This window comes from Sebastes fasciatus, chromosome 23 (genome assembly GCF_043250625.1).
Source record: "Sebastes fasciatus isolate fSebFas1 chromosome 23, fSebFas1.pri, whole genome shotgun sequence".
Classification (NCBI taxonomy): Eukaryota; Metazoa; Chordata; class Actinopteri; order Perciformes; family Sebastidae; genus Sebastes; species Sebastes fasciatus.
In genome coordinates, this window is record NC_133817.1 from 17,412,030 (window position 1) to 17,484,118 (window position 72,089).

A 72,089-nucleotide genomic window follows, 5' to 3' on the forward strand; every position below is an offset into this window, starting at 1 on the left:
TTAAAAAAAATCCAAAAGAAATGTTGCATCACAGGTGCACTGTAAGAAACCTACTGTGAAATTCACAGTAATTAACTGGCAGCAATTGACAAGTAACTTACAGTACATTGTTGATTACCGTGATTTTATAAAGTAAATTATTGTTTACTGTGATTTTATACAGTAGCAAATTCTTTCTTGTCATTTTCACAGTAACTCCTTGGTTACTGTAATCTTAGACTGAATACACAGTATTCTATTGTGAAATAGTAAACAGTAGTTTACTGTGCATAAATACAGTAAATTACTGTGGATTTCACAGCGATTTTTTACAGTGTGATGTATATGAATTCTACCCTTTAACAAGTTTCATCAGCCAAGAGTAAACACTGAGGGCAACAATAAGAGTCAAAAGACAAATAGTGCTCCGTCACTTCTATAAATGCTTTTGTTTACGTGCATGTGTGTGTACAGTATGTGTTGGTCGGGGTCTCTATGGAAGCAAACACGAGTGGAAAGAGTCATACCTGCTCTAATCCGTGTCATAAACTCTGCAGCACAGAGAACTGATACAGGGCGTGGTGTCAGCTGATGTGGACCATCAACTAAAAATAAATGGTAGAGGCATAGAATTGTTGTGGTCATTGTTGTGATGGTCGCACCTAATTACGGCGTCAATTCCTGCTGTGACTTCTAAAAATATCATTGAAAGGGCAATTTTTAGTTGCTCACTTTTTCCTGGAGGATGCACTTATCTTATCTAGGGTCTAACACTTGTAGACCTTTTCAAACTGGACAACATAAACAGTCTAAATGGGCCCCTTTGTATTTCCCGTTGCCTATTTGTTTGTTAAAGGTCCCTTATCGTGCTCATTTTCAGGATCATACTTGTATTTTGTGTTTCTACTAGAACATGTTTACATGCTGTAATGTTAAAAAAAAACTTTATTTTCCTCATACTGTCGGCCTGAATATGCCTGTATTTACCCTCTGTCTTAAACGCTCCGTTTTAGCGCATTTTGACGGAATTGCGATGAAATTGCAACAGAATTGTGTTGCTAGGCAACAGCTTGGGTCCATGTGTACTTCCTGTCAGCTGTTGACATTCACATACACTGCAACCAGGAATAAACTGGGACACATTTAGAATGTTTACATTTAAATCTGTGTAAAGGGTCTAACTATTGTATATTCGTGACATCACAAATGGACAGAAATCCTGACAGCTTGTTTCAAATGCAGTTTCTGAATACGGGCTGTGTGTATTTCCCTGTGGATTGTAAGTTTCGATACGTTCACAGTATTTATATAGGACTTAAGCCTGCTTTATAATAAAAAAAAACATGAAAATCTCCCCTTTTTATAATATGGGACCTTTAATGCAGCAGCTGACAGGAAGTAAACTTGGACCAAAGCTGTTGCCCTAGCAACAGAATGAAACAAAAGTTACTAGCCAGCCGTACTGATTCTTTGATCCTCACTCACCCAGTTTTCCTTTCTACCTGGCTCAGTGGCTGAAATGGTAGCAGTAGAGGGTGTGATAATCCTCTGCTCAGCTGTTCCCAGATCTGTCCAAACCCCCTGTCTGGCTGTCTATTGCAGGTGATGAGGCCTGTATTCATCACTCCACACACATGCACACACACACATGGACAAACAGATGCACATACTGAAATTAAACACGTGACAGACATGATTGTGCCCTCTTACACAAGTGCAACAAAGTCTGTGTGTATTAAAGTATTTGTCAAAATTCAAATCTAGAAACTTAAAAGCTAAACTTCTAAAACACAAAAATAAACCAGAAGTTTCACAGGAAATTAATTGTTAGTTCCAAAATGAAGCATCCTAAAAACAAAAGAAACATCCATTATATCAGGCTGTGAAGGTAAAGGAAGCCAAAATACCAAAAGTATGTAAATATCAACCTTTTATTGGAGTGTACAATGTAAGAGTTCATTATTTGTCAAGCCTCACTGATAAAGGCTTGGCGTCCATAACATCTTATTAACCGAGTCACCTACAGAAGCTAACATCAGCGTAAAACATGGCTAGGTTTTCTCCCAAAAAAGTATCTTGATATTTGACAAAAGAGGTCAGTTCTTACATCATAACAAGTGGCAATTTGTCTCTCAAAGACAGAATTTAAAGAGGACACCGACAACATTCGTCTTCTGCAAACTGGCAAACAGTGGAAACAAAACACATTTTGACATGTCAGTGTTATTTTGTCTGGATATTTGTTACACTCTGGTAAAAGGGGTTTCTGTATTAGCTCTCCCATAACCCAAAACATGATAGCAATATTACAGCCGTAGAGAAACGCTGGAAGGCCGAACTTTATGTTTGAGTGGTTTAGCAGTTAGCGGCTCTTCCATACGAAGATTTAAAGTGAGACTAAAGCTTTTGAAAGAGGAATTGACACATTTTCCTCGTACAAATGGAAAGTTGAATTCATTAGCAATAAAATTCACTTTGGCTCAATTCAATACACCCAAGGGGGTTTTGCTGCTATACAGCCTTTTCTGGTTTGGTATGACCAGTTAGCATATGCTGGCTAATGTTAGTGTTCTATTGCTTAAAGGCAGACATTATTTTTCTCCATTTGTGCTACTGTTATAGTATGATTTTAGCATTTAGCATGTTCCCATAATTGTCACTTGTGGCAGCAGTAGCTGCTAATTAACAATTAGCTTTAAAGAGATACACTCTGGTTGGTTAGCAAGCAATGCATAGGTAGTCTTCACATTAGGCCATAACTGCAGAAATAATCGGGTCAAGTCATGCCATTGCAGTTGTCTTTTATCAAAAAGAAGCATCATTTTAAATCCTTTTTGAAATTGATGTAATAATTTGGCATTTAAAGTTTTGTCCTTTGTGACAAATACACTTTTAAATAAACACACAGCAAGAATTATTGGGAAATATTATTTAGTTTGGATGAAAATACATCTCACTATTTGGTCTTTGTAGGGAATAATTGACCACTTTAAATTCCTTTTAATCAAGATATTCCTATATTACACCTCATGATTTACTAGTTAGTCAAGAAAATATTGATACTTATTGAATAATGCCATGAATCTAGTGTTTCTCAGTAAACTGTCTACAACAGGAAAAACACTACTTTAGCCTCGCTGTTTCTGTACAGTAACTTAGCATATGGACCCATTACAAGCATCAGGTGTGTAAAACTAAAATGTCTTTATTCCTCGAGCTTTACATGATGAATGACCTGGTTCCAACAGGCATTTATTAATACTCTCCTTGCTATTGTAAAAAAAAAAAAAAAAAAAGAAAAAATAGCACATTTTCAACGGAATCTGTAGTGTAATAGTGACAAAAAAGAAGAAGTAAAATTCAGATAGACAGTCATAACACTGTGGGCTACGTCCTTGTACTGTATGTAGTGTGGTGGGTTAAAAATGCTTAACATCCAAGTGCCTCATTACTTAAAGCATATGTATGTTCCATAATGATACAGACCTGAAAATGTCCTGTATTCATGCAGCGAGTCTCTTCTTTCAATCTGTGCAAAAATATAACAAGACTCAAAACTCTGGAGCAAATTTACAGTCGACAGCAAATGAAGCTAAATATTCCAAAAAAGAGCATTTTCCTTTTTTTCTTCTTTGTTTTTAAGAAAATATGAGTGCTAAACTAGGTTCATTTGAATAAGTAAAAATAAACTACAGAGCAATAGGGTATGAAAATAGTAAATTTTTCCCCCTCCTGACGAACAATGAAGACACGATTGATGAAGGATGCGTGGCGACTAAGCCCTCCCTTCAATCACTGACCAAAAGAAACAAAAAAACATTGAACTCTAAGAGACAACTTGATGTAAAATTGCACGTGTTAATCTGGGAACATGGGAGAGTGACAGGGAGGGAACATGTGTGATATGAAGGATGAAAAAAAAAAAAGAGTGACAGATGGAGGTGAGAGGAGGAGAAAGAAGAGACGCAGGGAGATGGAAAAAGCAGAAAACAGTTAAAATGTGACATATTGCTATCGAGAGACGAGATGGAGCCAACAGAAAAGAGACGGACATGACGGAGATAAAGAAACAACAACCTAAGCTATGAGAATGACAAACATTTACAGATTAAATGAGGTATTGCACAGATTAATAAAAAAAGCATAAAGGCAACAAAAATATACAGCAAATTGATAGAACATTTACATTTAGAAATTAAAGATTTCTTTTTAGAAAGACAAGAACTATTTTAGTGTCATGATCATCCGCGGGTCGGGGAGGGGAGAAAAAAAGAAAAAAAAAAAAAGAAACAAAATATCGCTAGTCCTCCCATTCATCATCATCCTCAAAGTCCTCGTCATCTTCATCGTCATCGTCGTCATCTGTGGAGGAGGAGAAGAAGTTCACAGTACATATTGAAAGCACCTGAAATTATGTTCTTACAGGCAATGAAATAATACAATTTTCTCTTTTTCAGTTAGATACTTTCAAAATCTAGCTTACTCTTCCTAGTTTCTCTAATGTTGCTAACCCCAGCTTTAAGGGAGGAAAAGTTTCCTCCACTGAGACGCTTAAAATAGAAAAAAAAAGGAACCAAAAGGTTGTTCGAGACTGATGAGGAAGTGGCGAAAGTCTAATTTATATTTCGGGGACAGTATGTCATCTGACACACGGTAAATGAAGTCTAGATGACTACGACCGACGTCAAGCGACTGCTCCATTTTTAAAGGCTGAAGAGGCAGGGTAAACTTCTCAACAAACTTGTGCAGCATAACTCAAGTCCCCAGGATCCACTCAAATGAACTGACAAATAATCAGAACTTATTGGAAGTTGCTAACGGAAGCGAATGTAATATAACTAGAATTACCGCCTCGCGGTTGGATGCCTCCGCAAACAAGTGAAGTTGCAGTTTACATCAATGTCTGTCCAAAATGTCATTACTTCATTTTACTTTTTATTATTTCACTTCATTATTTTATCCTCTTAGACATTTGTGTGAAATTGTCATAATTAGGATATGAATTCTTCAGTTATGGCCAAAAACGTGTTTTGTGAGGTCATAGTGACCTTGACCTTTGACCACCAAAATAAAATAAGTTCATCCTTGAGTCCAAGTGGAAGTTTACATAATGCCTCCGGCCACGGCTGTCGCCGGCGTGAAGGCATAATAAAAGTAAATAATAAGTAAAGTAAGTTCCATAGTAAGTGTTGCACTAATACCTTTATGTAAACATTCCTGTGGACGTCTACTGTGCATGGCAGGAAGCAGGAACAGAGATATGAGCTAGTTTGAGTAGATGGTGAATGTTTGTGTGTACCTGAAGAGTGAATAGCCTTGCTCCGTTTCTGCATCACCTCCATCAGGGCCCCGACGATGCCTGCCGAGGGGGTCGGGGTGGCGGGGCCTGAATCGGGACCGTCTTCCCTCTGTAAAGAAGACAGCGTGAGTTAAAGCACCTGATGGAGATAAATACATATGTGATTGAGAGGTGTGTGTCGTGTGTAACGAATGAGTTCTGACCACTTTGAGTACGAATCCTTGCCGGATTTGGTCCAGAAGAGCGTCTCTGCCGGTGCTGGTGGACACCGGCCTCTCTTTCTGCTCCACCTTCTTCAGGTTGTGGCCTTCTCTGATCTGACTCAGCAGCGCCCCCTTGGTGCCGGTCGAGCCGCCGTCTCCTCCGTTAGCCTCCGTGGGCAGCATAGGAGCAGGGGGTGGAGGGCCGGGAGGCGGGGGAGGAGGAGGGGGAGGAGGCGGCACTCCGGAACTGAATGAGGGAGGAGGAGGCGGCGGGGGAGGCGCCACGGAAATTGAGGCGTGGGCCGGTGGAGGGGGAGGCGGGAGGGAGCCTCGGCTGGGCGGGGGAGGCGGCGGCGGAGCAGACATGCCCGGTCGGGATGGAGGGGGAGGAGGGGGCGCAGAGATGGGCGCTCTGGAGGGGGGAGGAGGTGGCGGGGCACCTCGCCCCCTGGCAGGTGGCGGGGGAGGAGGGGCTGAGCCGTGGTGTGGGGGTGGGGGAGGAGGAGGAGGGCCACCTCTGGATGGAGGCGGCGGAGGAGCTGGAGGGAAAAAAAATCAAAGTTGTAAGTTGTAAACATCATTACGCATCACTCAAGAGTTCACACTGCAGCCATGAAGAACATTCAGATCTCATTTTCAGCTGGAAGATCTGGATGGTCACAAAGGATTTCACGGCAGGTCTGTCAAAAATGCTCATCAGTTTTTACCAACTCTTTTAAGTGTCAATGCATCATGCAGTTACATAATCAAACCACTGGGGGCAGTCTTCTCTCACTATTGAACTGTGCAGGAATGCTGCGTCTCCGTTTGTCGTCGTAATGCCCCAGTCAGCTAATGATTAAACATCCAACTCAAGTACAAACAAGTGTAAAAGAGCAAACACTGAACTAACTTCACTAACTACAGAAACCTCACACACTACAATTAAATTCTTAATGCAGTCCAACTCTGACATGCACAGTCTGTCACAGCAGATCATGCACAGAAACCTACCACTCCACCTGGGTGGATCTGGGGATAAGATCACCACATTAGTTAGACTGTTTTCAATTGACAATCACCCTTTAAAACATATTTCACATTATCAAATGTCCCGTAAACACTAGTATAGTGACGTTTAGTGTGGACTTAACCAAGCAAAAGTGTAGGATCTTCCCTTTTTTTTAATTTCCAAAGAAAGGACTTGTGAGTATTCCCGACAGTGCATCTGCCTCACCTTGTCTCCGTAGCTCATTTTTAACAGCTTCTACGCCTCCTTTCTTCTCAATGAAGTCGTAGATGACCTTCGAGGTCTCCTTGTCCTTCAGTTGAGCCTCAGAGATGCCGCACATATCAAACAGATTCTTCAGCTCTGGGTCCAAGTTATTCAACTGAGGAAAAAGAAAACAGAGAATTTCACTTGTTGGGTTTACTTAACACAATTACTACGAAGGGGTCTGATTTAATAAAATAAGGGAGATGGAACTCCTAATTCTCATTGGGCAAATTAGCTACAGTTTGTGTCGACCTCAGAGAAAAACTATAACTATAACAGAGCGGCTCATGTACGAGCACTTCCCTGCACATGCATAATCTCATGGCGTATATGTTAAGATCTGTGATGTGGTTTTTAATCTGTATTTATGAGCTTTGCAGCTCAGTAACACATTATGTGACTGACATGTTAAGAGCCGAGTTTGACACCGGCTGTTAGAAATCTAGTAAACCATTTCAATTGGTTCATTCAGGGGGGACTGAGTATGTGACAAGTAACTTTTTTTAAATCATTTGAAGACAACTTCAGATATGAAGACAGCTCAAAATGAGACCACATTATCAGTCGTTATGCTGCCACCTGGTGGTGTGGGGTAACACTGACAGGGTGGCACCCAGTAAAAAAATAAATAGCTCACTTTAACCCAGATTTGAATACAAGTTGGAACAGGTCTGTAGAGGGCTTTTATCATTATTTGTTACAAAAGTTCCCCCTTTTACTGCGAGATGATGAAGAGAAAGGCCAAAATAATACAGCATACTGGTTATTTAATTGTGCGATTGTGATCCGTATCTTCAGATTTTACTATAATACTTATTTCGTGCCACAACAACTGGTCACTGTTATTGTCCATTGTTACTGACATGAATTAAAGTTGACCACAGCTACCTTGCTGTTTAAAGAAACCAACAAACTTTTTAAAGTGTTTGATACTTTTGGTGGGGATTATAACTTTAAAAGGTGGGTACTTTATCTACGGTATATATGGTGTAAGGATAGAAACGAAAAGAGTACCTGGTAAGACTATAAACTACATCCCTCGCTCATTTGTGACTCCACTCATTTGTGCTCCAGCTTTAAGCCCGAGGATTTGAGAGGTGAGCGAGCTTCATTCGAAACTGACGTCACCCATTCAAATAAGTCCTTGAAAGCATTGACTTACGAAATCATCTGAATTTCATCTTTTTCATTTACCGACAGAGTAAAGTCCTCTGACCTTGCGTGATCTCGTACTCATCATCATCCAGAATCCGTCATAATTACTGATGATGCTTTTTGGGAACGAGTCCATGGATTATGCAGATGCAGGTTGATTCTCTAGCCCTCCCAAAATCTCCTTGTGTAACACTCCTGATGACTTGGCTCCTGCGGCTCGGCTTTAATATTTTGGAGCCGATATTAAATTTGAAAAATCTGTCCGGGAGAGGGATGCGGGACTGACAAAACAAGATAAACTAGGGGGCCGAGTTTTAAGAATATCTAGAGGTCACATACTCCAAAGTTGTGTGCAGGGAACACGCATTCAAACAAGCATTAACATTACATTCTTGTATTGCACTTACATCAAAACCTGTGTTTGGATCCCATCCTACGTGCCCAATGTGCCTGTAAGAGACGCAAAAGAGAGAGAGCATGTGAGATCACATGAAAGAGGAGATAGCAGAAGATATGAACAGTACATTTTCTCAAAAAAGAGAAGAGACACACAATCCGAGCAAAATCCTCATTTAGCCCTGGTTTTTGTAACCCTATTGGTAACCTGCAGTATCTCATAAAAGACTATGAGTGCTACCACTGACTATTCCTGAAAGCACAGCACAGATTACCAATCATACTACACACTGTATAGGATTAGATTCTGAATAAAGACGGCCTGGATTAATACCTCGTACTAATATGGACGAGAGGGATATAGGACTCTGGGCCAACATGTCATACGTCTACAATGAACTCAGTGACCTACAGTCATGTAGCCATTGTACTGTAGGTTCATATACACACGTTTAATCTGCATTTGTATCTTGATCTGCATGAAATCATGTTAGCATTGACAATCATACTGTCAGCGTAACGGCTTTGATAAAGGATGAAATGCTCAAGTAAGAATCATGGCCACTAACACTCATGTAGCGCCACCTAAAGGCAGAATAAATACCTTCAAACATTACAGGATCACTCAAATTGACATGTGTTTTACAGTTATAAGGGGAAGACTAGGGCTGTCCTCGACCAAAGAAATTATTAGTCGACTAACACTCATACGATTTTGTCGACTAATCGATCGGTAAAACTGAGTTTCTCCACAAAGTATCGCGCAAAAGCACCACTTTAAATCTTGTGTTTACCAGAAATGTGCTCATAAGTTTCTTGGTAATGAGTCATTTAGCATGAAAAAAGCTTAAAGAAGACAAATCGACTAAAGAAATCTTAGTCGACGAAGACCAAAACGACTAAGAGGTGCAGCCATAGGGATGACACTGTTTATCCATCACCCTACTGGTGCCTGCGCGGACTCACTGGAAGTTGCTCGGTGTGCCGATGTCCGCCTTGGTCAGCCTCTTCTTCTTCGCCTTGCCCTTTTTCTCCCTCTTCTGGAAGGACGAGTGCACAATGTTGTTCACCTGAGAGTTGTTATGGTAACGCTGAACGTTGCTGATCTCCGGGTTCTTGATGTCGACGGTAGCCATGGGCAACGTCGGGCCTTAAAAATGACAGAGACGATAAAGTTACGGTTTATAATATGTATAATAATACAGCACGTGGAAGGAATCTAAGAGAAATATATAGAGACAGCTTTGCTATGAGATAAATCTCAAACTGTACAAGTGCTTTTTAAATACCTGTCTGGCATAATAACGACAATGCGGACACGTTAACTGTTTAACATTTCATAAAAAATGACCTTGGGTCCAAGTTGAAAACCAATCATGGGGCTTTCAGGGCCAGCAGTGCTCCTTCAGTTATGTAATCCATTATCTAATAGCTATTACAGACTTGGCACAGAGAGGTCTGGCTACTTGATTTGAGTTTGTGGGTGTCAAATGGGAAATATGTGGGATTATAGCATCATCTCAGTACGCTCAGCGGCAACTGGTTCAGACCGATACTAAACAAACAGTGTTACCACAGTTTACAATGTCTTTGAGGTTTTAAATCTATTGTAAAACTTGTTCTGTCAGTTTGTTGAGCCGACTTGTTTGGTGCATGTCTCAATCACTCATCCAGAGATCAAACAGTCAGCTATGTAAACGGATATTCTTTTATTTACTTAAACCTTTATTTACCCAGGCCCTTATTAAGATGTTAAAGAGGACCTATTATGCTTGTTTCCCTTTCCTTTAGTGTGTTTTATAGTTTTTTCTGCATGTAAAAGGTCTGCAAAGTTACAAAGCCCAAAGTCCACGCCAAAGGGAGAAACGCTGCTCCTGAACTGCCTGAAACAACTTGATTGAAGTCCCGCCTTTTCTTAGGTAACGTGGTGATGTCACCAAGTAACACATTTCAATAACGGCTAGTTTGGCATGCCCTCAAACAAAGCTAGTTAGAGCGGAGTCCGAGGAGTTCGGTTCGGTTGACCAATCGCAACAGAGTTGGCCAGCTGACTAATCAGAGCAGACTGGTGCAAACAGAACATTACAGATACAAGTATGCACCTGAAAATAAGCATCATAGTTCATCTTTCATCTCAGCAAGGCCTGGCCTTGAGTTACCAAACTAACAACATATAATACAGAACACTTTTTTGTGTTTATACATCAATGTAAAAAGGAGGATAGATTACTTATTTTTCTTTCAAAATACAAAATTGGACTGGCAAACCAAACATACCCCGCATATTATATAACTACGCAATGTGAACTGCGAACAACCAACATACACACGCAGCCAAACAACGTGGGTTTCAAATCAACAACGAGAGCTACCGGTACCTTTAACACTCTCACTACAGGGACTTTTGGGCGTTTTGCTGGGCGAAGGCGAGGCCGACCGGCTGCGTCGCCTCCTCACCCTGTCCCAAATGCAGCCGCCATCTCTCCCTCCGCAGGCGCTCACGCTGATGCCGAGGAGCATTTTGCCGACCAGGTTGTGAGCTCGCTCTTCGGGGGATATGGAGAGCCGAGCGGTCGGGTCGGGGGGGGACGGGTACAGATCGTCTTGAGGGAGGACCAGGCAGTGTAAAGAGGACAGGCAGCTCCCTGGGCTCAAACCTCCACCTCCACCTCCTACTGCTGCTCCTCCTCCTCCGCCTCCATTGCTTTCACAATTGAGTTCCTCAGAGGGAGCAGAGAGGAAGGTGGTGCAGAACATCATCGTAGCAGCTGACTGGGCATGAGCGATACGGGGAGAACAAGATCAGATGGAGACACCAAGGGAGATCTGAGGTATTTATTCTCAGTCAAGAAAGAAAGTCTGTTGGAAGTATCACATCCAGGAAGTTCTCAACCCCAATATGGACAGACTCTTTAATATGACTTTGTAAGCAGGTAAAAAGCCAAATCCATTGATTCCAGTCTTCTCAGGGAAAAGGTTTCTTCTTTGCCGAAAGCCAAGATGATCCCCAAAGGTCTCCAAAGCACGACCAAAAGCAGAGAAAATAAGCCAACTTGTGACGGACTTTGTGCAACAGTCTGCATTTACTGAATTAATATCCTCATCAGACATCTGGTGGAGTTTACACGCACGCCGTCTGAGCCGTGAAGGCAGACATCCAGCAATGCCATCAGAAGGGAGAAGAAGCCAGCAGACGCTTCGCCAGCCAACGGCCAAAGTTTACTCTTCCTCTCTTACATTCCTTCCATCACAGCAACAGTTTTCTTCTCTTCTATGCAAATTGTCCAAATGTCCCTGCTTTATCCGTCTGTCTGAGCTCTGCATAGTTTGTATCTGTTTTGCAATCATTTTCTATTCCCCTGACTTCCCATCTCAGCAGGGAGCACCGTCAGATTATCTTGCTCCGATTGGCTCCCGGTGAGCGTTTCTCCACCCTCCTCCACGACCATCTCCTCCCTCTCCCCTGCTAAAACACACAAACGGATCTAATCCCGGCAAATCATTCTGGATTTAGTGCTGGATTCTTTACGTAACCATTAAAACCCATCCGTGCATAATCCCATATTAATCTCAGGGGGAGGGGGGTTTGGAAAACAAGATGAATCTGCAGGGTGAGAGAAAACACGAGGAAGCCAATAAAAGACAGACAGAGAGAGGGAGAGAGAAAAGAGGGGAAAAGATTAAATGAGGAGCAGAGGGAAGATGGGGACTAAATGATGAGAAGGGGAGAGCTAGAAAGGGCATTAGGAGAACAGATGGAAAACAAGAAACAGAATGGAGATGACAGACAGTAACAGAGCTATGATGCGGTAATGGGAAAGTGAGAGCGAGACAGATGGAGATGGAGAGACGATATTCCTGAGGGAGGACAAGGATGACTTCCTTTGGAAAGGAACCAATTCGCACACACAAATGCACTTGTTCAGAAGCTGAAACCATGCGTGACAAATCCAAGATAGCAACCGGTGTAAATATTTATGCATGACAGCATAACTGGGCTCAGGTAAATGGAACACATCCCTTTGAGATAACACTTGTCCTTTCAATTCGCCTTTCCAGTGAGTGATCTTTAAAAAAAAAAAAAAATCGGAATCTTTGGTTGTAAATAAAGTCAACCGTTATTCCGAAATGGTTTACCAGCAGTTACATGGTGGTTTAAAGGGAGAGTTTGGGTGTTTTGAAGTGGGGTTGTAAGAGGTTGTGTGACTTTGGTGAACCCGAACTAACCCAAATAATAATACAAACTAACTAAGGCAGCTGTGGATCTGCAACTCCGGTGTTCTGCGATGTAAAATTACTGTCTCTTTCCAATGGAGTCTGGTGGCTTTGGCAGGAGCATAGATAACGGCTTCAGTTCCCAGTTGGAAACATAGACTGTATAGCTGTCTCACAGCAAGGTGAACTGTCAAAAATATTCTAAATATAGCGTACACTTAAAGTGATATTCATTTTTTGCCTTTGTTTTAGGTGGCTAAAATATGTTTTGCTGCCGGCCCCGTCCACAGCAGTACATTGCTTTGCTTCCGTGCGATAACTCCTGCCTGCTCCCGGGGACGTGCTGACCGTCACCTACTGTAGGTAATACACTGACTATAGATAAATACGTTACACAACCCCACTTCAAAACATCTGAACTATCCCTTTAAGTACGTCATCTATGACACGTCATATATGTCATCTGACCACACGTGACCCATTAAGCCGCTCTGCATATGAGCATCAGCTGAACATGGAAATGTGTCATATTTGTGTAGCAAAGGCCTCTGCACGGCTGCATGCACACACACAGAAATATTAATAAGCCAGCTGGGTCAAATCATGCCGCCTGTCGGTCCAAAACTGGTGTCTTCTACTGCGTGTCCACAAACAAATGTGTGCATATCCACAAATGAAATCCATGTGTTTAGTCATCAGACTACGCATCAGGACTCCATTACAGGACACTGTAATGTTATGTAAGACTGTGTTTAATTACATTGTAATGGTATTATGATCATGTGCTTTCTTTTAGTCTGAATTCCTAAACAATTCTATTCATGTTGACTGACTGTATAAAGATAATACATGTACACAACAAAACAGTTATTTCTTAGAAGTTCCCAATCCTACATTAGTGGGTCTGCAACCAATGTGTATAAGAAGCTTGTTTCTGTCTACGGCTGCAACTAGCGATTATTTTCATTGTCGATTATTTTCCCGATTAATTGATTAGTTGTTTTTGTCTATAAAATGTCAGAAAATGGTGAAAAATGGTCGATCAGTGTTTCCCAAACTCAAAGATATTCAGTTTTATTGTCATAGAGGAGTAAAGACACCAGAAAATATTCACATTTAAGAAGCTGGAATCAGAGAATTTTCACAAATTGATTATCAAAATAGTTTGTGATGAATGTAATAATTGACAACTAATTGATTAATCGTTGCAGCTCTATTTGTGTCGATCAAACCGCAAGAAGAAAAATAATGCTAATTCAACTTCACAAAGAGAAAGCAAAATGTTTTCCCAAATAATTGAGTTATTTTGAGCTGTTCCTGGAGCCGTTTCACCGCCACCTACAATCAGTTATGAGCGGCTCCTCCATTTCCTTTGTGTGTTGCATTGTGGGACAATAGTGTACATCAACATAACACTCAAATATCGTGTGTTATTAGTTTGTATTATGCCTGTTTTGAGTAAACTTTATTGTGTCATTTCTTAACACACCTGCTTAGCGTTAGTATGTTGTATGGAAGTAGGACACAGCTGATGTCTGACTAGGAAATGTAAATTATACATAGTTGTTTGACAGCTGTTGATTAAGTTAATAACAGGTTCAATTGAACTGGTCTTTGTTTGTATAATGAATGTCTGTTGATGTGTCCTACATTGACTATGAAATGCTATGTCTGCTACATAGTTTCCACAGTGTTAGGGAAAGCAAATAAAGTCTTGAGTTGCTGCCAAGTAACACAAAAAAACGGAATGATCCTGAAACTCCACCCATAAACGGGACTGACACAAATGTTTCCAACACCGTCAGACACGTAGCAGGTTCTGATTCTGGTTCAACACCTCTCTTCTGTTTATTTCTAACGACAGGAAACAGTGGAAAAACGTACCATTTGGAGGGTCGCGTCTCTTCTCTGTGAACACAGACAAATGCAAATCGTTACAATCCTGTGCTACGTAGTGTTATGGGTTGTGTGTGTCAGTGAGAAGCGAATGTGTGTCAGAGCGCAGATGGACAAAGAGAGGAGAGAGTTTATTTGGTTTGTGAGTGCAGGGCTCGGCGGGATTGTGCATGTGCTGCACAGAATGGAAAGTTATTTGGAAAGATTGCCAAGCAAAGTGTTCGGTTAGCGGAGACGTACATCAGACATTCTTGTATACACACACACACACACACACACACACACACAAACACACGACAGCTAGTATTATATTCATACATAAATTCAATGCTGCAAAACACTGAACTCCGTAGAGGACGAACACACATCTCTCTTTCTCTCTCTCACACACACACACACACACTTCAAAATACTGAGAGCTTGAGTTTCCCCGTGGCTGAAGGTCAAACAGAAGAAGCCTCAGGCACCCAAAGCAGAGGGGCTGAAGGGGAAGAGATGACAGAAGGATCCATTTGAAGGGTCAGGAAAAAGACCCGCAGAAGAGGAAGGAGGAAGACGGACGGTATCTTAATCAAGAAAGTGAGGATGAAAGTTAAGAGACACTAATAAATTGAAGATTGCATCTGTACGGCTTTGCAATGTGTTTTCAATTGAATCCTGTGAGTCTGTTCGGGTGAACGCACAAACACTCACGGCTCATTTCCTCAGACAGATAGATGAGATAAGATGAGATAATTGCCTTCCAGTTTTGCAGTCTGATTGTTGGTGCTGGATGAAAACCATGGAAATGACATTTCTTGACTGCTATTAATGTATTATTCAAATTAATAAAAAACATTTTAAGGGGCAAAATGGTAATAAATAACCATGTTCAATTCATGACATGCCAACTCTGGAAATATTACACCCATGAGGGATGAAGTCCTTCTCACAGCTGATCAGTTCTTTTGCCCATTTGAACCTGAAACTGTAGTGCCCCCCTTGGGCCAGTCAGCATATTTGTTCAAACTCCTGTAATGTGATGCATATCTGAGGTTTTGCTAAAAAAAAAATGAATCTTGTGTCGGACTTATCATAAACATTTGAAAGAAAACCGATCCACTGAGGATGTTTTCTTGATTTGACTCTGTGAATGTCATACGAGCACCCATAATGACTATGAAAACGGTGATATGTGTTATCAGAGGGTCTAAGGAGTGGGAAGTGATCGCAGTAGATCAGAGGAAGAAGATCGGATGGTAGAGTATACAGATCCAGGCAAAAAAAAAAATCCATAACCATTTTCAATACATGACCCTGTTGTGAAGGACCGGTTTAAATAGACTCAAATGTTGGGCCCACAATATAACTCACACACCAGCTGGAACACATCAGTCTAGTGCCTCAGAATTAATTCATGTATTGAAATTAAGACCTTTTTTGCCCAGTTCTGTGTGGTTAAGCACTGTAAAAAAAATGACAAGTTCAGACATTAATTTGATCTTGTGCTCGCAGTAGTCAAGCTCAAACCTCTTATTGCACCTTGTCAAGCCTGTTAACATGATTTGACTTGAAATAAGATGGATTATTTTGAGCACAAGATATAAATTTGCTAAACGTGTCATTTTTTTTCCAGTGAGTTAGGTCAGTAGGTAGGTTTGTAGGCAAGGGGGCAGCAGCAGTAAGTTGGTACCAGTTTTCCTCTGTCTTCTCCCGATCAGCTCATTCATATGGTTCTTAAAACGCTTGGCCTCCTCCTCACTGGCAAAGTTCAGACCCACTTGGCATGTCTGTAAAACACACAGAACACAACAGAACTTTGTAAGAAAAAAAAAAATACATACAAATACATTTGTAAAGTCAATTTATTCCCCGTCAAGTGCAAGCTACCTAAACGACCTCATTTTCCATGACTGATGCGCGTACAGTCCCAGCCTTATCACCACAATCAGCTGTCCCACATACCTCATGGTCTGCTGGAGTCTGAGCCACCAGCTAAGATGTTTGCTCCACAAATAAAGACATCAAGTCACAAGAAGCGCTTTAGATGTGAAATTAAGTTATGGTTTTCTACAAACAATGTTGTTTTAAGCGATGAGTCACAATGTTTTTTGGTAGGCAAACCTGGAACTTGACTCACGTGTGCTTCTCATGATTTAGTGTTTGGTGAAGAAAACAAGCTCTTTAGCAAACTGAGACTTATGTAAACCTGTTTCGTTGAACAAAATCATCTCCATAAATCAACAGAGTTTCTATTCAGGGTTGGGTATTGCGAACTGGTTCTGAATTAAAATCGGTTTCAAATATATGAAGAGCCATTTTTTGTTAAACATGTGCTTTTCAAATCTACCTCCTGATTCCTGAAAGCACAGTTTGGACCTACTCGTCCCATTATGAATGTGTCAGCGCAGGTGTGTCCTAGTGTTTACAACACTGACTACAACACTTTGGCTCTTTGTTTGGCTAAAGAAACACCTTGTGACACAGGTTCATATTTACTTTACTGTGCAAGTAACAGAATATGTCTTTGCTCCAAGAGTCTTTGAGGAAATGTCTTTAAAGCCGTGGATAAGTGTTGGCAATTGACCTGCTAGGTTTCACTTCTAATACCAGGTTTCTTTGAGAACATCAGTGCCCTTTCTCAATGACTCAAATGTAATACTCAATGACATGTCTCTGATGTAAAGACCTTGATTGCACGAGAGGCAGACACTGAGGTTACCTCAAATAATACTCTTCCCTCTCCAGCTGCATTGCCGTGAATAAATGAAAATCGACAACGAATAAAAAGTGCTCGTCTGTGACCAATTTTGAGTGCTGGTGTAGAAAACCGAGGATCGGAAATAAAAAGAGAGAGAGAGAGAGAGAGAGGGAAACTCACATCTCCAGCGAATGTGATGAAGTAAGATTTGGGGAGGTAGATGGTGAAGTTGTTGTACAGCTCCTGCTCAAACATTATCTTACCGTCCTGCGGAAAAACACAACATTGAAAGAATGATATGAGTTAATTAGCCTAATGCTATAGATCTTAAATGAACACACAGATTCCATTGTGTGTGGCTATACAAACAGAAGGTCGTCATGAATATCGAATGGCGGTTCACCACCAGTGCTATCATCTGCCAGCTACTGCGGTGATGAACCACAATGATGTGAATCATCGATGAGCGCGTCTTTACTTACCTTGATGTCCAAGACCCTGATGAAGTAGGATCGGTTGGGGTTGTCTTTGACCAGACAGGCCACCCCGCAGCATCTCTTGGTCCAGCTGGAGTTCCTGTCTGCTGTGTACACCTGGACCACTGCTGAGGACAACGCCTGCAGGGAGAGACAGAGAGGGAGACACACTTATCCTGTGTTGCTTAATGGATACCACATAAGCAGATTACAACTCATTGTAGGTTGGTAGTAATTAGAGATGGCTCGATACCACTTTTTAATGTCCGATAATCATGCTACAATGTCATTTCTCCTCTCCTCTTCCCGCTGTAGGTCACTCAGCGCAGACGTCAGACCCCCCCCCCCACACACACAGTTCGTTAAGAGACCTGCATTTAGGTTGACAGTCAGTTCTGTAATGAACACTATCGCACATTCACACACATTTATATCGGGGCTACACTCCAAAAAATGGATCGGATCATACTTTTTCCCCTTCAATATCCGATCCAGTGATTTTTTGCCAGTATCGGACCGATACGGAGTATTGGATCGGCGCATCCCTAGTAGTTAGGCTTCAACGTTTCTGCGACCTAATCAACTATTTAAATCTGTAAATCCCATGTTTGCAAAACTCAAGATCTGTGAGCTGCGATGCACTGCAGCACTGTTCCAGTCTGTCCGTACAGTACAGGACAAGACAGAGTAGCACTTACTGTAACGAGCTACAAGCCCCTAAGGAGTCCATGTTATGCACATCTGGCAAAACTGAGGTGGTGCCTTTTTTAAGACATATATTGCACGGCCAAGTGACCTGTCATCGGCTTGTCTGTCAGCAGAAAATTGGTAATGACATAACTCAAAACCCAATGTCTTGCAGAAACAGGACTAATCGTGCACCTAACAACATTCCTATGATAAATGAGGTTGTAGCAACATGTTGTCAGCTTCCCAGCTGCAGGCACTGGGAGATATGTAGATAGATAAGAGGAAACAATGAGCTGAGATCAATAAAGGTGCAGTTTTGTGGCACACATTTATGCAGAACTACATTCTTGAGTTGCCCTGACATCCCAGAATCTCAAAGAAAATCTGTGGAATGATCTAAATACAGCTGTTCACACATGTTCTCCAGCTAAACTGCCTGAGTCATGTCTATGTCAAAATAAAGGCCTACATTCGCAAACAAGAGTACATTATAAAGCTAAAGACATATGAAATAGGCCTAGAATGAAATGTAAGCTTGGACCAATGCCTCTAATATAAGTGTGTGATGGGCAGCATGAAAGTGTAATGAGTGACAGGGTGACAGTGACTCAAGTGAAGGGGTCAAGTCGCTCTGCCCTGCAGTTGTCAGAAAAGAGTCCCATCAATGCTAAATGGCTGACAAGCAGCCCAGAAATAAGACTGTGAGAAGAGACACATCCTCTAAGCTGAAGGAGAGCAGTGGGAGGAAGGGAGACAGGTTAAAAATTAATTTGGACCCTATATTATGGAACACTGAACTATAACAAATCGGTTTTAAGAGACGGGTTTATCTTGTTTGAGTCGGGTGACAGCGAGTGTGCACTTAAATAATGCCCAGGAAGCCACCAATGATACATAACACCCTCGACTATGGATGCAAGCATTTGAGCATCTCCTGAAGTCTAAAATCCCTGAAGGATCCACGCTATATTAAGACCCAACGCTTCGCTTAATGACTACACACATTTTAAAATTAAGTATGAGAGGCATCTCAGCATCTTCCAATATTTAAGCACATGCCAAGTCATTAAAGTTGCATAAAAGCTGACAAAATAAGCCAATATCATAACTAGTTTGAGACTCTGCTATAAACATTATCAGTGAAACACATCTGTGTAGTTCTTGCAGCGGAAACAGTGGTGTTGAAGACTGTCAGTCTGAGTCTAAACTGCATGCATTTACACAGTGAGGAGGAGGAGGAGGAAGAGGAGGAGGAGGAGGAGGAGGAGGAGGAGAAGGAGGAGGAGGGGGAGGAGGAGGAGGAGGAGCACACCTGTGGCACACACACAGACACATCCATGATCATAGCACCACATCAGACTCCTGCTGTTTTTACAGGTTGCTGCAGGGGTTCTCTCACATCGAGGGGTCCCTGGTTCACAGTCATTACCACGCTGATGAAAGCAGCAGCACCAACAGGGGAAATGCCTGGTGATCTTCAGGGCCCCTTCACACTCAATGGTTCCAGGAATTACTGCCTACTTCCATACAACATTCAGAAGCCCTTATGTTGCTCGTTGTAAACGTTTAAATGAAGCAGATGTGCAGAGGCAGAAAAGGAATATTAAAAATGCCAGAAAGAGACTCCTATTTCTAAAGCAGTGTGGTGCTTTTTTTATGGTTATTTTTCTGCTTCCACACTTTTGTCTCTTTCATCGCTTGCTTTTTTTTTAGACTGTTGGGAGAAGTCAGTTGCTGTAGATTAAACATTAATAACGTAAAGAGAAATTCCTGCTCCCAGTTGTAATATTGATATTGGCAAAAAAACATTGTTTGCCTACAGAATGAATGAATACTGAGCACAAAACTCGTAGCAGTCTCAAGGCTCCTGTTTAACAAGCCGGCAAATTTCAGTACAATAAACTCCACCCGGATACTTCCATGGATCATCTGTAGGTATTACCTCAGGAGCAGGTACTTACTGCCTGAAGGAACTACGATCTGGGCTGGGCAATATGACGATAAATATTAAAAAAACGATCAAAAAATGTCTCTCGTACATATTTTTCTGTGTCGTTTCTATCGCCTATATTTATTTATTTTTTCTATATAATTTCACTTAAAACCGTTATGTTCATTTTGCACTCAAGTTCTTAAGAAAAGAGAGAAAATACTCTACTTTTCATTTGTCAAGTATTTAATTCACACAGGAGTATACTGTACAAACAGAGGCTTTATAATGTGGTTATCTCATATAGACTGTTTATTTATTGAATTACTAGAAAACATGCTATATCATGATAGTAGATTTTGGCCATATCGCCCAGCCCTATTTTGAAACATCATGCATTTAGAGAGAAAATCTTGCAGCCTACATTTTAAAGTTAATTGCATCAATGTGATGCAATTTGAGAGCAAAATTAAGAGACTAGATATATGAAGAACTGTGTCCTCTTGTAAACAGTTTTGTGCTCTAGTAAACAATTTAAAATTTTAAATACAAATTTAAACACACTGGTGGTACAGGCTGGATATGAATGGTGACGACACAGCAAAAAATCACACCCGCAAAGCATGGTAAACAAGACGAGGGTCCGTATTTCAAGACGGGACGTGGGTTGCAGACATCGCCGCAGACCCCCGACGCACTGAGAACAGTCGATTAACTGCACGGCACCTACCCAAAACTGAAACTACATTCCAGGTAACGTTCCTGAGATGCTACAAACCTTCTTGGAAAACTTTTCTCTCACTTGAAAAAGACCACTTGGCTGTGTCTGATCCTAATAACAGCTACTGCTGCAGCCTGAATGCAGGGAAAACAGGCCATTATATGCTCTAAGCAGAAGCAAAGATTTGCATTTATACTGGTCTGACAGAGAGGGCTTCAAGAAAAAGTAATTTGACCTTCCATCAGCACCACTATCCTAAGAATACCTCTCAGTAATGGCTCATCCAAACCATCAGCAGGAGCTCCAACAGTCACATCCATCTCTCCGGCAGGGTAAATGATCTCTCACCGACTCAATGTACCACAGCTCTTCATATAGTAAACTGGATTTTTCTAGCCATGCTTCATGACTAACGTTAAAGTGCACACAACAACACAAGCAACACGAGGCAACAGAACATGTGCACATGCAGAGGAGCCGTTACGTCATGTGATGGTATGTGAATCAGAGTATGAATGCCGCTGCAGAACATATAGATTTATCAGTGGATTAGACATATTCAGTCTCTTAGCAGCATTACAGCTTTGATTGTGTGCATTGGGATCAGAAATATGTACGTACAGATCAAATGAATAATATGAATCGGCTTTATGATGGAATTTCTTTGTAACAACGACTGTAATGGTGTCCATGCTCAGAGGCCCTGAGGGCTTCATCTTCCCACGGAGCGCTGATCGTTCCTGACAGGGCCAAAGGCTGCAGGAAGTGGAGCCGTGTCTATGACGTCATCAAAAGCCGCCAAAAAAAAAAGATCACTCGCTCACTCTTAAATACATACACGGTCTCTCACGAATAAATTCTCTCGCTCTTATGCACGCTCAGTTTCTACATCTTTCTGCTACAATGGTGAAGCTCATCACCCCGTCCAGCACGCAAACACAATCTTAGAAAGAACCGCACGCTTTTCTTATAGATTTCATCGTTATAATGCCGGACTCTCTGAAAGCCATGAGTGCAGGCGACACCAAAAAGATAAAATATCACACGAGCCATCATTATGGTTTATTATTTTTTTAGAGATGAGCCAAGTGGAAAAGAATAAACTGACCAATGTTGGAGGAAAAATTCAACAGTGTTTGAAGGTGAAAACTGAAAACACTAATTTACTTTCTGAGTTTCTGAAATTGAATCATTAACTATTTGCCTAAGGGGTGGTAGCTGTGACCAAAGTCAGTCGTAATCATTTTTTTTAAAATAAGGACAATTTACATAGTTAGATGTGAAATATACAGGACAGAAAAAAATTAAATATATGTTCACATTCAACATTTTGTGAAAGCAAGACACACCAGCCACGACGCCAATCGGGCCAGGGCATAATGGCCCCTTCCTCACTTCCTACCAGCCTACTTTCGGCACCCTTGCTCGAACCACACCTATCTTCAAATTCGGCCTTCGTTTTGACCTCAACTGCACACCTGTAAAGTTTCATGACTGCATCTTGCACGGATGTGACGCTATCGTGGTGACAAGATCTGTCCACAGACAGACATTTAGACACCTGGCAAAGTATTGAAAAACGCTTCTGTGGTAGTTCCTGCTACAGTAGGTGTCTCCAGGACCACGTTTCACCACGATGACACACACACACACAGACTCACAATGTGAAAATAATCCCAATAATCAGGCCTAATTCTGAACAAAATAGCTATGAAATGAGGAGGTCTCTGCGGTAAACAGTATTGAAGAAGGAAGAGGTTATTCTGATTGGATTAAAAGGAGTCAGGTCACTGAGGTTCTGTTTCTGCTCACTTGTGTCCTTCTTGCTTTTTCTGCAGAAGCGAACTCTAGCTGACATTGCATGTCATCCATCAGCCATTTGGTCAAGCTGTTCATTATTGGCAAAAATAGGCACCATTACACCTCTTCACAAGATCTTCCGGAGAGGAAGCCAGTGAAAAGATGAGAAAGAGTGGGAAGAGACGGGAGACGGGATAAGTGGCTGATGCGGAGAGGCTGTGTGGGGAAAAAAGAGGGACAAAAGGAGAGCGTAGATGTAAGAAAGGAGAGAAGTGATGTACAGTAAGAGAAAAAGAATTGAAGGAAGAGATGCAAAGCGAGTTTGAAGAAGGGCTGAAGGAGAAATATGAATGACAGAGAGGTGGTAAGGTGAGATGAAAAAAGGAGAAAGGAAGGAGAGAAAGGGGGTATGGTGAAGGAAAAGAGGAGTCATGTTCCACTTCTCCAGCACAAATCACCAGAGGAGGCCGACCACGGGACTTCCTGTAGGACGGGACTGCTGATCAGGCAGTCTGTGCACACAAACACACACACACACACACACACACACACACACACACACACAGTGTGAATTGGACCCTTTCCACCTTCTGCCCAGTCAGACAGTGTTGCTGATGTCGAAAACAGCAGAAGGAATACCAATGAGCGAAACCAATGAGTGAGACCACTGTGTGTGTGTACCTGTATGAGTCTCTCTTTCTTTATGCATGTGCTGCAGACAGAACGCAAGTTGGAATACGTGCATGAAGGGCTGCAACTAATTATTATTTTCATAGTCGATTAATTTGCCGATTATTTTCTCGATTAATCGATTAGTTGTTTGGTCTAGAAAATGTCCAAAAACGGTGAAAAACGTCGATCGGTGTTTCCCAAAGCCCAAGATGACGTCCTCAAATGTCTTGTTTTGTCCATAACTCAACGATATTCAGTTTACTGTCATAGAGGAGCAAAGAAAACAAGAAAATATTCTCATTTAAGAAGCTGGAATCAGAGAATTGTGAGTGTTTTTTCTTAAAAAATGACTCAAAACAATCTACTATCAAAATAGTTGCTGATTAATTTAATAGTTGACAACTAATTGATTAATCATTGCAGCTCTACTTGCATGCAATTCCTTAAAATATGATCCAAGTTATTTACAGGAATATGTCTCGCTACTCTGAACTCACGACAAACCTGGTGACCATAAATGTCATATGTATTCTGTATATATTTTCGTTGCAAAATAATGCTACCTGCCACAATTAGACTGTGGAGAAAGATTAAAATGATATCTGATCTCATAAATCAGTGTCACTAAAATTACAAACATCACAATATAAAGACGAAAATTTGGATGAACACTTGCCTCGCCATAGGGTCAGAGAATTTTTTTTTTTTTTCAATAGACAGCCACTGTCCAATCAAAACAGGCAAAAAAATGATGTGTGGGCAATTTCATTTCTATGTCATTAGAGCAACAATACAAAAGGCAACTCCCGAAACAAAGCTGTGCAAAAAAATGTCCCCTTTGTATCACTGTTTGACATTGAATCTCCCTCTTTACTGCCAAGATCTCAAGCAGACACACTTTCAAAGAATTAGCTAGTATACAAACAAGCCTTTTAAAGCCATAATAAATCAAGTCTCATTCAGCTGCATGGAGCCGACTAATGGCTGTGAGTGCTATCTTAGAAAGAAGACAGTACAAAGAAAACAAAGTAAAGGTGACTCTGGGATTCTCACATTTTCTGCGTAAGTAAGTACATAACGTCCAATCACTCAGTGAGCCACTAAATCACTGGTGGGCATTCTAATTAGACTGGTGGTCAGAGACACACAACAGTCTCTCTCATACACAAACAGCCTCTCCCGAACTCTCTCTGCATGCAAAGACGTGTACGGACACACAAGAGCGTAGGACTGCGAGGAATGTTCCTGATTCCTCGTCTCTGTCACATGCTGAGTGACACGGCTGCCCAGAATGCCGGAGGAACGTCGTCATTGGATGTTTAAAAACAGGTTACATAGGTTGCAGGAAGGAAGACGCGCCTCGGGAGCCTGTAAAGGAGGAGGTGGGACATCATCGTCGCCATGTGACCGCATATACGGGTCTGACAATACTGCGGCCATGGGACAGGAAATGTAGCCTCTCCAAAGCAAACATGGGTACGCACACAGAAACCTCACACGCCAAGAGCATGACTGGTTCGCAGGGACGAGGTGAGCATATTGACAGAAAGACGACGAGCTGTCACTCAAGCACACCTCCATTACTGTACACCAATTAGAGGAAAGTATGATCGCTATGGGGCGAGTAACCAGAAAACAAGCTACGTCTCTACACTATGCAAGATGCAATGAAGATTTGTACATGTCTCGCACCGCCTCTCGGACTGACCCATATCTATAAAGCAAGCTTGGTTACGCTACGCCAAAAACAAAGTTGAACTTCAGTTTATTAATCTGATACCTTGCCTTTGAAACACGTCTTATCTGCGAAGGTTATCAACAACAGGTGACGGTGCGACATTCTTTCTGGCTGATAAAACCAAGTGACAGAGTTTTTCCTGAGCAACTATGGTCAGGCAGGGGATAACACAATTTCAGAAAACAGACAACATCAGCTTCTTCATCCTGCTGCCGTCTGGCAAGTAATACAGTAGTATCTACTGCAGTATCGCCAGACTACAGATCAGCTTCTTTACTCCTGAAACTCATCCTCTATTCTCTGTTGTAGAATGACAATAAGCAAACCATGTAACCCTTGAAGGGATGCAAAACCGAACCAACACCGTTCAATGACATACAAACCGAACCGTGGGCTGAACATAGGCCTGCTTGACCCATAAGTAACCTGCCTTGTTTCATGTATAAAATCAGTGTTGTTGTGGCTTCATATAATATATAAATATCATTAATTACTATCAACCAATCAGTCTATTTATGTATTTTGGAGTTCAGACACATTGGAAATGTTTTTCTTCTCCCTAATGTGCAAAACAAACCGAAACGTGACCCAAATCCGCAATACAAACTGAAACCGTGGGCTTCTTGAACCTTTGCACCATTAAACCCTTGTAAAACTGTGTTGCTATGAGGAAATTTAAAAGGATCTCCCACCCTGCTTCTTATTTCAGGTCTTTGATTGCTGTAATTGTTGTGCATATGACGAATAAAGAAACTCGAAGATACTCCTTTCAACACTGCAGAGGCAACCACTTATGCCACAGTGATGTCCGTCATAGTATACCGTCTACCTTACAGTCTAATGCCCTGTTAAATTTGATATTAAGCAACCATAATATGGATGTGAAACCACTATATTCACTAGCTAAATGATAGCAATATTTGACTGTAAAAATAAAAGCCACTCTGTAAGGCAGACATCCTTTGTTCTGATGCTCCAGAGTCTGTTAATATTAGTTTTACCTGCCTCAAGTGTATATATAGCTGATTAATATGCAGATGTACCAGCCAGTGGGTAATGGCTGACTAAAAGGAACAGGGGAAAAACCCGTCCTGCAAGATCATAAAAGGGAACACATAGAAATGAAATATGAGATTAAGCTCTGCTGTGTAATTGTGTTGATGCAGCTGCAGATGTCTTACTTAAAGGGGACATATTATAAAAAAGTGAGATTTACATGTTTTTTTTATTATAAAGCAGGCTTAAGTCCTATGTAAATACTGTGAAAGTATCGAAACGCTCAATCCAGAGGGAAATACACACAGCCCGTATTCAGAAACTCTGCATTTGAAACAAGCTGTCAGGATTTCTGTCCGATTGTGATATCACAAATATACAATATTTAGACCGTTTACGCAGTTTTAAACAAACATTCTAAATGTGTCCCAGTTTATTCCTGGTTGCAGTGTATGTGAATGACATCAACTGACAGGAAGTACACATGGACCCAAGCTGTTGCCCTAGAAAAACACAATCCTGTTGCAATTCCATCGCAATTCTGTCGAATGGCACTAAAACGGAACCGAAGTTTCTTTTTAACATTACAGTATGTAAACATGTTGTTTTAGGACTTTAAACATGCACTATCTGCAACCATCTTGGACTCTAACCACTGGCGAACTTTACACTTGCTTTACACTATACATCCTATATACCACTTTATAGACTGCACATATGTACATATTACATTTATTTATTGACGGACTGTACACACTATGTTCACCCATTCACTATGTATCTTTTATAACTCTATTATTGTTTTTATAATTTTTGTATACCTTTACCTCTCCTGTGTTTCACTCTGTTTGCTGATGTTGCTGCTTTGACACCTGAATTTCCCTCCGGGGATTAATAAAGGTTCATCTTATCTTATCTTATCTTAGAAACACAAAATATAAGTATGATCCTGAAAATGATATGGGACCTTTAAAATGTGTCTGCAGTCTGCTGGTTGTGGGGTTAGCAATACAGGCTACACAGTCCACAAGGAGAACATAAAAATGAGTCAGCTGAATGCTCCACGTGGTACGTAATATCAGACAATATTGAGTCGTGACAGTGCACTATACTGATCTGGACTGCAGTCCTCACTCAGGCTACTCCCACTGATTTCTGTCCATTTGTGATGTCACAAATCTACAATATTTAGACCCAGTTTATTCCTGGTTGCAGTGTATGTGAATGTCATCAACTGACAGGAAGTACACATGGACCCAAGCTGTTGCCCTAGCAACGCAATCCTGTTGCAATTCCGTCGAATGGCACTAAAACGGAGCGTTTAAGACAGAGGGGTAAATACAGGCATATTCAGGCCAACAGTATGAGGAAAATAAAGTTGTTTTTTTACATTACAGCATGTAAACATGTTCTAGTAGAAACACAAAATACAAGTATGATCCTGAAAATGAGCATAATATGGGACCTTTAAAATGTGGCTACAGTCTGCTGCCAAGTGTGTATATAGCTGATTAATATGCAGATGTACCAGCCAGTGGGTAATGGCAGACTAACAGGAACAGGGGTAGAAACCCGTCCTGCAAGATCATAAAGAGAGGAGCTATGAGATTCAGCTCTGCTGTGTAATGGTGTTGATGCAGCTGCAGATGTCTTACTTAAAATGTGGCTGCAGTCAATACAGGCTACACAGTGCACAACATAAAAATGAGTCAGCTGAATGCTCCACGTGTTACGTAATATCAGACAATATTGAGTCGTGACAGTGCACTATACTGATCTGGACTGCAGTCCTCACTCAGGCTACTCCCACTGATTTCTGTCCATTTGTGATGTCACAAATCTACAATATTTAGACCCAGTTTATTCCTGGTTGCAGTGTATGTGAATGTCATCAACTGACAGGAAGTACACATGGACCCAAGCTGTTGCCCTAGCAACGCAATCCTGTTGCAATTCCGTCGAATGGCACTAAAACGGAGCGTTTAAGACAGAGGGGTAAATACAGGCATATTCAGGCCAACAGTATGAGGAAAATAAAGTTGTTTTTTTACATTACATCATGTAAACATGTTCTAGTAGAAACACAAAATACAAGTATGATCCTGAAAATGAGAATCATATGGGACCTTTAAAATGTGGCTACAGTCTGCTGCCAAGTGTGTATATAGCTGATTAATATGCAGATGTACCAGCCAGTGGGTAATGGCAGACTAACAGGAACAGGGGTAGAAACCCGTCCTGCAAGATCATAAAGAGAGGAGCTATGAGATTCAGCTCTGCTGTGTAATGGTGTTGATGCAGCTGCAGATGTCTTACTTAAAATGTGGCTGCAGTCAATACAGGCTACACAGTGCACAACATAAAAATGAGTCAGCTGAATGCTCCACGTGTTACGTAATATCAGACAATATTGAGTCGTGACAGTGCGCTATACTGATCTGGACTGCAGGCTACTCCAACTGATTTCTCCTGACTGGCATTTAGCAGGACTTTTTAGCTAGTCAAGCAGCCAAGTCTGGTCGTGCACATTGGACAGCACTTCCCTGAAAAACAACCAGCTATGTTATGTAATGCCAAAAAATCATTGCTGGTGCGCTGATGGATTTAACAGCCCTCAAAAACTATTAACTCTGTAAAGCCAGTGCTCAGCTTATTAGTGCAGTCATGCTAGTTCAGGGTGTCCTGGGTGCTTTCAGGTGTGTCAGTCTTTCACAGGGCGGACCAGAAGAGGAGGAGGCCTGGGACAGGAATGAAAACATGCCCAAATGTCAACGGGACATTGGACACTGTCTCTCCCTCCCAGGCCCTCTGCTGTCAAACCAAACCAACCTCTTCAGTTAGAAGAAGTCTCCCTGTGAAAAACACACCTGCGAAATCATAACATACAAAAAACCCACAGGCCCCCAAACGCACCGTTCCCACCTCACAGTTAGCCTGACGTCTCTGGGACAGGAAGCTAGCCGTTAGCTTGTTTTCTCTCAGCAACAACACATTTAATGGATAAAACTTACGATGCATTTCCTGCCCAGGTAGTTGAAAAGGTGCTCATTCTCCTGCGGTGTCAGTAGTATCGACGAGACGTTAGCTTGCCGCCGTTGCGACGGATGTCCACTCATTATTATTAGTGGTGATTCTATAAAGTAAAGCAGCGACTGTAACTAAAAGACATAAACAATCCGTTTGGTCATCCGTGGCCTTGCTCCAGACACCTCTCACTCTCTCACACCGGTACGGTTTATCCAGGAGGTCAAGGAGGAAGACACGGGTAAATGTATGTCGTTTACAGCGTCCCGCTCCTCTTTAAAATAAGGTCAGCGACTGAGCGAAGACAGAAAACGGTAAAAAGTTTCCTGGGAAGTCCAGAGAGCCAGAGAGCTAGGGATGTGTCGGTCGCGAACGAGTCGGTTCAAAGAGCCGGCTTTTTTAAGTGACCGATGGGACCCGGCTCCCGTCCGAGATTCCGTTTTTTTTTGTTTCTTTTTTTTTTTTTTTTTCTTAAAGGGACTTTTTGTAACTTTTTAAGCGTATAAATGTACCGGGTCGAGACACATGCGCGCTCGCATATGATCGCTCGCGTGTGGCTGGAGTCTCGTCTCCACGCGCGCACAGCGCGCGTGCATTCTCGCTGTCTCGCTCCACCTCTAGATGAGAATGCGCGCTCACTCCACACTGCAGAAGAGTTGGTAGCTCTGAGAATATCTAGTGAATGTACAGTGGACGTTAATGCAGAAATAACTGCTGCAGCTCCTCCAGACCAACAGAGGTTTTCCGTGTCCTGTGAAGTGACGGGGCTCCGCAGCGAGAAACGTTATCAGCGGCACCCGGTCGGAGACGGTAACGTTTTTCTTCCTGCTCAACCCCGGCACCGACCCGCTTTTCCAGCATTGATTCATGGAGAGACCTTCGTCTGGTCAGCTAACATTACTGTCAAGCAGCTGAAATATAGAGTGATATTGTGGTTTTAGCTGACGTGTGTCGCCTCACTGTTTTGAGCGATGCTCGTTCATGTCTATTTAGAGCGAGCAAGCGCGAGCCCGACGCTGACTTTCGTTGACTTCACGGCCACAGGTGTCGCTGTTAACAAGCATTTCTGAAAGTTACAAATAGTCCCTTTAATTAATTCAAGGCAGAATGATAGGATGATCTTCTCCGCGCCACGGGCACTTCATGCACTGACTGTTGTGTTAATGACGTCCGTGCGACCAATCAGGTGATGACAGACAAGGATCATCAGCTGGCGGTCTACAGGTACAGAGCAGGAGGAAGAGGAGGAGAGAAAGAGAGAGAGGAGTGCGGTGCGTGAATAGCAGACAAGATAAGTGACAGTCGGAAACGAAGCAGCATGTAAAATTACGGTATTCTGGAAATTATAAGGTTTAGTATAATTATATTGAATAATTTAAGTGATATATGGGCACACATACTAATCATAGGTCAAAACAGCGCTAAATTTGGCTGAATTATAAAAAGGCAGAAGTGGTAAAATGAAGAGCGTTTTGGAGCCGAAAGAGCCGGCTCTTCTTGGTGAGCTGAGCCAAATGATCTGGCTCACTAAAAAGAGCCGGAATTCCCATCACTACAGAGAGCCAGCTCCATCCAACATGGCAGTGGTAGGACGAGTCCACTATCCGGGAAATGGGGTCCACACGTTTCCCCACCTGTGTCCCACATAATCACCGAGAGACAATTTCGGCACAAAAAATGTTGAGACGTTTACTCGTCAAGTGTTTTCAAAATAATATTCTGGTAAGTATTCAAGTTGGATAATTATGCTTAATAAAATTGTAATTCTCAGCACACTCCCCCCATGGAGATGGTTTGGTCCTGTCCGCCCCTGGCTTTTATATGGCAGGAATGTTGTGCAGAGTGCAGAATGGGAGGAGATAAGAAATAAGGTGCAAGTTGTGGAAGATAATGGCTTACAATGGTGCAGGAATTATTCAGCTGGAAATTAATGCAAAGCTAAGCCTACACTTTAAATGAATATGTGTTCACAAAAGAACCATGAATGGTAATAATGTGCTATTTAAATCTTGAAGTCAAAAGAGTTCATGGTTCAGCTACAGAGGTGTAATGTTATGATTTCCTAGATGATAAACACTCCCTGGGACATAAAATGATTTGCAACCCCTGAACTGAAATGCTTCTGGGACGATACACACTTTCATCGCAATAAACTATAAATAGCCTATAAATAAAGTGAAGCACAATTAAGACTGCTCCAGTTACTATACAGCCTCAGGGGGTAACACTGCCAAGTCTGACATGTTCCTCAAAGTGTACATTTCAGTGTGTTTCTCCACAATCATTGTCAGTTGAGACCTGAGACCACAAAAGTAAACACCCTGATTATTTCTGATGTATGGCACAATGTAAAGTAGCCTTTTCACATTTTAATCTTCACAATAAATAGCACATAGAGACACATACAGAGGCTACTTTGAGTATAGCCTTGAACAAGGGCAGCATATATATGATGGCTCATACATATTTTAGGCTACTAATGTGCCGAAGGGTGGTTGTAATACTCGTGCAACATGCTCAGTCAGGCTTATAAATGGGTGTTGTTTGCAGGATGGCTGATGTCTTTGACAGGTGATACAAAGAAAAGACTTTCCCTTGTGATAAATACACTCCAGAAGTGATTCTGCTATAGCCCATATTTGTGCAGCTTTTTATAAACATTTTATACTTTTTTTTTTTTAGATAAATTATTGCACAGTCCTACATATAAACTCATCTCATGTCTTTAGTGTTTCACCTAATGGCAGAGGTTCCTGTGTGTTTGCATCTCTTCAAGTACATGCTGTAACAATATATTCTTTACTTTGACTCTGTTTGTTTGCGTGTAAACATGAACATATGTGTACGATCACGTGAGTTTCTTGTGTGTGTGATGCATGCGTGCAAGAATGTGTCAGAAACTGAGGCCATTTCTCCCCTCTTGCCAGGTCAGTATGAGGGTAGAAAAAAGAGATGACAGCCTCAAATGTCACTAATAACACCTGTTGTGAATAACACTGCACATTAACCAAATTCAGCTTATGGTTATTCCTTAATTTCTGTACACTCAGGATGAATGTGGAAGCCAGACTATAATATATTGCCGTTAAAAAACAAAATATGCATTTTAGTTGTAATTCCCTGTATATTTGCATTATGTTATTCTTAGTATGCTTATATCAAAAGCTTTGGCTTTACATTTAAGAGTGAAAAAGTAAGTAAAGGGCAGGCTGATATTTAAGTGTGGACATGTAGATAAATTAATATCTTCCTACTCTCTTCTTGGTTAAATCTAATCCCCTCTCTATGCTTTGAAATCTCTCTGAAAAATGTAAACTCAACCTGTCCTATACATGCTCTTCACACTTACTTTCACCTCGCTCAACCTAATTCCCTGCTCTTTAACAGAAGTCTCGTCGGACTTGAAAAACCCGACAGACAGGCCAGAGAAACACCTCGAGAAACTCCACCTAACCTTGGCTTAGCGAGCTTTAGAAGTGTTAGAGATGACTCATCCTGAGTGAGTAGTTAAAAGAACAGTTGTTCATGCAGAAACGTGAAAACAATTTGCATTTTGGAGCAGTGAATGAGAAAAAGGAAGGGTGGGAGAAAGAAAATGTCACAGAGAGTGGGAAATAAGAGTGTGGGAAGGTGAAGCGTGTGTTTCAGTGGAGTGCGTAAAACCCATATTTCCCAAACACCGTCATAGCAAATATGCAATTACATCAGCAAGGAAGTACGTTGTTCGTCCACTGACGTATTGAGAAGGATACAGATACTCCATTCACAGAAATCCAATGATACTGACAGCTAGTACTGCTTGGTATGCACTTACTCACACAATGACAAGATAGCTGAATTGTTCCTTGTTTAAGACACCGAACTGACATTTCTGAGCAATGTCAACAAGAATGTGTGAGGTGTGAGCACGAGGAAGTCTTTTTAGTGCATGTGACTAAACAGTATGTTTACGTGTGCCTGTATGTGTTTGTAATGTATGTGAATTAGGGCTGTAAAATCGATTAAAATATTCAATCGTGAATAATTGCATGATTGTCTATGATTAATCGCGATTAATCACACATATTTTTCATCTGTTCAAAATGTACCTTAAAGGGAGATCTGTCAAATATTTAAAACTTGTGGATACATATGCTTGCTTTATGCAAATGTATGTATATATTTATTATTGGAAATCAATTAACAACACAAAACAATGACAAATATTGTCCAGAAACCCTCACAGGTACTGCATTTAGCATAAAAATATGCTCGGATCATAACATGGTAAACTGAAGCCCAACAGGCAACAACAGCTGTCAGTGTCTTGACTATGACTTGTGGCCACGTGGTTCACATATCTTGATGTCAGAGGTCAAGAGACCCCTTTGAAAATGGCCATGACAGTTTTTCCTCGCCAAAATTTAGCGTTACTTTGGAGCGTTATTTATCCACATTCACAACAAGCTAGTATAACATGGTTGGTACCGATGGATTCCTCAGGTTTTTCTAGTTTCACACGTTATTATCACGTTAACTTTGACAGCCTTAATGTGAATGTGTGGAATACTCTGCATTATCTAGCTGTTCATGCTGTATGTGTTCTGGGGGGTTTATGCAGACACACCTTCTGGGGCTTTACCCTTGTGAAACATTCATTTGACCCACTTTCCGCAACAAAAGAAACAGAGGTTACGAGAGAAGGAGAAAAGAGGACAACATGAATATTATATTTTGAATTCTAGAGGAAGACATCCCCTGCAGGCCTCTGCATGAATATTTCATAAACTTGGCCTTTTCACATCTCTTCATCGTTTTCTACGATGTGGATTTTTTGTGGAAATATCACGACGGGGTCACCTTAACAGAGATACGTTCAAACAGGCAAAGTATTGTGGTGTGCCTAGGGTGGCGTTTTGCTTTGTGATTCGGAATCAGGTTTGCATGCATACACACATACATACTGATTCACAAAAGAAAAGTCAGAAAAGGTTGGGAATGATTGCCAGAGTTAGACTTGCACCATCTGTACATCCTGACCACAAGATGGTAGCATTATGCTAGATATTATATCACTGATGCTGCTGGACAGTGCACTCAGCCCTCATGGTTACTATTTCAAATTACATTCGCCCAATATGTATCTTCAAAGCCTATATGGACTTCCTTTATTGCACTTTTATTCAGAGACTTTAAAACTTTTTTGGATGACATTAGTATATGTGGACTTCACTGGAGAGAAAAATGATCAAGGTTGGAAGTGAACTGGTTTAAAAAGGTCAAAACCTGCTCAAGTATTCCTCCATCCAGTCAGCATCATGACCCGAGGATTTTTTCACGACTTGAACCAGAAGCCGATCAGAGGTTCAAGTTATAAAAAGAGTGACTTCAGCCCTTTTCAGTAAGCTGCCTTAATGGCTGTGGATAATGTTTATCAATGAGGAAAACAGCAACAATACTCAGTGTTAAAAGAAGATAATAAACTGTACAAAGGATGGGCAAGTCATGGTGTGTCACACTTTGTTTTAATAAGGGATAAGACTCAATTTAGTTTCATTGTTTCGCTCACTGTCACAAATAAGTAACTCTCTGTTACTGTAACATTAATGGCATTAGGAATGTGGTTTAAGTCAAAGCAACACAGAAAACCAGTAAAGCAAACCCTCCCAAAACTGTTTGCTAATACATCCTGTTTGTTAATAAATAAATAAAATAATATTTGTAATGTGCAATATGGTGGACACCAATTAAGACAATTAAAAGCACAGGAAGAATAATTCAATTAAAAACAAATGCATTAACATAAAATTTCTGTTCAACTTTTGTTATTTTATTATTAATAAGTACTGTTAACATTATTATTATTACTGGTAGCTTAGCGTGACTGGCAACTTGTCCAGGGTACACCCTGGGTTACTTATGTTCCATATGAACGTCATCATAATATGATCCAAAATGGGATATGACTCTTGAGTGGGAAACTACAGTATGTGCGCAGGTGTGTTCTCAACTAAAGTCTCATAGTCGGTTCAGGTTTAATGTGTTGTTGTATAAGTTGTATAATTTTGGAAATAATTACTCTAATGGATATTGTGTTTCTTAGGCTAAGACCTGAGTGCACTTTGGGACGAAAAAATTATCACTTTATATAATATAATGCATTCTTATAGATGTAACAATCCCACGGTATACATACAAAAATGGTTTCCTTTAACCTAAAGGGGATTGCCGTGCATTTGACTCACTTATATTTAAAAATTACGTTTTTGACAGAAAGGTCAACACCCTATTGTGAGCTATTTGTGTCATTTAAAGTTGTTTCATCCCTGTGACAAGGTTGCAAATTTGGCAACACAATACCCTCCCTGTGCCATTGCACACACACCGTCATGCAACTAGGAGAATGATGAGAGATGATGATGTGGTGAGGAGTGACTGCCCAATCTGTTGGGGCAATTATCAAAGTGTGTTTTCCATCCTAACAATGGAGGTGGCGGTGTTGCAGTGTCATGGTTTGGGAGGAAAACAATGCAGCTCATGCAGCTATATGCAAATCAGTAGACGTGCACATAGTCAGGGCTTCCTTTAAAACTGCAGTGTGCTGTGGTAAACTCTTGACAATGACCAGCTGCAAGCCTATAGGAATATAAGGACATCTCATGTGTCTGTTTTCCCAGTGTGTAAAAAAAGACCTGATCATTTTGAGATTTGATCCATCAGCTGACTGCAAGGTAGGCTAACTATCTACTGTATCAAGAATGACAGAAAAGATAGAAGAGGTAAGAATACGTATTTTATGTTGCGTCAACACATAAAACATTTTTGTTTTGTCCCAACGTGCTTAATCCATGGTTAAGAAAAATAGATTAAAATCTCTGGTACTAAACCTTCCAGGCTTAGTGGGCAGTAACAGATACTGCATTGGAACTAACCTAATCTGATCTAATCTGATCTAATCTAATCTAATCTAATTTAATCTGGCCTTTAGTGGAGTGGTGTATGTTGTTTTAGTGCTGTTATAAAATATGGAAGAAAGGAAATGTTTTTCATATTTGAGCGATTTGTATGAAAAATTAAATGTGATCATCATCATACATATCCTATCTGGAGAGGAATTGATTTCTATGTTACACTATAAATCACTAACACTGAACACATTTCATCTTCTCTATAGACCTTTTCAAACTTGACAACATGAACATTCTAAATTGGCCCCTTTGTATTTCCTGTTGCAATGTAAAAAGTGAGATTTTCATGTCTTTTGTATTATAAAATGGGTTTAAGTGCTATGGCTGACTAACAGGAACGGGGAAAACCCGTCCTGCAAGATCATAAAGAGGAACACACAGAATGAAATATGAGATTAAGCTCTGCTATGTAATGGTGTTGATGCAGCAGCAGATGTCTTACTTAAAGGTCCCGTCCCATATTATAAAAAAGTGAGATTTTCAGTTTTGTTGTATTATAAAGCAGGCTTAAGTCCTATATAAATACTGTGAAAGTATCGAAACGCTCAATCCATAGAGAAATACACACAACCCGTATTCAGAAACTGTGCCTTTGAAACAAGCTGTCAGTATTTCTGGAAATTTGTGATGTCACAAATATACAATATATAGACTATCACAGTTTTAAATGTAAAAATCCAAAATGTGTCCCAGTTTATTTCCAGTTTCAGTGTATGTGAATGACATCAGCTTACAGGAAGTGAACATGGACCCAAGCTGTTGATTTTTTTTTTTTTTTTGAAGATTCATTTGAAATGTGCTAAAGCGGAGCGTTTCAGACAGAGGGTAAGTACAGGCATATTCAGGCAGACAGGATGAGGAAAATAAAGCTTCTTTTAAACATTACAGAATGTAAATATGTTCTAGTAGAAACCCAAAATACAAGTATGAACCTGAAAATTAGCATAATATGGGACCGTTAACTGAAGTTTATCTTAACAGAACACACACACAGACACACCACCCTCCTAAAAACAGCTACTGTTGTTCACACTGTGCCTCTAACTTGTGAAATAACCACCACCATTTGGTAGGCTATGACCCTGACCAGACACATAAACACATACAGGGTAAACAGTCCAGTGTTTACAATGTACATTTACTTGTAACATGGAGGTAAAACAAGCTATTATTAGTTGTATTTGAGTTATTTTGGACTGTAAACATCTCTGTGTGTGTCAGACCTTTTTTATTTTATAACATTCTCATAGAGAAGAGAAGTGCTGTTATTAATACCATCAGAATACTACTCCCATCTCGCCACCTAGGTGTTGAACTTTCCTGTCTCCTAGGAGGAGAATGTGCTGGCATGTAGCCTATTATGCAATTGTTTTCCCAACCAGGCTAACCTGCCACCCAACGGTGTTGTTATTTCACTGCTATGTAGAACAATTTACACCTGCTTGAATCCTTGATGGACGAGAAAAAGCAGCCAGAAATACTTGATAAATATTACATCGAAACAGCTGTTCCTGGATCTGATGAGCCACCATGTGGTCTTCACAAAATCACGTTAAAGCTATTATTGTACAACCTGTCATGAGTCCAAAGAGGATGGCATTACTGCACTGTAAACAATTGCTGTTCATTTACAGCAGGATTTCAACAGTATTAACCTGTTATTGCTAAAAACAGTGCTTTACTGTTAATACAAAAAGAAACCTGTTAAATTACGCTCATAGGCCGTTTTTTAACTGAACTATAATGCATTCTTAAAAAACAACACTTTACTGCTGATCAACTGTCTAAAGTATCATCAGTAACAGTTTCATGCAGCACTTTTATAATTCTGGGACCTGATCTGCTCATGTGAGGCTTGTACATTGTACATGATTGAAAATCAGTGAATTAGCTTCATTGTTCTTCACTCACATGTTGTTCTGGTTTGCATTCTGTGCTTGTAGCCAGCTATAGACAGACATTTTTGGGAAAAGTGTCAACAAGTCTATTATAGCCTTTTTCCTAACAAGTGCCTTTAACTGTATTTAGTGTGACTATTCCTATGTCTGTAACCTGCTAAGTCTATTCATCTAGGCAAAAAATAATGTTTATTAAAATGTATGTAAAAAATACAACCTAAATAGTGCATTAAAACAAATCAGTAAGATAATGTAAAAGAAAGGTGAAAAACAGCTATATAATGTATCTTTAAACAGTAAATTAACTGTAAAATACTGTGAAATTAATAAAAATAAAAACAGTTCAAACTGTATTTTTCATTAACAGTACAAAGCTGTAAATTTCAGCGACAGTATAATAATGTTAATTTTACACTAACATAAAGGCAAACCCTGCTGCCAGTTCTTTACTGTTATTTTACTGGGAAATTCTTAACAGTGTGTGCACGTTTGAAATATTGAGGGATGAGTGTCAGTTTAATCCCATTTGCTTTCACAGTCTCCATTGTTGTAATTACTTATTCATCCCATCACAGGTGACAAGCACTAGCATCAACACCAGTGCAATAACAATCTAATCTGCGTACTAATGCCCCACTCAGTGCGCTTCACTGTAAGGACAGTGCACATCCCCGTGACCTCACACCCAGGTGTGCCTTCCTCCTTGGCTCCAAGGCAAATTTGGCACTGTGCGATCAAAACAAGATATTTTCTGAGACAAACAACGAAGAGCATCCTTGTACCGGGCCTCTCCTCCCCTACCTACTGTATATCAGACTCTGTCATTTCTGAGAGGACGCTCCAGTCAACACATGTTATGGTGAGACGGGTCCACTGAAGGCATGTCCAGGTATTGTGTCTTTTTATTTTTTTAAGTTGCTTTTGAGTTGGTATTTTGTGATGTATGATTGTCAAGGTGGCTTATAGTCTTGATTTAGAAATGCTTCGCTAGATATAGAGATCAGTTTTACCTCCAGGATATCAAGCTCTGTTGTTTGTGTTTTGGAAGACAAGGAGAGGGAAATCATGCTAGACTTGGCAGATTTGACTAAGAAATCTGGGGAGAAAACTTTGATTTCTATCAGATTTCAGGTCCGAATTTTGAGCTGAGCAGAATGAAGAGAAAAGGAATTCAGATACTTTGGCATTAGGATGTGCATTTAATTTAAATGTGAATGATCGGACAAGTAGAAACAACAAATTCTGGGGCATTGGCTTCAAAAAGTGAACATTGACTTGCTTGTGTCATTACAGCAACATTGGCTACCAATATGCACACATTACTAGCATTTTAGACTGTTATACTGAGTTTGATTGGTTCTGTTTTTATTCTGCTTTTCTTCAGCCAGAGGAAAGGATGGTTTCAGTCACACAGAAGAGCATGCTGCTGCTACTCTCGCTCACCCTGTCAATCTTTCCCCCTCTGTCCATCTCTATCCTCCACGCTCTCACCGTCTCTGTCTGGCCTGTTCTCTCATTATCTGTCCCGACAACATCAAAAGCCTTTACCCCCTCTGTTGGTAACACCACTCCTGCAATCCTAAAGTCCTCCACCTCCACCTCCACCACCAGCCCGACGCCTTCATCAGAGGCTTCTACTTCTACAACTCCCTCAAAATCAACGTCAGCTACATCTACGCTCTTGGACCAAACATCCCCCAGAGACCTCGTCATATCCTCACCCTCACTTTACTTGCTACCTCACCCCAGCAAACATCTGACATCATCCCTCAAATCTATAGGACCACCTCTGTACAAAAACGTACCATGTCATTTGTCCAAAATGACTCGTGTGTCTTCTGAAAAACTTGCTAAACTGTTCCCTCCTTCCAACTCAACTTCACTTCCAAAAGGTTTGCCATGTCCCCCTCTGCCTCAAACTGCTTCAACCAAGCTTCCCCCTCCCGTTTCAGCATCATCATCATCATCAACATCCTCCTTTACATGGTTCCTGCCTTTAACCTCTAAAACATCACCCCCTCCTCTTACCAAAACTTCATCCATCCCTCTCCCCAAAACCTCGCCGTCTCCTCCTGAAGCGGCAGCCTCTCGTCCGCCTAGACCGCTTCCGCTTCCGCCTCCCCCTCTCCCTCACACCGCAGCTCCGCTGTTTGAGCACCAGCCCTTCATTGTTAGTTGGAACATCCCTAATCTGGTGTGTAACAGGTGCAACATCTCACTGGACACCTCGCCCTTTAAGGGAGTGGCCACACCTGCTAAGGTAAGCAGGGGACACATATTTGAATGTGAGACGAGTTATTTTAGTTACATTCAAATCCATGGTTGCAAAACACATGCTGCTGCACAGAGCTATTATGGAGGAACATTTCTAGGAAATTGCTACATGTTTTTACATGCACGCAAACAAAATTCTGTGTCTTGTTTCTAGATGATGCCAACACAGCAAAATGCATGAATATAATGAAATAATATCCATGTAAGAAAGAAGCCTCTTTCACTGGAGGTTATAAAGCTGTTCTTTTTGAAAATGTCATCTTACAAGTTGATTCACCTCGTCATGTTTCTGCTGCAGGTCCCAGGTCAGTTCCTGTCTCTGTTCTACACAGACCGTCTGGGTCTTTACCCACATGTAGACCTCGCTAGAAGGAAACTCCTCAATGGTGGCATCCCTCAGAGAGGTAACCTGAAAGCCAGCATGATCAAGGCCAGAGAAGATATTAACTACTACATCCCATCCAAGTGAGCGTACTGTACCTACCCTTTAATGTTTGACACATTTGTTACTGACCTTTAAAGGGCCCATATTATGCAAATTTTCAGGTTCTTACCTGTATTTTGTGTTTCTACTAGAACATGTTTACATGCTTTAATGTTCAAAAAAACTTTATTTTCCTCATACTGTTGGCCTGAATATGCCTGTATTTACTCTCTGTCTGAAATGCTCCGTTTTAGTGCATTTCGACGGAATTGTGACGAAATTGCAACAGAATTGTGTTGCTAGGCAACAGCTTGGATCCATGTGTACTTCCTATCAACTGATGACATTCACATACACTGCAACCAGGAATAAACTTGGACACATTTAGAATGTTTACGTTTAAATCTGTATAAAGGGTCTAAATATTGTATATTTGTGACATCACAAATGGACAGAAATCCTGACAGCTTGTTTCAAATGCAGAGTTTCTCAATACGGGCTGTGTGAATTTCCCTGTGGTTTGAGCGTTTCGATACTTTCACAGTATTTATATAGGACTCAAGCCTGCTTTATAATAAAAAAAACATGAAAATCTCACTTTTTTATAATACGGGACCTTTAACCTTTAATTTCTTCATCCTTCCGTCTTCCCTGCAGGACCAGCCGAGGCTTGGCCGTGATAGACTGGGAGGAATGGCGCCCCCTATGGGACAGAAACTGGGGCACTAAGACAATCTACCAGTCTTTATCTGTGGCACACACAGTGCAGTCAAACCGCTCCCTCACAGTGCAGCAGGCCACAGAGAGAGCCAAACAACAGTTCCAGGTCAGAAGATTAATAAAACACATGACATAGCGTGAACAGCTATTAAATACTGATTATTCTCTTCTTTCCTTCCATTTCAGGTAGCAGCTAAGAGTTTTATGTCAGGGATGTTGGCGATGGGCAGAGCAATGAGACCCAACTATCTCTGGGGCTTCTACCTGTTTCCTAACTGCTATAATTATGGCTGGGAGCAGCCAGACTACACCGGCCGTTGCTCCAAGGAGGTGAGGAGTCAGAACGATGAGCTGCTCTGGCTGTGGGAGTCCAGCACCGCTCTCTACCCATCCGCCTACCTGCAGGTTGGTTACACCAGTGCTTCCCAACCATTTTCCTTAAGGGACCCCTTTTCTATCATTGAGTAAACCGACGACCCCTGACTAAATGACCTATTTTAGGGGATATTTCATATTATATTCAATGCATAACAATAACAGTACAGAACAACTGATAAACTGTACAATTAACCCAAATAGTGAACGCAATAACTGCAGAAAGTTTGTGTAAAACGAGCGATTTGGATGAATTTTGAGCAGATTATTTGAATATTGCATCAGAGATGAGTTTTCCTGTTGTTTTTAGGGACTTTAATTACAATTCTCTGCATTGTGTATAATTAATTTTTAAAGTAATCATTTATCGGGAGTAACAACAGGTGTATAGAAACATACAAATAGAGCACAAATGAGTTGTATGGTTTTTCCTCCATATTTTGATATTTTTCCCTAAAAGCCCCCTCCCACCCAACCCTCACCCATTGCCGATACAAAAAGGATAAAGAACAAAAAACAAAGTTCAATTAAATTGAATATAATTAAAAAAATACACATTGACAGTAATGATAATTATAGGATAATTCCCAAATGGACAATTTAACTGTTAGTGGTCATTTCTGTAAATCAATAAATCAAATAAATCAAACTTTATGATGTCAATACAATCAATACAATTTAGCTGATGGAAAGAAATGCATTTCATATGCCATAAGTCCATTAGTCTGCCCAAATACACTATACGTTTGTGGTGGCAGTTTCTGTTAAAACAAGACACAAGCCAACTTGTCTTTCAAGTAAATTTAATAAGAAAAGCATCTGCAGATGGACTCATGATCACAGCCATCTGAGTGGGCTGTGGCAAGTGAGCCCCGAACACAAAAATAGTCAGGCCTTTATACATGCTAATACAAAACACACAGATAAGTGCAAAGTCATGAAAAAATAGTAAAGTGAATCATTATCCTTAAGTCAGCACAGAACAGACAACGGAGCATCACAAGACATAACAAGTATTTCAGCCCTCTGTTGTTTACAGTCACAGAAGACAAAACTGTCGCATCACTGTTTTAATGTTTATGGTGACAAGATCTGCTAGATGTGAGGCCCTGAGATTCTCTTAAAGGTACATGGTTAACTTTGGCCTATATGAAAATTTCCATTACACGTCCAAATAAAATTAAAACATATACTCCTTTTTTTTTTAAATTTAACAATCATTCATACTTAATAGGCTTTTTTTTTTTTTTTTTTTTTTTTTTTACAAATTCAGTGTCCAGTGGCGCTGCATGGGCCATTGTTCTAGCAGCTCTTTTCTATTTTTCAAGTTTATGTCTTAAATAATAATATAAACTTTTCTTCACAAAAGTGAATGAAATGCTGAGATATAGGCTGTAAAGTTTTCTTACACCACTTAAAATCAAGACAGCCTCGCGACGCCCCCGTGAAGCTTTGGCGACCCCTAGTGGGAGTAAGACCCCCCCAGGTTGTGAACCAGTGGCTTAGATAGTAGGCCAATTTTTCCTTTTTATAGATCCCTAATATTACTTCCAAAATTAAAATTACTCAGACATATTTTTTCCTGCATCTTGTCACTTGACACTGTCCCTGTGTCAGGTCTCTCTGGCAGACAATCCCAGAGCCGCCCTGATGGTGAGGAACCGTGTACAGGAAGCTGTGAGAGTCTCTGCTCTGCCCAGACGGAGTGGAACTGCGCCCGTGTTTGCTTACATGCGACCTGTTTTTGTCGACCAGAACAGACGCTTCCTCAGCCAGGTAAATGAGAGTCATTTAAATGCTGATTTGCAGCATGAGATGTCATTGGGAGACATTTATTAAAGGTGCAGTGTGTGGGATTTGACGATTCTTATTTTCAGGTGATTTATACACTAAAGAAAACATAATATTATATTCCATTTCTGCCAATAGATCCCCCTAAATGCTTCACACTGTTCCTTTAACGACGACCACTCTCCGAAAATAAACCAGTAATTGAATCCACTATTCACACATTACATTTATGAAACAACTCATTACTGAGTTGACCACACACTTGACTAGATTAGATACATCTTAGGTTACTTCTTCATCCCAGCAGTGAGGTGTTTCCTGCCTGAGGTCCAGTTTTAAGAGGAGTTTGGTTTCTTGGTGTAACAACACCCTGCTCAGATGGTAACCCTCACCTGTAATCCTTATCCTCTCTTCTCACCTTGTATGAGGAGTGTATTTTAGGGAAAGAAGAACAGTGTAAAAGTCTGCTCCATGCATACATTGTTTCGGTGTATCTATACAAAGGCAATAATAAAACATGTGTAACCATGTGTGTGTCCAGGGAGACTTGGTCAGCACCATTGGGGAGAGTGCAGCGGTGGGAGCGTCTGGCGCTGTGCTGTGGGGGGCCAGCGCTGACTACGATGACCAGGTAACATCACCCCACAGACCTCACAGGACAGTATACTGACGGCACATATAGTCAGACCAGAGACAATGTGTTCAGTTAGATGATATAGGAGCTTGTCTGTGACAATACCTGAGTGGCTCGGGTGCTGATGGATTGTGTTGGTTGGTAGTGTAACAGTATTAGTTAATCCACGGCAGGGAGGCCAGGATTATAGCTTGATGATAGTGAAGATACCTAACCGTGTAGAGTCAAGTTAATTAATAGTCTTACAGCTATTGTGTATTATTCAGTGCATTAGGTTGTTATTTTCATTATGCAATATTGTAATTATTTGAGCATCAATGTTTGTTTTTATACTTTCTGCACAGGATAAAGTAATGAGATATAACAGCTATATATACTAGCTATAATAGCTAATTGTCTCCTGGCATCAGCTTCATATTGAACGGATAAATATGAGAGTGGTATTGATCTTCTTATCTGGCAAGAAAGCTTTCAAGGGATAGCCAAACTATCCCCTTTAATGATAAGTGGGCATATCAATGGTTTGTATAGTTAATGAATGTTAGACATGCACTTTAATAGGTTACTCTATCAAAAAGTAAGCACAACTACAAGCCAAGTATACCTTTCTGTAGGCCTATAAGGCAAGAATACTTCATTATACTTTTCTTAAGTATATCTCAATCAAAAGATTAAGTACAAGTAGGCCTATAAGCCAAGTATACTTAGACTTTTCTGTATACTTGTCAGTATGAGCCAAGTATACTTATGTTTAAGTATATCTCTGATAAGTACATGAAAAGTAAACTGAAAGTATACTCTCTTATCTTAAGTTTAAAAGAAGTATACTAATAGCACACTTGACTTCATTTCGTTAAGGGAAATACTTTTTTCTTCTTGCCCTTCCTGTTCCTCCTTCCACTCTCTTTCCTTTGCTCCCCAGACGTCTTGCGCAGCCCTCTCATCCTACCTCTCCACCACCCTCAACCCGTACATCACCAATGTCACCGTGGCCGCCCAGCTCTGCAGCAACTTCCTGTGTCGAGGAAACGGCCGCTGTGTCCGGAAAAACTACAAGTCCAATCACTACCTCCATCTAAACCCCGAGAGTTTCAGGATCCTGCACGTTCAGAAGCGCTACCTTGTCCTTGGGAGACCTACGCTCACAGACCTGAAAGCTTTGAACAGGAGGTTCACCTGTCAGTGCTACACAGGACTGAGCTGCTCTCCCAGGACGAACAGAGAGCTGGCCAAGGCCCTGATATTTAGTGTGAAGAAGCATGGGCTGTACCAGAAGTTTCACACTCTGAATAAAGCTATGTTGCATGATATACAACAAGGAAGTATTACTAAGGACAGTATTAAAAAGAACATGGAAATTTAGCTTGTAATCAAAATGTTTGGTCATATTTCATTTTTTTCCTTAACTTAACTTCAACCGAAACCGTACATCCAGACCTGAGAACTATACCACCTCATCTATAGGCTATAATGCATGTATACAATAACCACTGACAGAATGTAACATGCTCCATATAGAGTTGCCAAAGAACAGGCGTTTGCCTCAAATCAAACCAACTTACAAACACGGTGCTGTTTTAGTTGTGACTATATTATCCTTGCTGTGTATTTGTATATGATTTGACTGTATATGTAAATAAATGAAACGAGACATGAGGCAGGAGTGTTGTTGGTTCTGTGTTGAACTTGCCTGTCACGACACAGAGAACAAAGGGTGACTGGGTATTGTGTGAAAAAAGAGTCCTGGTGGAAATTCAGTGTCAAAATATGATTAACCAAATTAATTGATTGGGCTTCATTCATATTCATAACACATATTTTTTTATTTAATTTATTTATTATTATTTTTCTATTTAATTACATTCTTCTTCTTCTTCTTGATGTTTTTGTTTTAAATTATGTCATTTGTTTTGTTATAGATAGATAGACAGATAGATAGATAGATAGATAGATAGATAGATAGATAGATAGATAGATGGATAGATGGATAGATAGATAGATGTACTTTATTGATCCCAAGTTGGGAAATTCTTGTGTTACAGCAGCAGGTTAACCAAGCAATGTACAGGAACAGTAAATACACAGTACTGTAAATATACATATCAACACCAGAGATAATATCTATTGTAAACACAATATAAAGAACATGTTATAATACACTATAAATATACAATATAATATATATAATAAAATATAAAATATGAACATAGAATAACTATAACATACTATATAGCAAAATGTGCAATGACATACTATATACATATATTTAAAAACAATAAAGAAAAAAAGAAAAAGAAAGAAATTCAGTCTCAAAAAGTGATTATCCAAATTAATTGTTTGGGCTACATCCTTACACAGGTGTTTTCACTTATATCGCCTGATTAGAGCTCCTCTCAGCTATGTGTGTTCATGTACAGACTGTGCTTGATAGGGATTTTTTTCTTTTCTTTTTTTAACTTTGTATATGCAGTTTTTTTAATTATTATTTTGCATGGTTTACTGAAGCTATACTTGAATGTGTGTAATATTGAAAACAGCCAGCAGATGTCGCCCTCTCACCACCAGGGGGCGCTGTCCGTCACGCTTCCTTTCGAGTTTCACAGAAGAAGAAGAGTAGCTAACCCAGAGCAGACACCCTCATTAAAAACATTTGTTTTAACTATATTCAAGGTGGGTTTGGTGTTACAAAAGGCACACATTGTTCAAGGAGATTGTTTCTCTTGATATGCAAAGGCTAGGGATGTACTTTGAGTCATTTGTTTAGTAGAAAACTGTTGAATGTGAGGTTATCAGCGTTAGGTAGGATCGTCTCAAATCGAATACTCTGCGGCGCACTGACCGGAAATGACGATCGCAACATTTTTTCCCGCGGCTAGCTACCCGCCAAAATATCTTCTGGAAAAAAAATGAAAGCAGAGTGGAAATTACGTTTCCAAAGTCGTCGCCTACGCCTACGATGTGTCCTCCTGTTGGCTGAAAATGCACCGGTATGTTTACTTATTGTATTGTTTTATTCTGTTATCTACGTCTGTTTGAATAGTGGTCGTGGCTCCGCCCCTTCCGCTACGTAGCCAAGGCGACAGTTGAGCGTTCCACACTCAACGATCTGACCGTTTTGAGTACAACATCCGGGTACTTTGAGTGCACTGCATTTTGCCGTACTTCCCAGTGTGAACACACTTATGCACTCAAAGTAGTAAGTGTAAGTACAGAAGTACGCGGATTGGAACACACAGATGCGTACAAGCATGTTTATTTCAGTAGTATTGTTTAATATGGGTTCCTTTTTTCAAGAGAAAGCAGGCTAAAAACCTTTGTTTTAACTAAACTGGGAAAAAAAAGTTCGGAAACTTGTGTTTGGTGGATTATTTCTCTGTTGTTACAATGCTAACTGGCATTGTATTTTACATCGTTGGAAAGCCTGTTTATTTACCTTCACAATGATGTCCAACTTGTAAGGATCATGCATTTGTGGGATGAGCAGCACAGCTAATTATGTGGGTAGCGCCCAAGAAAAATTTGCCAAAATGCTCTGTCAATGGTAAACAGTGTATTCTCCTGTTGGTGTTGACTCTTGTTTTGAGTTGTGTGGTGGATTGGATGATTGAACTCTCTATCAGTAACAAGGAACAAACAAGACATATTGGCTATTTTACACTTTATTCATGTAATACACCGTCAGGAGCCTCAGTAGCGGACGGAAGATCCATACGCAGCCACAACAGCCTGGCACCTCCTCCTCATGCTTGTCACCAACCTGGTCACACGTTGCTGTGGGATGGCGTTCCATTCCTCAACCAGGATTCGTTGCAGGTCAGCCAGCGTGGTTGTGTTGGTCACTCTAACATGTACAGCACGCCCAAGCTGATCCCACAAGTGTTGAATTGGGTTGAGGTCTGGACTCTTGGCAGGCCGTTACATTCTCTCTACTCCCACATTGTGGAGGTAGTCTGTGATAACCCTGGCTCTGTGTTGTCTTCTTGGGACGCCCACTTTGCGGTCTGTCTTTTACATCACCGGTTCCACGGAACTTGTCCTTCAGTTTGGAGGTGGTACTAGGGCTGACTCCAAATAATGCTGCAACTTTGTTTTGCGGAATACTAGGCTTCAACTTGCCCTATTGCACGGGCCTTATCCAGATTAGATAAACGTGGCATGCTGATGCTTGGAGCAGACACCAAAGATCACTTTAGTAGGGCGCAGCACCCAGCAGCCACCATGCACACAAACAAAGCAAGAGCTCAAAACAACACCAGCATGAGGAGGCGGTGCCAGGCTGTTGTGGCTGCATATGGATCTTCTACCGCTACTGTGGCTCCTGACGGTGTATTAAATGAATACAGTGTAAAATATCCAATACGTCTTGTTTGTTCCTTGTTACTGATAGAGAGTTCAATCATCCAATCCACCAAACAACTCAAAACAAGAGTCAACACCAACAGGAGAATACACTGTTTACCATTGGCAGAGCATTTTGGCAAATTTTTCTTGGGCACTACCCACATAATCAGCTGTGCTGCTCATCCCACAAATGCATAATCCTTACAAGTTGGACATCATTGTGAAGTTAAATAAACAGGCTTTCCAACGATGTAACATACAATGCCAATTAGCATTGTTAACAACAGAGAAATAATCCACCAAAAACAAGTTTCCAAACTTTTTTTCCCCCAGTTTATATTCAAGTTGTCTGTTGCAGTTATTTGGTGCACCCCGACATCATTTACTGACAGAAGGGGCAGCATCACACATCCAGCAGACGTGGAGCAACATTAGCATTCGTTTGGGGACGTGTTTCGAATGTAAGTAGTAATATTCAATCTTCTTTTCACTCTGTTTTGGTCTCTAATTCCTGAAAATCAATAATAATAATAGCTAACTTTGCTTTGTGTTTGGTATTTAGCAGTGTTTATTGGAGCTTTTTTTTCCTGAAAAAAGCTGTCAGTTGTTACTGGAAACGGTGTTGATGAGAGCTGGGGTGTATAAATGTACAGTAAATGTGCTGTAAAGCCCAAACAAACAGCTTAAAATAGCTAAAAAGCAGCAGAGAGTAGTTAACTAAGTTTCTGTGTGTTTGTCTCTAATAGTGTCCACTTTCACATTACACATATTAACCATTTGATTCAATGTTGATATAAAAAGTATTGAGTAATGGAACCTTACAGGTTTATGGACTAGTCAACCTACATGACAGAAAGATTACTTTTTCAGGTGTTGTATAAGTGAAGGTGCGGTTAATGCTGATGCTGCATGTCACTTCTTGTTTTCATCTACATGAAAGCATGTTTTCAGCTTGCACACAGCAGTAATATACCATACTTCTGAGTGAGAGTGCTAACGAGTCTTTATGGATGAGTTAGTTTATAATATTCCCATTGTGGTGTTGTCAGCAGATACTGTAGGTCATTGGTGTATTCATGGTGTCCTCTGGGAGGTAAAGCGTGTGAGGATTTATGTGTTGTGCTTGTGTCAAAATGATCTCCAAGGTGTTTTTTAAAGAGAGAAGACAGGTTGATGCAGTACGTTCTTGGTTATGCAGCCTGGTTTTAACCACTTACAGCTACTTGTGATGCTACAGTGAGCATCAGAACATTTGCCTACAAGTTCAGCAGACATCAAATAAATGTTTAAAGTGTGGGCTTGTGGTTGAACCGTCTTTGTTCCGCCCTGTATTGTTTAATTTGTTTCATTTATTACAACAGCATTGTCAACAAGGAAGCAGTACGGATAGATAACACAAATAGCTTTTGTGTGTACCAGGAACTGTTCTAGTTTGGAAAGCTAACTTACAGGCATGAAGCCAACAATACCTGTCATGTTGTTTTTGTCTTTGGACTTTGCTTTTGCTGAGACTATTGTTTCATTCCTGAGCTCAGATATGTTTACAGTTATGAGTCAGCCTGAAAATAGGTTGCAGACCTTTTTTTTGTTGGTCGCCTATGATGATAGTGGATGTTTTAACAGAGCTAAAAACACCCAGGGGCACCAAATGAAAAGAAAGAGAACCTGAACTGATCCTCCGCCAGGCAGGCTCGCTGCTCGGCACACACACACACACCTCTCTCACACACACTCTCTCACACACACACTCTCTCACACTCACACACACACACACCACACTCACACACACACACACACACACACACACACACACACTCACAAGTTTGGTCTTTTTTTTTTTTTTTTTAAATTATTGAATAACACAACACAAAGTAAAGTATGATTAAAACAGTTTGGCTGTGGAAAAATCTTAAAGATGTACAAAGGCGTTCACTCTGAGGTGAACGCCTTTGTGAATGAAATGTTGAAGAACCTCTTTAGCTGCCAAGTGTTACAGAATAACAGCCAACAGTCACACCAGTCACAGGTAGGGCTAACTTTAGCGCTGTAAACGTTAAGCACTAGATGTATCAGTTCTGACCTGGTTTTGAAATAAGTTTTGACACCTCTTTCTGTTGATAACATAAATGAAAAGCTATAATGCTTGTGCCAATTACCCTTCTAAATATGTGCAGAAAAAAATGCAATTTGATTCCTTTATAAATCACCCGCTGACAAGAAGAAAATCTCATTTGAAGAATCCCAAGTGAATGATTTTAATATATTTAATGATGTGTAACAACTTCAGTGTCGCTCCCACAGCATACAAGGAAATATAATCATTAATTTTGCCTTGTATAAAGTATCAGATTACTGAACCCTCAAAACACACCCAAATCTAACAGATTTAAAATTCATTCAAGCTTTGCATCCAGCAAATCACAAACTTATCTAAACATTCAAAAAATACTACTCATTCCTACAATAAGTCAAAACAAATGATCAGAATTTAGAGTTGTGATTAGAACAAAATGTTTTTCTAATTGTAAAGAAATTATTATAAATGACACGATTGATTAAAATGCCACTGTGGGAGTGAAAACAGCTTCAACTGCTGGCAATGCAAAAGTCCAAATGACGGTTACCCAACGATGTGACTTGTATAGAGTCGACAAGATGGCTAAGATTAACCAACATTTGTTTAGTCACAGTGTAAGGTACTTAGATTAGTTTGTTAATAAGGCATAAGACCGCTGTAAAGCAAATTTGGGTGTCAGAATATGCACAGTGTACACAGCTGGAGTTTATTTAGGGAATATTTAACTTGGTGGAACCGGTGTTGTTCAGATAATGGAATGAACGCAACCTCACGGACTGACCGTCGTTAGTGCTGATGGTTAAAATATTTCGGTAATAATCATTTGCAAAACACTGCTGTACTTCTAATATCAAAAATTGAGCCTAGGGATACCGAGCCTTGTTTGTTTGTTTGTTTGAGTCTGGTCGACTCCGTTTGCACAGGAAGGCACTCCAGCAAAGTAACGTTTGGTTCATAAAAGATTCACAGTAAAATCTCCCTCCTCTCCCTCCTCTCGCTCCACTATTACTGGGTTTATCTCTACTCTAATAGTTGCCATGCATTAGTCGGGGGTGTCATATCAACAAGATGAGTGAAAATAGGGAGTTTGATTCAAAAAGAAAAAAGAGATGAGCATTTGAAAATGGATTGCTTGCATGAAAGAAGATGGTTACTGTCCAGTTGTTTATACGTCTTCTCTGTCTTGAAACTACTGCCTTTTGAATATCAAAATATCTAATCCATAAACCTTTCAGATGTTATTTTATTTGTATTTTTTTTAGCATGCAGATGTGAGCTACAGTTAAAGCATGCCAGTGCATATGTAAATGACACAATCGATCCAACCTGCCACAATGCATGTAATGTGTAAGATGGCAAGTCTGCCGCTGCAGTCGTTCAAAAAAAACGGAATATTCACATTTCCAAAGTCATGAAGACTTGTAAAATATTACAACTACATCAGATAGATAAAAAACGGCAGTAATTGAATTCAAACAGATTAGGTGAACAATTCAAGGTCAGCTGTGTTTTATTTTTATTACTGGACTCAGAAATATTAGGCGTTGCAGACAAAGTGAAGTAACCAGACTACAAATTTCAGCATCTGTTGTCATGGCAACATGTTGCTGAACAACTGTCCAAAGAGTCAAAGTATCTGAAATACTTTAATATGTGGACAAACGCAACAGCCCCAGACCTATTTAGGCCAAATTGGTCCCACATTATAGCTCTTGCACTTCTTGATGAATATCGTCTTTTTCCATCAAATCAGTTTGATTTGATGACTATTAATTAGAATAAAATAACGCCTGCTTGTTTCTTCAGTGGTCTTATATAAGCCAGTCTTTCCTTAGGAGTTAAAGGGACTGTTTGTAACTTTTTACACGTATAAATCTACCGGGTCGCGCTTGCATATGCGCGCTCGCATATGCGCGCTCGCATATGTTAGTTTGTTGTAATGTCAGTTTAGCTCTGAGAATATCTAGTAAATGTACAGTGGACGTTTGTGCAGAAACAACTGCTGCAGCTCCTCCAGACCAACAGAGGTTTCCCGTGTCTTGTGAAGTGACGGGGCTCCGCAGCGAGAAACGTTATCGTCTCCGACCGGGTGCCGGTGTCTCCCTGCGGGCGCAGTCGGGAGACGATAACGTTTCTCTTCCTGCTTCAGCCCCGGCACCGATCCGCCGGGGCTGAAGCAGGGAAAGCCAACACTAGGATCAGCATTGATTCATGGAGAGACCTTCGTCTGGTCAGCTAACATTACTGCCAAACAGCTGAAATATAGAGTGATATTGTGGTTTTAGCTGACGTGTGTCGCCTCACTGTTTTGAGCGATGCTCGTTCATGTCTATGTAAAGCGAGCAAGCGCGAGCCCGACGCTGACTTTCGTTAACTTAACGGCCACAGGTGTTGCTTTTAACAAGCATTTCTGAAAGTTACAAACAGTCCCTTTAAAACATCCAAAAAAAAAAGTTAAAGTTGTTTTTTCTCCAGCTGTCCATTGACTTCTCCATTCTCACTCGAACCATCCACATCTTTGGTGCACTTGATTCTCAGCAGCACATTAGACAGCACGTCCTGAAACAGGCTGAGGCAGACCCAGCCCGGCAGGTAGAGCAGGGTGATCAGTCCCATGAAGTTGTGAGAATAATGGGAGTAGTCCCAGGAGCAGGCTCCGAACTGCCTCAGCACCAAACCCCAGGAGAGCTCCCAGGCGTAGATGAAGCCGACGTAGATGGGGAGTCTCCTCAACGTCCCCCAACCTCGCCTGAAGTGCAGGTGGAGGTAGAGCTTCTCCACCACGAAGCTGCAGCTGCCGTACATCAGGAAGGACCACAGGGACGTGTGGCCGCTCAGGGTCCGATCAGACTTCTCCACGAGGTTGAAGATGGAGGTGAAGATCACCTCGTCCAGGAGGCCTTGCATGCCAAAGAACAAGAAGCGCACGATGCCGGGGAGACCGTGGAGAGGCCACCGAGCATCACCTCTCTCCTCTGGGATTGGTTTGCTTTGGAGGAGGTCTGGGTGATACTGCAGCTTTGACATCCATTTGTGAAACACCTGGGAGAAATACAGAGCCAGGATGTAGTGCACCATCAGCTGTTTGCCAGACACCACCCTCACCTGCTCGGTCAGAGTGTTGATGTTCCCGATGAGGATCTGCAGCCCGATGTACACAGACGGGTAGAAAACCAGGTGGAACACCACAGGCCGACCAAGGAAACACCTCTTCTGAGAGTAGATCTTCTCCAGAGCAAAGTGGGTCAGTGAGTGCATGATGCAGAGATACGGAGAGGAGAAGCCCACCAGTTTCAGGTCCCGATGGGTTAGAAAACCCTGCACCGATGAGAGCAGGACATCCAGAGTCACGCCGTGCATCCCGTAGAAATAAAGCCGCATCCATCGCGGTAGCTCCCGCAGAGACTCCCCCGCGTTCTCCGTCTCTCCGGACGGTTCTTGTTGCGTTTGCGTCTCTTTCAAGCCGCCGGTGGGGTCTCCTGAGCGACCGCCGTCTCGACACCGACTGGCCATGATCAGTTCACTTTGTGTGGAGAGATTCTGTCTTCCTACACATTGTTTGTTCCGCCGACGCTGCAGAGCATCTCCTCCTGCAAACTGCACGGAGCGACTGATGCTGCGTTCAAGGGCTCCTCGGAAAAAATATGTTTTTGTGAACCAAAGCTTGTGAAATCCAACTCGAGGACAAACAAACAAAATCTGGGACAAAGAGTATGTTTGTGTGCCTCACCACATCAGATCTGCTCCCTCTACAGAGTCTTTCAAAAGCACAGCTCAAGACCCACCTCTTTTCTTTGGCTTATTTATTGACTACATTGAGGGCGTTTTATATTTTAATAATTTATTTATTTATTGTTTTGAATTGAATGTGCTACTTATTTTGTACTGTAATTACCTTGTGCCTTTAATACCTTTTTTCTTTTCTTAAAGCTGACTCGGTGTAAACTGCTAAGAAGTCCAATGTACTTATAGGTGCAAATGGCAAATAAAACTCTTGAATCTTGAATCTATTGACCATAACGCATTGTGTGTGCATGTATAGGATGACCAGAGCCCAACAAACCAAATGTGGGACAAAGAGTATGTTTGTGTGTGACAATGTGGGACACGCTACCAAGGCCGAGAGTTAGTCTACAATTTTTGATATGTCTATCTAACTTAAATAATAAACATTTCTCTTCTGCGTCTTATCTTGTAACCTCCCTATGCTAACTTCTGATTACATTTAGTGTTATTGACCATAACGCACTGTGTGCATGTAGGGCAAGGGTCAGCAACCTGAGGCTCCGGAGCCACATGCGGCTCTTTAGCTCCTCTCCAGTGGCTCCCTGTGGATTTTTTTTTTTCAAGATTTGTGGAAATGAATAACTTTATTTGTTTACATTTTCATTTTTATTTATCATTGTTGTAGGTCTATGGTACGACAGTACGACGGAGTATTAGGGCCACATTGAGGAAAATAAAATAAATCTGAGATTTCGAGAATAAAGTCATAATATTATGAGAATAAAGTCAGAAGTTTACGAGAAAAAAATCGTACTATTATGAGAATAAAGTCATGATATTAGTATGCATATGTATAATAGTATATTAGTAGTAATTTTACAAGTAATTTTCTTTTTTTTTAAGTTATGACTATTCTCTTTAAATTACAACTTTTTTTCTCGTAAAGTTATGACTTTATTGTCGTTATATTACGACTTTTTTTCTCGTAAATGTATGACTTTTTTCTTGTAAAGTTATGACTTTTTTCTCGTAAAGTTATGACTTTATTCTGGTAATATTTTGAGACAAACGTTTCTTCTGAGATTCACATGTTTTGTGTCACTTCATGTGTGAAATTGAAAAATAACTGCAAATTTCACAAGTAGTTTCACAGTAGCAAAGACGGTGAAATGTCAACCTGCACTTGACCTCAGTGTGTGCAGTTTGACTGACAGCAAACACAGCCCCTGCTTTCTTCACAGCCAATTGGATAAAAGCCAGATTTAAAAAAAGTATCTGTTCTGCAGTGGTTTGACTTTTGAAAACTAGAGCCAATGAAAATGTGGGACATCGTCTCAACACGTGGGACAAGGGATACAAATGCTGTGCAGTCCCTCATAAAGTGGGACACCTGGTCACCCTTTATTGCACCAACAAAACCAAAGAAAATTCCTAGTGTATACCTCTTACACCTGGCAATAAACACGATTCTGATTCTGATTCTGATTGTGCATGTCGGGAATAATCTGTTACATTCCTTTAACCTTTTCCTCTGATTTATAGCAGCGGTTTCACAGCCATAGGCTCACCTTATCTGGATGAACCAAAGTTGACCTATCCTCCTTCCCTTGTGCCTCTTTCTTATCTATACTCTGCTTACGTCATATACCCGCTGAGCTTTATGTAACTATAGTTTGTAATCTTCTTCCTTGCCTTTGTGTGCACATTGCCACACTAGTTTGCCTGTTACCATCACTAAAGCTTAGTTTATACTCGTGCGAGAACCCTTGGCGCGGGCCTCTGTAGATGGCGTGCGTGCTACGAGCATGCACAGAGGCGTTTATGCTCAACGTATTGTTCGTTGCAATATGCTCCGAAACGCCGGGGGGGCGTACAAACAAAATATTTTGAATATTCTGTGGATAAGCAAGAAGTTACAAGTGCAAGTGCCGCGACAACTTGCGGAGCCTTCGCACTCCACGCGAAAGCCGCGATGACGTAATTTTCTGGCGCGTGCACCTCGCGCCGGCTTCACTTCGGCGAGCATGAACCCCGCTTAACTGTCGATCTGCAGAAAAGTTTGAACCTATGGCGGGACGTGAGCTGCGCCTCACATGTTCGTGCATTTGTGTCTTCGTAAAAAACATCCACAGGGTTCCTTTAAATTGACTCATCAAAAGCTATGTGTCATCATTTCTCTGTTTGCTGATGTATGTGCAATGTGCACAAGGTCAAAAGGTCAGCAAATTTAATGAGGAGAAAAAAAAAGTGTAACTATAGAAAGATGTGTGCAGGAGTGTAAATCAGCTGTGTGGCAGCAGGTGCGGCCTTCACAGTCATGCATGCACTCGGTGCTCTGCTTCATTTGCATGGCTATAGCAATGTTTCCAAAATTCCGGTAGCACCTGAAGGCAGCATCAGAGAACAAGTGATGGAGGAGGAGGTGTAGCTGTATAGCTGTGGTGGAGATGGGACGTTTTTGCTCTGATGTTATTAATGGAACTCACGTCCCCCCTGTGACGTCCTGCTGCTGTTTAATTAAGTCATTAATGATAATTACAGCAGACTACTCTGCTGTTATGATAGACCAATATCGGCCCTCACTAAACTCATTCATTTAAATCAGAATTCATCTTTCCTCAGAATTAATTGATCACCCATTAGGTACCGAGACCTGTGTGACTAAAGATGAAACATAGATAGATAGATAGCCTGTATCATAAATCATGTGTTAAAATTTCATTTAAGTGACAGTGTAACGGTAGACTATAAGTGAACAAATGACAATTCAGTCGTCAGCCCAATGCAGCCCAGTCACAAAATATCTAACCACTGACTTCCTCTTATGGTTTCCTGCTTACTGTCTTGCTACTTTTGCATTACTGTTATGAAATAACAATAATAAATAACTCAATGAAAAAATACATATCATATCACAATATGGTGCAGGTGCAGCAGTATTTCACAGTGCAAGCAAAAGATGCACATAATAATTTGCACATTATTATTATTATTATTATGATAAATTGCACAAGTTTTTGCACATTGATCCAAACCCTAACCCCTAGCATAGGCTGCAATCATATACAGTATAGACTATCTGCACATACAGTATGAGTAGCATGATCCTGTAATAGAGGAAGCTGCAGTTTCCGGACTGCGTGTCTAGGACTCTGTTTTGTTGTGAAACCTGTCTTCAGTGTAAATGTTTGTTTACTACTCATTGTTTTACCATTTTAATTAATTTAAATGATCTTAATAATTAAACTGTACTGACCGCCTGTTTACCCCCACAATACATATTATCAGCCAGTCAAATGTCAATAACATGATATTTCTGTTTGTTTTTCTCACATCTCTCTGTCTCTCTCTGTCTCAGGAGTCGTTGAGACCTTTAGTGACCTTCTGTCGTCCTGAGCTGCACAAACAGGGAGGCAGTTTTCAAAGGTAAGGTACATAACACCCATTTCTTATTTTAACCCAAACCACAATCTAAAGCTAACAAAGTAGTTCCGTTGCCTAACCCTAAATAGTTTCTGTGGTGGCGTCGGCAGGTAATTTAACACTACCACCTAACGCGGTCATGATCATTTCACGTGTGCTATTTCTGTGAGATCACGCTGCAGCAGACAGAAAGTGAGTATTTGGGTGGAACAAAACTAGGGTCCTAGAAATGGTTTACTAAAACTGCAGCCTCCTCTATTGCAGGAACATAATATTAGCATATACAGATGAGAAGGCTTGCAGTATGCCTGGATGACCACAGAGGGCCACTACTGAGTCTGTGACTAAAATAGAGAGTGATGCTGTAGATAAAGGCTTATTTCCACCAAAAGAAACTCTGTGCTTTTTCCTCAGAGGCTGCAAAGTGAGCCCAGGCAAGGCAGTGTGTGTGTGTTTGACATGATGTTGTAACTCAATCACCTCTTCTTGAGATGTGTCTTATTGGTTCACGTCTTGACTGGGATACGTTGTAAAGAGGAGATCCCAGTGTGTGCTGAATGCATGCTTTAGTGTTTGCTTGGTGTTGTGTGCCCACTAAAAGAGTATGAACTTGAGTGAGTTTGTATTCTACGTCTTGGAACAGTCTTTCACGGTTTCCCAGTGTGTATATACAACAGTATTTGTTTGTATTTGTGAGTGCTATGTGAGTGTCAGCACGTCCGCCGTATGGGACACAGTTTTGTGTGTCCAAACTGGTTCTCTGTGTATTCATGTACACGCTTTTGTGAGTATTTGTACGTGAGTGTGCATGCATAAGCATATACTGTAGTGTGTGTATATGTGTGTGTGCACGCTCCAGATGAAATAGAGATATCAGTGGTCTTTCTGGGCCACAGAGATAACAGCGTGTCTCTGCATGGTTTAAAACTGAATCCGAATCGCTTCAGCGCAGACTGAACTCCAGCCTGAACTCCAGCCTGAACCCACTCAGTCGTGACCCAGAACCAGCACAGGCGATTCAGACACCAGAAAGCGGGACTAATTTTCAAACAGTTCGGGTCAAATACGGCATTATATATGCCAGCGCTGACAAGATATGATCCTCTCTCTCTCTCTCTCACACACACACACACACACACACACACACACACACACACACACACACACACACACATCCCCACCTTTTTTTATTGCTGTATTTTCTCAACCTCCACTAAGTGCACTGCCACAGGTAATAGCAGTCATTATTCTTCATGTGTAGCATGTCAACAGTGGCCTTTGAGCATCAATAATTCATGACACTATTTATTGTAGGACATGAGGCAATTACTGTAAACAGATGATGATCACTGATAGAAACAGTACACTCTGAACATTTTATTTTTAGAGGTAAAAAAGCAGAAGTTGAGCAATTCTGTCTGGAGGAGTCAGTTAGTTGTGCTCTATGTTTACAATCTGTCTATAATTTGGTCATACTGAGTGTCAGTACTGTAATAAAGATTAGGGATCTCTCCTCTGTTTCTCTTCCTGAGGTTTCTTCTGTGTATTTCCTTGTTAAAGAATTTTTAAAAAGGATTTTAGGAGGAGTTTTTCCTTATCCGAATCAAGAGTCTAAGGACAACTTGCGATTTGTGATTCTGAGCTATATAAATAAAATTGACTTGACTGAAATCCAACATCAGTCATAAGTTGGATAGCAGTTTTGAGGGTGAGTCTTGTATGTTTAATTCTGACTTTTGGCTCATATTATGGCATTGTAAGCCTCCTCTTACTGGTCTTTCTGTTTTCTGTATGCTGACGAGAATACAGAAATGCAAAATATAAGAATGATGCAAATTGTTACGGACTAAAAGGGCATTTTCTGCATTAATCTGTGTTATGATATCGCAAAGTGTAACTCAGTAATGTTGTCCTATGTGTAAAAACCCAGATTGTGCAATGAAATTGTACTCGACATAAGTGTAAACACTGAGGCTATGTTCCAAATCGCATACTTTTTCTTTTTACTGTTAGTACGTACTGTAGCATACAAGAGAGACATACTACTTCTTCATGACATTGCACCTTGACCTTTGACCCTCTTGCTCATATATCCACTGCGCAGAGGATTGAGGGTCAGAATAGCCAGACAAACATGCCGGCTTGCATACTGCAAAATGCGAGCGAATATAGTAGGACATCCTGGTCTTTTTGACATACTGCATTTGACATACTGTGTATTGGGACATGCTAATTTTTTTTCTGGCATACTAATAGTATGGCAGTATGGGTATTGGAATGCACAGTAAGTCTTTGACATTTTGAACAGTCAGAAAGCTCAGAAGATGCTCATTTTGCACCGCCACATAGTTCTATACAATCATTTTCCTGCAAGCTGTATGAATGGCAATTTATTTCACATCTAAATGTTTGTGTAAAATAACCAGTTTCATTATTCAAAAACATATTTATTAATAATGCATGTAAGTTAAAGGCAAGGTATTGTGTGACACTCAATAAACCTGACAAAGATGAATCAGACAGAAAAATGAGTTTCCTCATAATAGAATAATATTCTGTACAGTGAAGCCAGCAGCTTCACTGACCTCTTCTATCTCCGTTGCGGTCTCATATATTGGATTCCTTTGTATTACTGTGTGCTATTTTTTCACTATAATTTCATTTATCAGATGACACAAAGACCCTGACAAATATTCATTATTTCATGAGAAGAAATTAGAAAACTAGAGGGATGAATATATTTGTAATTCAGATTTTAAAAAAAAATGCTTTTGCAGAGCTCTAAATGATCCCATGATGTCACAAAGTTATTTTGCAAGCCCATGGGTGGTGGCGACACAAACTAATCCTATCCTCATGTCTTAGAACTGTCTTTTATTCAGATGAGTGCCAGACTTGATGTTGCACAATGGCTTAATTATTATGAAGCAGAATATTCACTGACTAGAAGAACTCATTTTCCCTGTGAGCTGGATGTCATTGTCTGTCCTTTGTACTGATAAACTGCGTGATGTGAGTCAGTGTCACCAAGACAAATCCATGTAGATTTAAAAGACTTGGTTTGCTGATTGTGATCTTGATATTTCATGCAAATCATTCAAGGCTACTCCACTTTTCTTTCATCTGAAATCTGTCCTTCAGTGAAACATCTGCTTGTCTGTGAGTTTGAGTCTCCAATGTTCACCAGATAAAACACTGTAGACCTTGAGTTTATGTCCCACCGACAGCCGGTCTGTTCTCTTTGCGTCTCCCTGGGTGTGTTTTGTGCATTTGAATGTGTCTTAGTGGATTCTTGTCAAGCCAAGTGTTGGATATTAGGGAGTGACGGTGGTGCAGAAAATGTAAGAGGCACTATTATTCCCGGTTGAGTATTTATTACATCAGACCATAGAAATGTATCATCCCATTTATACTTCATAGAATCAATTTAAAAGAGCTCAAACTGCCAGAAATCTGGATTTTATTTACCAAAGAAGCCTGCTTTTTTTAATATACTTTATTGTGTCAGTACATCTCCTTGATACATTTCTGTTATTTATTATTTATTTATTTTTTTTATCAATTTTTATCTTTTACCTACAGATCACAGAACGCATACATAAACAAACAAACAAACAAACAAAAAATAAAAGACAAAAAAAAGAAAGAAAATATACTCAACAAGGGGAAAAAAATAATATATATATATACATATATATATATATATATATATATGTATATATATATATATATATATATATATATATATATATATATATATATATATATTTAATTTGATGTTTCAGTTGATATACTGTATCTACTACTGCTACGAGTTTCTATTACAGTTTCATGTATATTACTTAAAAGATCTTCACAAAACATGATCAATTTAATATTTCATGTAATATGTTATTAGTCATTTACCTTTACTTCATTTAAAGAAGACCCATCAACAAGTTTTTGTTCTTATTGATTTTATAAATGACCTTTTCCATACTACATATGTCTTCTACTGTTACCAGCCACCTGTTTTATTTTTTTCCAACTTCTTGTTATTTGTTTGAGTGCTGTAATTCTCAGGATCCAGAAAAGATATAATTCCTCCTTTAATAGGCCTTTTGGGACGTGTTCCCAGGACTATATTGTGTTTTCCTAGGTACCCTGTTTGTGTTGCTTCTGTGTTGTTTCGTCAGGCGTGAACACTAGATGGCAGCAGTGTGACACAGCCTCTCATGGCTTTGGGTGGGCCCCTCTGATTTGGAGATGTTAATTCACAGAAACAAAATAATACTGTTTTGAACAGAGCACATTTTAAATGCGTAGTGGTCGCATTTGTGCATCAATGACAAATGCAAAGACAGACTTCAAATGTGTGACCTTGAATAGCCACGATCCATTATTGTGTGGCTTTGCTGCACTCCTTTATACTCATCACTGTGTGCTGATTGAAATGGTAACAATGGAGGATTCAAGCTTATTCTTCTCCTGCTGGTGTCATTTATGTGAGAGTGCCATTTAAAAACCAGAATATGTTCATTTAGTTTCCGAAGGGGGTTGTACACCGTATACTTCAGGCTCTTGTAAAAGGTACAAAACAGATAAATTATATTAGGTGCTTGACAGCCTCTCCTCAATTGGCATACAAATACATTTTCTCATCAGATATATCCTGTTAGGCTCATTACAGTCTGTGAATGGCTGTAAGATGGAGCTGTGTGATGTTTGATTGATGTGACGCTTGACCGAGTCCCGCAGGAAATGAATGGGAATCCGCTGTCGTGCACTTAAAATGAGAACCTACGAAAATGTAATTTCAGAAGCCATTTCCTCCAATTTGAGCCATTATTGAATGGACCGCTGGCCCCCATGCTCTCGCATTGTCTCATATGGTCAGGTTGGGTAATGTGTTTTGGTGTGTGCGTGTGCTCAGTGTGTGTGCCCTCGGGGCTAGGTATCGGTACTCGATACCTTTAAGGTATCGACTGAAATAACCCACTACCAAGTAGTATCGAAACTTCTCCAGTCAAACGATATCTGTAATCGATCCTTCTTGTGCCCGGATCTAGAAAAAAATACTATTTGTCAGAGCATGTTAGTGGAGTTGAGCACGAGCGGAAGGATTTTGGATGGAGCCAAAAAATTGGAGCGTCGTCTTATCTCCATCCCGTTCCAATTTTGCTGCGGAACCGCTCACACTATGAGTTCAAAGCATGCCTGAGCGAGCCCGACTCTGTAATGTATTTGTGTATTGCGCATGGCAGCTGCATAGGATTGTTTCAGACTCGTGTGATCCAAACATTTCCAATTACTTTAGAGCATTGTAAAGTCCAAAAGTCAACAGTTATCGGAAAAAGAAAGATGTAATCATTTCCAAAATTCGCAAATATTCAGTTTCAATCCATATTTGTTGGTGTTTAGCCTTTCAAAAACAACATTTTCAAAAAACTGTTTGCTCTCCCACTCGCCGCACACAAGGTATAATCACCTGAAGCTAAGAATAGTTGTGTTTTCATTAGCATAAGCTGTCAACACATGATCAGCGGTAAAATCGCTCTTCGCTGGCTGTGCCATTGTTTTCCTATGGGGAGAGCGGTGCTGCCCGACTAGGTGGAAACGCTACCCTTGGCGTGACGTCACCGCTCACAATCACCACCGAGCGCTGCGCTCAAAGTTCAAATTATTTCAACTTTGACCTTTGTCTGACCTTTCAAAGCGCGACCAATGAGAACAGCTGCAACTGTTGTTGTTGCCTAGAAACAGTGAATGGCATTCCTTGCGCTCTTTTTGGGAAGATATTTTACCTGCTGCTTCGGCAAGTCTCTGCGCCCTACCTCGTGGTGACTGAAGAGCAAATCTCTTATCATGTAAAGGCCGCTTTAGAATGAGCCCTTCATATCTACATAGGGAGCAGGTCCTCTTCATGGAGTCCGCCACGTTACTCTGCCATGTTTCTACAGTAAAACGCCAAACAGCCAACACACTGGCGCTAGCGAGAGCCTATTGCGTTTTTACGTTACCTGAAGGCCACTGTAGTCAAACCACATGCTTGTGAAACTGGTAATGTGAGCCGCAGAGTGCCAAACCGTGGTACCGCCAGCCGCTGTCTGACATCAGTTGCTCCTAAAGAAGTGTTATAATGGTAAGGATGGCTTTTGAGCGAGGAAAATGGCGCTACCGCGTAACGAACAACTCCATGAGCTAGCCAGTGGTACACAGCTTCCATTCACATGATGGGTATCGCATGAAGTACTCTATTGGTATCGGTAGTTTTTACATGTAGTGTGTTTGTTATATACATTTTTGATGTATAAAATAATGCTCTCTGTGCCTGTTTCTTTCTGTGTTTGTGTGTGTGTGTGTGTGTGCTCCCTCCAGAGTTGGAAAGAGGAAGAGGGGGAGGCTGAAGAGAGGATGAAGATCAGTCTTCCCAATAGGAGGTTTACAATATTCCCGTGAGTAGTTCAGGCTCTTGTTTGCAGTTTCTTCCTCATTAGGAATTCTGTGCAACCCCGAGACCCTCCGAGGGCTCACCCGGTCACACGGCAACACAACACCCTGACTTACCCCGTCTCACCTAGCCTTACCCTTCACTACTCTCCTCGTCTCTCCTCTAAAGGCCCCCTCCTCTCGTCTCCTCTCCTCTCCTCCTGATATTGTAATTCATTTATATCTGACTCACCCCTCGTACTCTCCCATCTTGTATTTAATCACTACCTCTCCGCTACTATAATTTTATGAACCACATCTTCTCCAAGTCTTCTTGGCAATATTTTAAAAAATATAATATATTCATTTAATAACGCTATTGTTGGAGTCTTTCAACTGTCCTCACCCTTTTCCTCTCATTTATAATTTCATATTCTAACTTCTCTCTTCTCTCTTATGCTCTCCTGTGTAAGTCCCAGTGGATCTGCTTCTATAATTAATCTGTGCCTGCCTGCACCGCCCCTCTTCACCCATCTCATTCTCCTGCTTATCCTCTCCTCCTCTCTAGTTTCATCTCTCCACAGTAACCTTAGTGACCCTCCTTTTAACCTTGTCATCTTAAATAACCCTCTCACCACCTCCTCCTCCTCTCTTTTACATCTCTTTGGCCTCACTCTAACCTTCATTTCCCCCTTTCTTTCACCTCTTAACCCACCCACTACCGCCCAACACAAAGCTTGTATTGTCTCCAGTAAAAAAAAAATCTTTTACCTCTTTCCAGCAGAATCTATTATATTCTTCACACAACTGCAGTGTTGTAACCTCTCCTTTTCAGCCCCCCCACCTAGTTGCATAAACTTTTACTCTCTTATTCTACCCCTTTCTTATACCCTTCAAACTTTTTCTTCCTTTACTTAAAGTTTGCACAAGTTCTTGGTTTTGGAAGCACACAGAACTTTTCGTGACAATTCAGAAGTTCCCTCAAAACTCGCTTGACTGGTGGATAGAAACTACATTTTCAACCACAAATGCTGCGCAGTCTGTGCATTAAAGTTATAAACCTAAAGATTTATTTATATTAATTCATGTTGTCAGCAATAACCATTCAAGGTATTTCAATTCTGTAATTACCTCTCTATATAGTAGTTTCCATTGTGAGTGGCAGAGTCCGCAATTCCTGTGCTGTATAGAAATCGCAGTTACATGCACAAGGTATTGACAGGAAACGATTCATGCGTACTGTTAGGGACCAAGCAGTGAGGCAACGAGGAAACATGAATGAAAGTAACTGGGCTTTTTATTTACCTGAAATATAGCAAAAACATTATAAACCAAGAATTGAATAACTAAGCCTATAAAAGAGGTCAAAGCACCATAACTATACTTATTACCATAACTAAACAAGGTGTTAACTGAACAAACAGACCGGACACAATGACACAAGGGCACATATATCCTCCTGAGACCCAGCCCATTGACATGTGTCCTCTGTAGAAGACATTTTGTCCACATGCATATCCTTTTACTCTTTTGACTTACTCTATCAGCCCCTGGTGTATTGTAAAGAGGACATCATGGGCTTTCCAGTGATATGGCATGTGTGTTTTTTTTAATCAGGTTGAATGTATTCTTGGTTTAATATCACTCTACGGCCATAATCTGTCTATATTTTTAGTCTTTTCATTCTGAAATGGTCCTGTGGTCCACTACAGTGGACATGCTGTAAAATAAAAAATAAAGTTTAAAAAGCCTAAATTGTAAGATTTTCTTTTAACCCTAAATAGGAAGGAAATCACACAAAAAAAGTATTGGGAAGACTCTTTTTTTACTCGGTTCCCAGGAGGATATATAGGGCTTTGGCCAAACCAATCCCCCCCGCCCTCCTGCACATGGTTTGGCCCAACAGGCTGTTCTCCAGGATTTAACAGTCCTCAGTATTCAGCCACACCCTTTTGCTCAACCAGGAAGTCACCTCCCCCTACAGCCACGGTAACTCAAAGACAAAGAAACAAATAATTAATACAACAAATAATAGCATGTGTAACCCTACAGTGTTAGTGTGCATCTAAACAATGTAAGGTTAAATGCAAATAAACAGATTCCAAATCAAACCAGCTATGTAAGGTTAATTGTTTAGGTGTGGTTGACTGCAAGTTAGATGAACCTGTGTAGGTAGCAGCCCATGAGGTGAGCGAGTGTGACCTGGAATGATATTACCCTGTGTGGCTGTGACCATCACACGTACTGTTTTTCATTTGACTTCATTGATATCTGTTTACTTTCAGTCTCTCATGGCCGTATCAGAGCTGTATTAAGGAAAACAACCAATCAGAGCCGAGCTGGAGCCTTGCCGTCTCTGAGCAGCTGTCAATCACTCGCAAACTCCGATCAAACGGTCAAACTAGGCAGCGCTGATCAAATATGAATCAATATTCTGTTACTGTAATGACTATTTCTCGCCTCAAATGTTTTCAGAATCATCTTGTAGTGCACGGTTTAGCTGTAAAATGTAAAAGTTTGTGACCCGGCAGCCATGTTTTTGCAAAAATGCAAAAATCAAATGTTTAGTGCTTCTGCTGCTTCACATTAAAAGCATTCAACTGGCAAAACACTTGGTGGCTTTTATTGTGAAGCAGCTATGTGTCTCTGAAATTAGTGCTGACCGTAATCTTGGGCTGAACAATTAATCTAAATTTGATTGAAATCACAATATGGCCCACTGCAATTTTCAAATCGCATGAGACGCAATATTTGTTAAAGGCGAACTGTGTATCAAAATACCATTTTAAATTAAACATTGTGGTGCTGCAAAGATGTCCTGGCCTACACATCATACTCTACAGACTCAAGAAAACATCTTTGTTTGGTACAGATTCCTGCAAAAAGATTATACCATAATCATTTTAACCTCTTAAGCCAAACGGACCTCACACCGGGTCAAAACGTGTCGTAACCTGTTGCGTAGTAACAAAAAAGTTGCGATGAATGACGATCTATTAATGGAACAAATGCATGCCGTACCGTTTTGAAAAGCTGAGGTCTCCAGCTTTCATAATCTGTAAACAAACTGTATGTTGTCCAAACTATGTCTTATTACCAAGTATTTTAACAATAAAATTGTACAGAAATAAATGTTGCAAATATCAGATAAAGATCTGCAATAATTTCTTCATAACTCTACAATATCATGCTTGGCATTGTTTGAAACTAGAAGTTCTGAGCTTTTTTAGCGGGCCTGAAACGCACCTCCTATCACAAACACAGCAGGTGAAACGGAGCACACACACAAACATATGTTTTTCAATGAAAATGAGAATAATTATGTAAAAATGATCATTCCCTCTAATATCACATTCATATCGCATTAGCAATATCGGTAGAAAGTCATCAGAAATGCGTCTTCAAAACAACACAGGTGATGTCAAAGCAACCAGGCCTATAACGTATATCATTAAAACGTTCTGATCATTGCCTCTCAGCAGGTAGGATAATGCACCAAAGCATTTTTCCCCCCACTGAATATATGAGAGATAGAATCTATTACTGTAAAAGCTAATCCAAAGGATACAGAATTTTTGTACACCTTTCATATAACCTCTCATCCTTCTCCTCCCAGCTATTTCAAATACTTCATCTCCTTTTCTCCGCCTAATGTGTTCCTGTCCAAAGCCCATTTTACCTTTTGACTTCTTCCTTCCTCTTCTGTCAGATAGTTCTAATTCGCCCCCCATCTTAATCCTCCAAACCTGTATGACCTCATTCTACCTCCTTCATACTCTCCTGTCAACTTACTCTCGACAATTACAAGTCTTTTGTTCCCCCTTTGACCTTTTGCTCCTCCCAATCACTTTCCCGCAAACCCCCCCTCCTTGTTTCCTGCCTCTCCTCAAACCCAGTTAGTTAACCGAGTCCAGCACTCCAGATGCCCTCCGCGTACCTGTTGCCAGACAGTCTCTGTCCTCTGTCTGCCTCGGGCTTTTGTACGTGGACCTCTCCACCTCTCTTTCTCAGTCTAGACAGTCAGGGCAGCAGCGGAGGATGGCATGATTTAATTTTATTCGCCTGGGGTTGGTACTCTGGCGAGAAAAAAGTGTTTCATGGCGGGACTGCTTGTGTGGTAATTTGAAGGGATGGAAGGAAAATAAGGTATTGCGAGCCTGTGTGCATCCCGTCCATTTTGTTTACCATCCTCTATACGCCCCACGGGGGGGTCTGGGAGATTGTAGCCATGGGATACCGACACTCTATGAACGTGTGTCATGCTCTGATTGGTTCAGCCTGCCATCAGCTAGGGCATGTATTAGACCTGTGGTGATATGGATATGGATCATTGATAATGCTCCTTGTCTCTCACTCTCTCTGCCCTTGGTCTCTCGTTTGTCTCTCTGTGTATTCCCCTCAGATGTCTGCTGTGTTTTTTGTGCAGTACAATCCCTGTCTGTCTTTTTCTTTGTCTGCTCAGACAGTCAGAGAGAGAGACAGTCAGAGACGGAGTGACGAGGAGAGGGAGAATACTTTTGTTGAAAGGGAAATTGAGTGTTTGAGAACAAGAGCGGGAGATTGAGAGTTGTCAGTGGGATGTGTGATGGGACAGCGTGATGTGATGTGTGGGTGTGTAGACATCCAGTGAAAGCAGAGTGTAGGATTGTTAACCATTAACTGTGGTGCCAAGGAGGTAAACAGGAAAAAACAGCAGGTTGCTTTTCAACTTCACCTGACCTTTCTGTGAGCCTTTCCTTGTGGTCTTGGCATGTTCTTCCATCGTTTGTGGTCTAGTAGTTTCCAGTGGGTGCTTAGGTGAATTGGAAACTCTAAATTACAAATTTGAATCATAGACTGTATATATATAGATGGATGATGATGACAACTAACCATAATATCTCTATATCTACATTTATGATCAAATTGATGGCATGTTCTATTACACAGATTCGTGTTTCAGTAATGTCATCTGTATGCCTGCTGACACTGATATGAACACACACATAACTGCTACTTCAGCTGTCAATCATGACGTCTCACCCCCTTTTTATAGCATCAAATTACTAATTAAACCAAAATGATCACTTGAACATACATCAGTGTGATAAGAACTACGTAAAATGACAGAAACCATCTTTGGGGAAAATGTATTTGACGTGTACTTTGACCTTTTTATTTTCGCCCATGTCCCATCCGCTAACATGGAGAAGGCGGGCTTTATGAGCTATACTGCAGCCAGCCACCAGGGGGCGATCCAGATGTTTTGACTTCACTTTTTCACTTTTTTTTGTCCATCTTTATAAACAGTCTACAGTTTGAATGTGTTCGCTTTGTGACAGACTGGCAGTCTGTCTGTGGATTCTATGTCTCTCACCTAATGCATGCTGGGATAGGCTCCAGTCCGCACAACCCTGAACATGATAAAGGGTTAAAGAAGAAAAAAATAGATGGATTGTTGAAGTTATATTTATGTGAAAAACTGCAATATTTACATATAAATATAATGTTTTGTGTTTGTATAATGTCAGTTATCTCAGGTCATGTAACCTTTTACATTTGTTATTTGAAACGCCTTCAAGCAAAGGCTTAATTGAGGCATATCTTAGCTGAACATTTACAAATATTTCATGTTTCATTTTATCTTATTCTCTTTACAAATAATGTAGCACCCTCACAGACACAATCGCTCAGTCCCTTTTTAAAGATAAAGCCATTTTTGTCATTAAGTATCACTTTCCAAGCGGATGATACCTCTATTCCTGCTCTCTAAAGCCTATTCTTAGTGTCTTTGATGAACACAACAACTGCTTAGATGTGGAAATAAGACACTGTGTTCAACTTTGTGATGTCAAAATGCCTCACAACCCTAAAATAAAGTTGCTATGGTAAATAAAAGATGGATGTCACCATGCGACTTTTTGCTCTTGATGGAAAAATTCAATGAGGAAAAGCAAAACAACACAAAAGAAAACCTTTCCCCCTAATGAGGTCCCATGGCGGCCTGCCTACACAGGTTAACAAAACCAAACCTCCAGTGGATTCTCTTGAATGTTTCACCCTGAAACTGGGATGTGTCACTCTGTATTAGAAAAACTATGAGGTTAGGAAGAGGCCACGCTACTGTACTGTAGATGTGTATCGCTTAACATAATACTTATCACAACTAATAAATTATATAGGTCTAGTACCAAAGCATGCAAATGGTTGTGTGCTTGTATTTCAATCAACTTTAGCATGAATAAATCATCAATTTATTATCCATCAAAACACCCTTCTAAAGATGTCTTTTGGCTTCCCATTTATCAGAATTGACTTCTTGTCTGATTTAAATAAATGAGTGACCGTAGGCGAGCCTCCAACAGAGGCTCATTGCATCAACATTATTCACAAATGACCAACTATTTCAATCGCTTTTTCATGAATCACCGGGGCCGATCATTACTTCAGGTCAAACAGAACGACGGTTCAATATGAATGTAAATCGCGGCAGCTGCACTCTTAATGTGTTTCCTACAGGTGATTTCCTAAAGGAGTCTGTTACTGAATAAATAATCAGCGTGACACGTACAGATGTTACTAATGTTTATGCTTTCTATCTGTTTATGAGAGCAACACTCTCACTCGTTTGTCTCTCTTTGCCTCCAGTCATCTTTTTTTTTTCTCTTTTCAATTTTACTCCTAACAACTCTGTCTATTTTCCCCACACTCTCCTACTCCAAACTGTCTGTTTTTCCCTCCCTTTCATTCTTGTCCTCTGCCTCTCTCTCTCTCCAATCTTCTATGAAATAGCCTCAGCTTTGTTGCTGTATTTCAGGGTCAGCTATGAAATTCAGCTCCTCCTTAGTTACGGCTCCCTGTCGCGCCGCTGAATGTTTCAGAGGACGCAGATTGCTGCACGCTCCGGTTGTATTTGCATACAATTTATATGGAGGTGGTCACTTTCATTAATTTTTTATCAGTAAATCTCTGTCTTACATTGTTGATGTGGAGGTGGGGAGGGTTTGCTGTATGGCCGTTTTAATTGAAGGTTAATTAGTTGTTGACATTAGAGGTCAGTTTACCTCGCACGGCGGCTGGATTCTCACACGCAAAATCCATCTTGTCAGGCTTCAAGTAATGCGTTTGTGGCCGGCAACCCAATCAGCATCCTGTGAGGAGCTATACTGGCAGCTATGGGCGAGAGTGTGTGACACGACACGGAGTGGCGACTGTTCCTTCTAAACAATAATCAAACCTGAAGAGGTTAGCGTAGATGCTGCAATAGAGTGCTATAGGAATCAGTCCTAAAACCCAAAAATTAGTTTTAAGCATTTTAGCACTTCTAGTTCCCTCGTCTGAAAGTCAATGGGTTTTTAGTTAAATTCCAGAAATAAGGTCTGAGGTTAACACAAGCTTAAGAGATTTTAACGTTTTGTTCTACGACATAAAATACATCAATAAATACCCCACACGTGAATTTTGAAGCCTTAATGTGTCTTTAAAAAGGTGGTTGCTAACAAGTGGCTAAATGAGACTACTAAACGTCATCACGCCGTCTCGTCCGCCTTTACAGGCTCTTTGTGTATACTTGCACTCATGCGACCGTGGTGTAGTTCATTTATAGCCTAACGTTAGCTTTTTACTTCTGGTGATTTTCTTTACGCTTCAAAAATCATAAAAGTTGTTGTTCATTTGTGAAGATTATCTTGCTGAAAAAAACTTGTAAGTACCATGAACGTTTGCCGAAGAGCTTATTTTCTGCAATATTCCAAAACCAAATGGAAAAAATCCCGTTGGCTTTTTGTCGAGGGAACCAGAGCGATGCTAACTTCCTGGTTGGCCTACAAAAATACATCATCCCTGCAGCATTCTATAGCATCAGTTAAATCAAAACTGGAGAGTATTTCTTCACCGAGAGAAGAGCAAAGAATGGCACTGATGGCTTTTCTTGATGGAAAAGATGTT

The 72,089-nt window shown here is 40.7% G+C and overlaps 3 protein-coding genes and 1 long non-coding RNA gene across 5 annotated transcripts; 2 read left to right on the forward strand and 2 right to left on the reverse strand.

The window, feature by feature from the left end:
• Positions 1-4,092: 4,092 nt before the first annotated feature.
• Positions 4,093-29,355, reverse strand: LOC141761636 (actin nucleation-promoting factor WASL-like). 2 transcript variants are annotated; one of them, XM_074625096.1, is made up of 11 exons: positions 29,113-29,355; positions 17,561-17,695; positions 17,259-17,345; positions 16,071-16,167; positions 14,387-14,410; positions 9,254-9,437; positions 8,299-8,341; positions 6,698-6,851; positions 5,482-6,020; positions 5,279-5,387; positions 4,093-4,341 (listed from the first exon to the last, which is right to left on the reverse strand). In XM_074625096.1, the coding sequence occupies exons 1-11, from the start codon at positions 29,215-29,217 to the stop codon at positions 4,280-4,282; spliced, it is 1,539 nt and encodes a 512-aa protein (XP_074481197.1). In that variant the 5' UTR covers positions 29,218-29,355; the 3' UTR covers positions 4,093-4,279. The 2 variants fall into 2 exon arrangements, with proteins under 2 accessions (XP_074481197.1, XP_074481198.1); XM_074625097.1 differs by lacking the exon at positions 14,387-14,410.
• Positions 29,356-39,231: 9,876 nt separating this feature from the next.
• Positions 39,232-45,831, forward strand: LOC141761692 (hyaluronidase PH-20-like). Its single transcript, XM_074625246.1, has 6 exons — positions 39,232-40,709; positions 41,326-41,494; positions 41,575-41,793; positions 43,381-43,539; positions 44,096-44,185; positions 45,111-45,831. Exons 1-6 carry the CDS (start codon positions 40,498-40,500, stop codon positions 45,549-45,551), a joined length of 1,290 nt encoding a protein of 429 aa, XP_074481347.1. The 5' UTR covers positions 39,232-40,497; the 3' UTR covers positions 45,552-45,831.
• An 832-nt stretch (positions 45,832-46,663) lies between these two features.
• On the forward strand, positions 46,664-49,037 carry LOC141762145 (uncharacterized). Its single transcript, XR_012592735.1, has 3 exons — positions 46,664-46,801; positions 46,988-47,390; positions 48,888-49,037. It is a non-coding gene; the product is annotated as an uncharacterized LOC141762145 (long non-coding RNA).
• Positions 49,038-50,770: 1,733 nt separating this feature from the next.
• Positions 50,771-54,638, reverse strand: tmem229a (transmembrane protein 229A). Its single transcript, XM_074625529.1, has one exon. It carries the CDS (start codon positions 54,117-54,119, stop codon positions 53,061-53,063), a length of 1,059 nt encoding a protein of 352 aa, XP_074481630.1. The 5' UTR covers positions 54,120-54,638; the 3' UTR covers positions 50,771-53,060.
• Positions 54,639-72,089: the final 17,451 nt, after the last annotated feature.

What these genes read in the sequence shown, in the direction of transcription:
- tmem229a (XM_074625529.1), bottom strand. Translation starts at nt 54,119, where the DNA reads ATGGCCAGTCGGTGTCGAGACGGCGGTCGCTCAGGAGACCCCACCGGC.
- LOC141761636 (XM_074625096.1), bottom strand. Translation starts at nt 29,217, where the DNA reads ATGAGTGGACATCCGTCGCAACGGCGGCAAGCTAACGTCTCGTCGATA. An exon ending in GGCACACCGAGCAACTTCCA is followed by an intron (nt 8,342 to 9,253) that starts GTGAGTCCGCGC and finishes CGTCTCTTACAG; the next exon opens with GCACATTGGGCACGTAGGAT. An exon ending in ATCCAAACACAGGTTTTGAT is followed by an intron (nt 6,852 to 8,298) that starts GTAAGTGCAATA and finishes CTTTTTCCTCAG; the next exon opens with TTGAATAACTTGGACCCAGA.
- LOC141761692 (XM_074625246.1), top strand. Translation starts at nt 40,498, where the DNA reads ATGTCATCTTACAAGTTGATTCACCTCGTCATGTTTCTGCTGCAGGTC. An exon ending in AACTACTACATCCCATCCAA is followed by an intron (nt 40,710 to 41,325) that starts GTGAGCGTACTG and finishes TCTTCCCTGCAG; the next exon opens with GACCAGCCGAGGCTTGGCCG. An exon ending in ACAGACGCTTCCTCAGCCAG is followed by an intron (nt 43,540 to 44,095) that starts GTAAATGAGAGT and finishes GTGTGTGTCCAG; the next exon opens with GGAGACTTGGTCAGCACCAT.